The sequence below is a fragment of the Metopolophium dirhodum genome, chromosome 1 (assembly GCF_019925205.1).
Source record: "Metopolophium dirhodum isolate CAU chromosome 1, ASM1992520v1, whole genome shotgun sequence".
NCBI lineage: Eukaryota > Metazoa > Arthropoda > Insecta > Hemiptera > Aphididae > Metopolophium > Metopolophium dirhodum.
Window position 1 is genome coordinate 36,317,723 of NC_083560.1, and position 72,089 is coordinate 36,389,811.

Below are 72,089 nucleotides of genomic sequence, written 5' to 3' on the forward strand. Positions count from 1 at the left end.
AATGTCAGAAAAAAGCTATTGTTATCCGTCGGGATACGGATTCATGGAATCTATACAACAAATGTCCGATCGTCGTATACGGTATAGATCCCTATGATTGGGGGTGAGTGGCGGTGAGGAATGTTAGGTCCAGATGATAGGACGAGCGGTGGCGGGGGATGTCATCTCCTGGCGTGTCTGTAAGGGAAGGTCGGTTAGTACGATTCACACTGTTGTATTATAGCGGACGTAATTCGCTCCATTTTAATTTGACGTATTCATTTTTATCGTACATTTATTTAAAAATGTTTAAATGCGAGCAATGCCCTTTGAAATTCGTGTACGAAACTAATTTGATCGTTTACCGAAAAACGCATTTAACATTTTATAAATGTGATCAATGTACTTCGGAATTCACGGCGAACCGCAGTTTGGTCACTTACCGAAAAACACACGAAAGTGTCCGTTTCCCGTGTACTAGAAGTTCCATTACATTCAGTTACAAAACTAGTCCCAAACAACATTTGCAAAATGTTCATGGTAAGTATTTCTGTTTTACACTTTAAATATTTATTTATATACATATTTCTTACTAGGTGTCATAGAAGCCCCGATTCGGCAAAGAAATATACGGATCATGCCACAAACAACCACCCCCGATAATGTTCGAGGTAAGTATTTCTGATTTGCACTTTAAATATTTATTTATATTTTTTTTTTTTTTTACTAGGTATCGTATAGCAAGTACATCGTAATCTATACATATAATCGTCCCCGATATTCCAGCAGAGTCATCAGTTGTACGAGATACCGAGGCAAACGGTTCAGCAGTGATCCGGCCCTAAATGATACCGCAGCAAACTGTCCGGTGGAACCACCCGCCCAAAATGATAACGTATCAGCAGTACGAGATAACGTGGTGTCAACAGTACGAGATAGCGTAATGGATGAATTTTACAACAACGTGGATGACGATGGTGATTACGCACAAGTAGCAGATATCATCGATTATTTTGGGTTCTGCAAAAAGGAAGGTTTTTTTTTTTTTTTGTAAAAGATTCATACACTACACTCGATAATGGAAAACGTGTTTCCAATGCCAACACTAAATCTGCTGTTAGGGCAAAAAAATTATGCTTGAATCTCGTTAAGTCTCCCGGGTTTACAGAAATCTCGACATCATCAAACAATACAATCACCTGGTATTACGTAAAAAATACCGACAATATTCAAAACTATATCTACTTCCTTGATTCGATTGAATCCGAACTCGTCAATTTACTAAAATCAATTGCGAGTAAAAATCCGATCAAGTTTAATTTAAACCTTGAGGCGACAAATAATATACCAAATGTCGAATATTCGTCGGAAGACCGCGCTTTTAAAACATCGGCTAAGGCGGTAGACTGTGATACTGGAGTACAGAAAATTGTTGAAGAGGCATTTGCTAAATTCATGAAAGAACAAGATCAGTGTGCATCCAAGGGTAGTGGTTTCACATTACAATGTATAGACGGTTTAATGTTAGACGTATATATATATACACCTATGGATGGCTCATCCTGCATGGCACTACCGGACGTAATAGAAAATAAAAAAGGTACGATTAACCCTCAAAACTTAGACATGCAATGCTTCAAATGGGCAATCCTAGCAAAACATGTTACAGGAGAAAATAAATGTCGTGTTGCGATAATTATATAAAACACGAAAATAGATATAATTTTGCAAATATATCGTTCCCAACACCGCTACATCTGGTTAAGATTTTTGAAAAAAAATAATCCAAACGTGTCTGTCAACGTTTACGGTATCGATAAGAAATTTCAACTACCAAAATTTCCGGAATATAAAGTATTTCCTTTGAAAGTAGTACAAGAAGAAAAACCCGTGCATTTTTTATCTTCTTATAACATCAGGAGTAAAATTAAAGTAGTACATAATTATTTTCACACAACGCTAGAAAACTTATTAACGTCTACATGCGGTGTTCACAACAATTTTAGAAATAATTGCCAAAATTGCAGTGGTAAAATGAGTGATTTTTGCTATTTATACCATATGCTAGATGGGCAGTTATGGTATAACTTTATTGCCGAAAAGTTCAAATTCCATCTCGAATGGCTGGTTCCGTTTCTGGCTAGGTATTCTAGCTATGATTTCGAGTATTTTTTTCGTAAATTATATGAAAATATTTATTAATTAAAATGTGATCGTGGCCATGCCAGCTGGAACCAGCATTTATCATGGGGGAGCTTGGTTTGGGATCATAAACCAGGTCCCCGATATTTGAATGATCTAGCTTTTAAATTGTGCGTGTATAAATATTTTGATATCGAGAACTCGGAGTTGAGGGACGTTAGGCTGGGTGAGAATTATTGGCGGCATTTAACTTTAAGACTTCAACATTTTTCTCTCGCTATGTAAAAATGTAGATACTAAACATTTAAGTTATTGAGATTTAGATTTATCCAACACACTCCTCATAGAATCGAAAAACCACGAGAATATACTTTACCAGCTAGACATCGAAATTAATCACACGAGACTTAATATAACATTAACTAATCGATCGTATAATTTCGGTAGTGTTTATAATCTAGGTTACGAACATAATCGTCTATACTATGAGGAGGAGACGTGGTAAATGGTTATATTCTTGTTATATTATAGTTTTTAAATATTTCCGTTTTTAAATATTCTAGTTTATATATATATATAACTTATAGAAAAAAATGTCAGAAAAAAGCTATTGTTATCCGTCGGGATACGGATTCATGGAATCTATACAACAAATGTCCGATCGTCGTATACGGTATAGATCCCTATGATTGGGGGTGAGTGGCGGTGAGGAATGTTAGGTCCAGATGATAGGACGAGCGGTGGCGGGGGATGTCATCTCCTGGCGTGTCTGTAAGGGAAGGTCGGTTAGTACGATTCACACTGTTGTATTATAGCGGACGTAATTCGCTCCATTTTAATTTGACGTATTCATTTTTATCGTACATTTATTTAAAAATGTTTAAATGCGAGCAATGCCCTTTGAAATTCGTGTACGAAACTAATTTGATCGTTTACCGAAAAACGCATTTAACATTTTATAAATGTGATCAATGTACTTCGGAATTCACGGCGAACCGCAGTTTGGTCACTTACCGAAAAACACACGAAAGTGTCCGTTTCCCGTGTACTAGAAGTTCCATTACATTCAGTTACAAAACTAGTCCCAAACAACATTTGCAAAATGTTCATGGTAAGTATTTCTGTTTTACACTTTAAATATTTATTTATATACATATTTCTTACTAGGTGTCATAGAAGCCCCGATTCGGCAAAGAAATATACGGATCATGCCACAAACAACCACCCCCGATAATGTTCGAGGTAAGTATTTCTGATTTGCACTTTAAATATTTATTTATATTTTTTTTTTTTTTTACTAGGTATCGTATAGCAAGTACATCGTAATCTATACATATAATCGTCCCCGATATTCCAGCAGAGTCATCAGTTGTACGAGATACCGAGGCAAACGGTTCAGCAGTGATCCGGCCCTAAATGATACCGCAGCAAACTGTCCGGTGGAACCACCCGCCCAAAATGATAACGTATCAGCAGTACGAGATAACGTGGTGTCAACAGTACGAGATAGCGTAATGGATGAATTTTACAACAACGTGGATGACGATGGTGATTACGCACAAGTAGCAGATATCATCGATTATTTTGGGTTCTGCAAAAAGGAAGGTTTTTTTTTTTTTTGTAAAAGATTCATACACTACACTCGATAATGGAAAACGTGTTTCCAATGCCAACACTAAATCTGCTGTTAGGGCAAAAAAATTATGCTTGAATCTCGTTAAGTCTCCCGGGTTTACAGAAATCTCGACATCATCAAACAATACAATCACCTGGTATTACGTAAAAAATACCGACAATATTCAAAACTATATACTACTTCCTTGATTCGATTGAATCCGAACTCGTCAATTTACTAAAATCAATTGCGAGTAAAAATCCGATCAAGTTTAATTTAAACCTTGAGGCGACAAATAATATACCAAATGTCGAATATTCGTCGGAAGACCGCGCTTTTAAAACATCGGCTAAGGCGGTAGACTGTGATACTGGAGTACAGAAAATTGTTGAAGAGGCATTTGCTAAATTCATGAAAGAACAAGATCAGTGTGCATCCAAGGGTAGTGGTTTCACATTACAATGTATAGACGGTTTAATGTTAGACGTATATATATATACACCTATGGATGGCTCATCCTGCATGGCACTACCGGACGTAATAGAAAATAAAAAAGGTACGATTAACCCTCAAAACTTAGACATGCAATGCTTCAAATGGGCAATCCTAGCAAAACATGTTACAGGAGAAAATAAATGTCGTGTTGCGATAATTATATAAAACACGAAAATAGATATAATTTTGCAAATATATCGTTCCCAACACCGCTACATCAGGTTAAGATTTTTGAAAAAAAATAATCCAAACGTGTCTGTCAACGTTTACGGTATCGATAAGAAATTTCAACTACCAAAATTTCCGGAATATAAAGTATTTCCTTTGAAAGTAGTACAAGAAGAAAAACCCGTGCATTTTTTATCTTCTTATAACATCAGGAGTAAAATTAAAGTAGTACATAATTATTTTCACACAACGCTAGAAAACTTATTAACGTCTACATGCGAAGTTCACAACAATTTTAGAAATAATTGCCAAACTTTATAATAGGTCCATAGGTGGCGCCACATATCACAGCCACACACCATCCGGTTTCGGAGACCCCACCTCACCCCACCCCTGCAAGGTCACCGCTGAATGACCACTGTTGCCCACTCACTCACCATCAATCTTCACCCCGATTTTATACCAAGTCATACGTAGTACCATAACGTCTCCGTGTATAAAGTATTTTAAAATGACGTGTACCAGCAGTCAAGTGTCTACTATAAATACACCAGACATATCAACAGGATTCATTGATTTTTTAGAGAATGGTGAGTTTGATTAAATGGGTAAATTATTTGTATATTATAGCTATCAAATACACCAAGCCGAGTCTTTTATAGCATGTTATTAAGCCAAGGAGAAAATATTATTGTTATAAATGAACAACGAACAAATGGTACGTTCATATTATTATAATTTTAATTCATTAAGTATACAATATATTTACCATTATAGAAAACCAAAATGATGTATAGGCTGCTGAAGATTCGGAAGCCATTGACGATATATGTCTCGGAGCATTGGACATATTTATGTGAATGAAACATGTAGTAAAATCAAATCTTGTACATAATATACTTAAACTTATTATTATATATATATTTGTAAAATAAAAATTCATAATTATAATAAAGGGATATTATTTATTAATTATATATAAATATATTATTTACAATTCGTCATCTGATATAACCTGTGAATAAATTTCGGACATTGTTTCATTGGTATCTGATGATTTCATTTCGACATCTATCATTTCGTCATTAGTATCTATCGATTCAATTTCATCATCATCGGTATCCGCCGAATGTAGCTCTTCGTAAGCATAGTGGTCCAAAATATTTATGACAGGAGGTGACTTTTGCTCGCCTAGCACAGAGGCATATTGTGTAAATTATAAAATGTAAGTACTTCTTTGAATTATTTTCAAACATGTTTAGTATGGACAAGATAAAACAAAAACAAAACACAAACAAAATGTTTGATTTTTGTTAATTTTTTGTTTAATTTTTACTGAACTCAGTATGGACACATGTTTTGTTTGTGTTTTATTTTATCAAACTAAAAAAAATTGTGATTGTGTTTTGTTTTTGTTTTGTTTCTGTGTCGTTTCTGTGTGGACCCGGCATTACAGCCAGATCAGGTAAATAGTTATGATTACCTACTTTCTTTTTAATGTCTCCCTAATGAAGACATTAATAATAATATATGTTTTCTTTACAAATTACACGTTTACACAAAACTATACAAGTTTACAACAACCAGAATTGTCCATTATCATTAAATCAATTTTTAATTTGAAAAAGTTAGTTTAGGGTGCCGAGACCCAACTAGTTAATAAAGGCTGAAACATTCATTGATTTTAAATTGCATAAGGTAGGACATTATATATTTTGGGCTATTAAAATAATATTGTGAGCACAGAGGCATATTGTGTAAATTATAAAATGTAAGTACTCCTTTGAATTATTTACAACTATAAAGTTTGCTGGATAAGTAAATATAGATAGTGTGCTTTTAACCCGTTGAGTCGTGGTGGTACATAATTGAGACCACCTTTCTAATATTTTTTTGCTCGTTTCGTCGTGGTGGTATTTTATTAAAACCACCGTCAATCGGTGCAGTTGGTCACACTCTCAACGATCAAAAAAAAATTTTTCCTCCAACGTTATTTGGCTGATAATAATTTCATAAACGATTTATTAATTACTAATTCATTTTTTGACGGATTTTGTTCAACTAAGCATTTTTGTACTTGTAAGTATGTATATTATTTAATTTAATAATCGATTTTGCCGAATATGTATTCATTTTATATAATTTATTGAAAATGTAGGTGGTCTCAATACGATACCACTGCGATGGATCAAAAGATAAACATTGACCAGCTTTCTCATGATCAATTATTTGAACTGTTTGAATCAATACCAAGTGACCAAGAATCTATAGTTGGAGATGAATCTGACTTTGAAGAGGATATTACAGATATTTTAGAGGTATTTTATATGTATCTTAAATTATAATTATATAATGTTAAAAAATGTATATATTTTTTTTTAGGATAATGATATTCAAGTGAGCTCTTCAGGTTCCCCATTACATCAACCAGAGCTTTTAGATTATATTTTGATAAATGTGCCAAATGATGCACAAATTACACAACATTCAAATTTTTTTTTCAAATTCAACTGATATTGATGATGTAAGAAATCCATTTAGAAGGAAACAATTTATTTTTTATGTAAACTATTATACTATTATAGTATTTATAATGTGTCATTATTATAGGAGTCAAATGATGTTTCTGTGCAGGGAAGTGTAGAAGATGTACCTTTATCAGAAAGAATAGAAAACGTAGAAGGTATTTGGGAAAATCATGGATATATTGCTGAGCCTAAGAATTTCATTGGTAAAGGTGGGCCAAATTTACCTAATGACATCGATGACCCTATAAGTTTTTTCCACTGCATTTTTACTAATGAATCAGTTGACCATTTAGTGTTTCATACAAATTATTATGCTCAACAAAAACATACAACTTTTGAGCCTATCAATGCTGCTACTATGAAAACATTTTTGGGTATTAATATTGCAATGGGCATAAAAAATCTCCCATCTTATAAAGACTATTGGTCCGCTAACATACAACTAAGGGACAACTACATAGCATCTTTAATGCCATTAAAAAATTTTCAATGGTGTTTATCAAATTTACACATTAATGACAATAATTTGGAACCCCGTCGACATGAACAAAATGATGACAAGTTATATAAAGTAAGGCCTTACCTTGATCATCTTTCCAAAACTTTTTTACAATGTATGAACCCAAATGAGTTTCAATCCATTGATGAAAGCATGATAAAGTTCAAGGGGAGCAGTACTATGAAACAATACATGCCAATGAAACCAATAAAAAGAGGATACAAGATTTGGGTACGGGCTGATCAAACTGGGTTTATAAGTGAGTTTGAAATATATACTGGGAAAACAGATTCTGTTGAAACTTCTTTGGGAAAACGTGTAATACTAACTCTTACCAATAAAATACAAGGAGAGTACCACAGATTTTTTTTGATAATTTTTTCACTTCTCTTGACCTCATGGAAGATTTGCTTAAAAATAAAGTTTATGGTTATGGTTATGGAACTGTGAGGGGTAATAGAAAAGGACTTCCTATAAACCAGTTGAATGATAAAGAAATGAAAAGAGGTGATAGTGAGGGAAGAGTATCAACCACAAATGTGTCATGGATCAAATGGAAAGATAATCGTCCAATACAATTCCTCTCAAACTATCACGATCCAGATCACTTTACCAGTTGCTTGAGGAAAGCAAAAGATGGATCATCAGCAAGCATAACATGCCCTACAATGGTGAAGGATTACAATAAGAATATGGGATATGTTGATTATGCAGATATGATGAAATTATACTATGAGATTGATCGAAAGAGCTCTCGACAGGCCCTAAAAGTATAGCGCAAACAGATAATGAAAATCGGTCAACGACAAAAATAAAAGGATTTACACTTAGTTACGAAAATATTCAAAAATAAAACACTGATAGTATGAAAAAAATATAAATGACGAAATAAGGGACATAGAACTGCGATTTCAACAAATAACACGAAATTTGAAAGCTAAGGAAATAGCAACAATAATTACATCAAAGACTTTTAAAATGGAATACGATAAATGTATCGTTATGTATTCGGGCGGTGACGTAATACAAATGTTACCATGGGGGTACTTCTAAAACTAAATAATATTATATAGAATATTCTTTCACTCGACAGGCCCTAAAAGTATAGCGCACACAGATAATGAAAATCGGTCAACGACAAAAATAAAAGGATTTACACTTAGTTACGAAAATATTCAAAAATAGAACACTGATAGTATGAAAAAAATATAAATGACGAAATAAGGGACATAGAACTGCGATATCAACAAATAACACGAAATTTGAAAGCTAAGGAAATAGCAACAATAATTACATCAAAGACTTTTAAAATGGAATACGATAAATGTATCGTTATGTATTCGGGCGGTGACGTAATACAAATGTTACCATGGGGGTACTTCTAAAACTAAATAATATTATAATTTATGATATATGATGTTTAGTCGAGACAAGCAAGTGTCACCACCTGTCATAAATATATTGGACCTCTATGGTTACGAAGAGCTGCATGCAGCAGATACCGATGGTGATGAAATTGAATCGATAGATACTGATGACGAAATTACAGATGTCCAAATGGAATCATTAGATACCGATGAGACAATACTTTACAGTTGTTACTTGGATAGCTGGATTATAGTTTATATCCTAGCCCCTAGGAGTACGAGTCCAATATAATGGCTGACCAAAAAAGATCACACAACAATTTACTTGATTATTTCAAAAAGCAGACTAAAAAAGTGAAAGTAAATCTCTTATTTTAATTTTAAATAACAATAGTCTAGGCATCTGGCATACCTACCTACCATATATTATAATTAATTAAATTATAAGACTATAATATTAGATTAAGAAAAATGATCCATATAAAATATAACTTATTTAAATATTACTATGTTACTTGTTATAATATCACTAATAACTAAATTATAAAACTTTCCAGCTGAGTACAGCTGACAGTGACAATTGTATGGTAATAAGTACAAATAAGGAGTCGAATGCAATATTACAGCCAGATCAGGTAAATAGTTATGATTACCTACTTTCTTTTTAATGTCTCCTTAATGAAGACATTAATAATAATATTTGTTTTCTTTACAAGGTCATAACCCCCCCCCCCCCCCCCCCCGATATTACGTGTCTCGTATAGTACTCAATTTTTATCAGCAAAAAAAAAAGGTAAAAATCTAAACTCTGGGAGCTAATTTCAAATGAAATGGCTGAAAAGGGCTATTCGTTTTCGCCTAAAGTTTGTGATGAGAAATGGCGTAGACTAAGCACTCAACACAGAAAATATTATGATTTATCAAAAAAAATCAGGCAACAATGCAATTAAATGGCAGTATTATAAGTTAATGGATGAAGCAATCATACCTTTAGGAAAAAAACAGTCCATATCTCCTCCAAAAGGTAAATTTATAACAACTCCTATTGTTTTGACTTATTTTTTTATAGTATGTGAGTATTCCTGTACAGTGTACACTATTGAATCCAGGCAATTTTACTAGTTGGGGTTTAATTTTTTTTGCATTGGTGATACATTTTAGTATTAAGAATTATAAAAAACAGAAACAGAAGACTCGGATGATTAAAGTTCAACAATCAATTGTAATTTGTAATATTCAAAATGCGCGGGAACTACAGCATGTTATATTTGATTTGGAGGGGGCATCCCGATCATTACAACGAATTTCTATCACAATCGGTATAAAATAATCAGTATTACAATAGTGAATCGGTAACCTTAAACCAGAATCAATATCACACACCGGTTTGGGCGAACGAATTTCTTGCATTGCTACGTCTTGCTAGACGCTCGTTTTTTGTTACCGGGTACGCGCACCTACAATCACTACAACCGCGGTCTCAATTAAAGTGTGATAACTGATAAGGATAAGCAATCTGTGATAACGTGTTTTTAAATTATTGTTAATTGTTATTGGTTTTGGTTAGTCAATGGAAATCTATTAGACAATAATTCAGTCAATAAGTATTAAATTTATTTAATTTTTAAGTTTTTCACATTATGAGTGAAAAAAAGAAAAGGATTGCCCATGGTAAAATTACGTCATTTTTTCACAAAAAGTGTAGAAAAAATTATGAACAACCCTCAACTTCAAATCTAATAACAGTAAGAATTTAGAAATACATTTTTTATTTCATTTATTTAATTATTTAAGTACTAACTTCAAAAGTTTTCTAAAAATGTTTTAAATTAGTATTGGTGAATGGTGGTACTTATTTTACTATTTTACTATTTTTACTTACTTTACATTGGAAATTGCTGTTTGTGTTCCCAGAGAGTATCTGGTCGGCAAACACACAGAACTAATGTAGACGTTGACACTCCGGAAAGTTTTTACCGAGTAGGGGTATTCATCCCATTTTTAGATAATTTTATAGAGCAATTACATAATAGGTTTTTAGAACATCAGTCCATTTTAAAAAGCTTTGATTGTTTAATACCAAAGTCTAATCTTAAAGTTACAAAAAACATTGAAGACAAATTTAAGTTACTGCTAGAAAATTACAAAGATATCTTAAATGATGATAAAAATGATAATATATTAAATAAATATTCAGGCTGTGCCGAATTAAAATTATGGCATAATAGCTTTGAATATCAAAGTAAACTTTCTGAACATTCTGAACAATCTAAAATAACTGTAAAAGATTTATTCTTCCAATGTAATTCAGAAATGTATACAATTATTTCAAAGTTGCTTCAAATTTTCATCACATTACCAGTTACAAAAGCATCAGGAGAACGTTCATTTTCTACATTACGACGTATAAAAACTTATTTACGGAATACAACTGGACAAATCAGACTTAACGGTTTATCAATGTTAAATATTCACAGGGATATAACAATAACCCACGAGGAGATAATCAATGAGATGGGAAAAACATCAAACAAGAGATTGGCATTAAATTTATAAAATTATATTTTTTTGCATACATTGTTCTGTTATAACAATTTGACTATTTTAATTTTGTATTCATTGACCTTTAAACTGTTAATAATAAATTAAAATGTTATAATTAGTATATAGACTATAAAATATATTGGATGTACAAACATAGTTCATACTATTTTGATACGTTTTATAATTTTTTAGCATAGGGCTATACAATGCCTCTATAGTGAATTATTAATAGAACAACCCCCCCCCCCCCCGAAAAAAAATCCTGTGTGCGCCACTGAGATAAGTCAATGTCAATTATTGTCATAGTGTCATACACTTATACAGTCAGACGACTATAACACGAGTGTCGAGTATACGACCGATCACCGATCACCGATTTGTATTGTTTCGTCGGTTCATGTTCATCGTTCATGTTTGCAGTATTTTTACAGCACAGTGTATTCTTGTCAGTCGTGTTCACTACGTGTTTTTACTTTTTAAATTTTTTTCTATTTATTAATTAACAATTATTAATATGGATGAAGACCATGATACACCCGGTTGTAGTACGCCAAAAAAAAAAAAGAATGATGCGAGGTGGAGACTTAGCAAAAGATGAAAAACCTAAGCACCGGGTCCAAAAGTTCCGTTCAGAGTGGAAAATGGATAAAAACTTTCGAGATTGGATTGAACGAGATACCGACGAGACAAAAGCAAAATGTAAATTTTGTAAAGTCTCTATGGTTTCAGAGGTAACCGCTCTCAAAAATCATGCAAAAGAGAAAAAACATTGTAGTTTTTTATCTTGTGCGCCATCCAAACAAAAACCCATGACATTTTTTGCTGAGACAACCCCTTCGTTAGAAAAAAGAACACATAGATCTGTTCAAAATGCAGAAATAAAATTGGCTGGATATTTTGCGGAACACAACATTCCATTTTTGGCATCGGATCACTTAACTGACTTATTAAAAGAAATATTTCCTGACTCAGGTATAATTTTTTTTATTATTTTATGTACCTAGGTCCTATTACATTATATATCAAACATGAGATTTTATATATAAAAAAAAGAATGCCCAGCACTCACCAGTGACTTTTTAACTTAAGTTATTAATATTTTATCATTTATACCTATAGATATTGTTAAATTGATGTCAATGAAACGAACTAAGACTACAGCCATTATAAAAAAATGTTATTGCCAATATCTTAAGGAATGTACACTTTAGCTTACTAACTGATGAGTCAACTGACATCGGAACCATTAAAACATCATGTGTAGTTGTACGGTATGAGTAACTTATTGATTATAATATAATATCTATTCAATATACTAAATTGAATATTTTTTTTTTTCAGATATTATGATAAAGGTTCAAAACGGATAGAAAGTACATTTTGGGAACTGCACAATGTGTTTGACAGCAATAATCCATCTTCGGAAATCGCTCAACATTTATATAATGGCTTAATCAAAACACTTAGTGATTTTAATATACCATTGTCCAACATAATTGGTTTTGGTTCAGACGGTTGCAACGTGATGATGGGGGAGAATAACTCTGTTGCTTCTCGGTTGCGTGTCTCTTGCCCAGGTATCTTTATTATGAAGTGTGTGTGCCATTCTGCTCATCTCTGTGTCAGAGAAGCGTGCAAATATCTGCCACGCTCATGTGAAGATTTGGCGAGAAATATATACAATTTTTTAAAAAGCAGCTCAAAACGCCAAAGTGAGCTAAAACAATTTCAACACTTTATGGATATCGAACCACATAAAATGCTGCCCCCATCCCAGACAAGATGGTTATCCCTTGGTGCTGTGGTCTCGAGACTCCTGGAACAATGGGACGCGTTGAACTTGTATTTTACTGATACATATTTATCACAGCGCTTAATAGCCACAGAGCACATGTTCCAAAATTTAAATGATCCTTTCATGAAGCTATACTACTACTTTCTTGATTGGATTCTACCAATGTTTAACAAGTAAGTACTAAAGTTTTTAAGTTGAATTGTTAATGTTTAAATGCATTTTGTTTTTAGATTTAATAGTTTTTTTCAAACAAAGGAAGTAGTGGTAAATGATTTACACGACATGATAATCAACTTATACACAGAAATCCTTCAATGTTTTTTGAAGAAATATTATATTTCTAGAACACCATTAGATGAAATAAATCAGAAAAACGGTCAATATCAATTAATTAATAACCAGCTTTATTTGGGCATAAGTGTTATGAGGTACAAGGACAAACCAGAAATTGTGAAAGATCAGCATCGTTAAAAAGATTTTTATGAAAAGTATTATATTATATTTAATTTTTTTGTTTCTTATTTTTTTTTAAATTATCTGCTTATTTCAGGTGTAGGCAGTTTTTACAATCAGCTACAGTTGAAATTAAAAAAAGATACAACATGAATGATCCAGTATTGTCAAAACTAAAGCCACTTAAACCAATTAATGCAACATCATTAGGTTTTAGAGATGAAATTCCTTCTTTATTGCCATTAATGACAACTGTACCTAGGATCGTTCCAGAAGACAACAGCCAATTGATGCAATCTATTGATAGCCAATGGCGTAGACTGCCCATCACATTATCTGGTTTAAATGAGGATATAGATGTAAAATATCCGGATTTATTTTGGTAATTTTTTTTTGTTATAAAATTGATATTGATATGTAACATGCTAAAAAAACTAATAAATATTCAATGTGGTGATTTATTAGAGTTAAAGGAAAAAATAATTGAAAAATGTCAAACAAATTTAAAAAATAGTACAAATGAAACTACTGATACAAGTCATAGAAGTCAACCAGCTGGACAGAAAAGAAGAAAACAGGATTATCTGCAATTTTTTGTGTTCCAGGAGTTGAAAATGTTCATAACATTCAAGTAATAATTGCAAATTTATCTTAATAAATACAAAACACTTAAAAAACTATATTAATTCTGAATGTTTATGATTTCAGGAAATTACCATTACCCTAAGAATGAAAATTGAAAGTGAATTAAACTTATACCTTACAATACCAAAATGTAACATTGATCAAGAACCATTGGAATGGTGGAATATGAACAAACATACATATCCAATGTTGTCTTTATTAGCGGAAAAAAGTTTGACAGTGCAAGCTACAAGTGTAGCATCTGAACGTGTGTTCAGCAAAGGTGGTTATATTTTAACAGATCTGAGATCATCATTAAGCAATGAACATGCAAGCCAACTTATATGCTTAACGATGAATAAAGATTATGTCCCTAAGCCAAATATTTTAAACAAACATTTTATTTAATTTTTTTATGATTTTACAATACAATGTTTTATTTTATTATTTATAAGGAATTTAATTTAATTTTAATTCATTTAGTTACAAAACAAAATGGTCAAGTTGTTCTATGTAGTATAAAGTAACTATGTAGTATACTAGTATGTACTAAAAATTAAGATGATCCTTCATTGTTATTTGTTATTAATGTTCTGTTGTAGTAAATAAATAATAATACAATAAAAATATATAGTAGTATATTATGTTGACAAGACATACTCTTATCTTGGTGCATTGACAAGAGTTGAGTACATGAAATTGTACTTTTTTTTAAAAAATACATGTAAATTATTTTTTATAATTTGTATATTTATTTCTATTTTATGGTTTAACCGAATGCATAATACTTAATACAATATAGTATTTTCAATTTTATCACTTTAGTATGAACTTAAAAATATAGGTAATTAAAATTACATTTTGATCATATAGGAAAACATATTAATAACGTTTTGTACTTAGTTTTATTTTTTCAATAATAATTAAAATATTTCTTTAGGTGTTTTGAAGTTTCAAACTATTTTCATCAAAAAGTTAAGACACAACTAATAAGTTGATATTGTAATGAAATAATTATTTTTTATAGTTAATAATAGGAATAGGTAGAAATACTTAACAGAGTAATCAGGTGGTACCATGAAATGAGTGGTTGGTAAGAGTATGACCTATGGACATAATGTTCTTACCTAAAAGTTTTATAATAGGTCAATTCACTTTAGTATCAAAACTAACAGCACACTATTGAAAATTTGAAACTAGTGAACGACAATTTGCTATGTCCACTACGAAGTCAACAAATTTAATGTATGGGTTACGTCCTCTTAAGTGTAATAATTATCAAATAATCAGTGTTTAGTTGTTACAGTTAATCTCAGATTATAATGTATTGTTTGTATGTTTATTAAATGTAAAAATTATCTACCAATTATAACCGATTATAATTTATGTCTAAATAATAATCGATTATAGTGTAAAAAGTATCGATTATAACCGATTACAATTTTTCTTTGGATAATAATCGATTACAATTTATGAAGACAAAATAACCGATTATAGTAAGTATCAAATATAACCGATTATAATTTATGAATTAACAATAATTTATCATAATTTATGTATAAAAAATAACCGATTATAATCGAAAACATTTTCTACATATCGATTATATGGATATAAAATAATCGCGCAGCCCTACATGGGGGTACTTCTAAAAGTAAATAATATTATAATTTATGATATATGATGTTTAGTCGAGACAAGCAAGTATCACCACCTGTCATAAATATATTGGACCTCTATGGTTACGAAGAGCTGCATTCAGCAGATACCGATGGTGATGAAATTGAATCGATAGATACTGATGACGAAATTACAGATGTCCAAATGGTATCATTAGATACCGATGAAACAATACTTTACAGTTGTTACTTGGATAGCTGGATTATAGTTTATATCCTAACCCCTAGGAGTACGAGTCCAATATAATGGCTGACCAAAAAAGATCACACAACAATTTACTTGATTATTTCAAAAAGCAGACTAAAAAAGTGAAAGTAAGTCTCTTATTTTAATTTTAAATAAAAATAGTCTAGGCATCTGGCATACCTACCAACCATATATTATAATTAATTAAATTATAAGTAGGGCCCGGAAGTTCATGCATTTGCATGTTTTTAATGAGTGCATCAAAAAGTTGCTGGATGAGCTACAAATTTAGTAAAGTTGTACACACGCGATTGCTCAGCTGCAATATTATGCTGTGCTGTGTTTGACTGTGCATGTAATAACATTTATTATTATTATATTATTATAGAATTCAGTCAATAGTCATAACTTCTATGTAGTTAGTCTGTTATTTAATTCGTTGTAGTTGGTCTAAGCTTATAAGAAAATGAATAAACTAACTTGCGATCAAATAGCTGAAATCATAACTAATGATCAATCAGCCGACGAGCTTTTCGAGTATGATAGTAGTTCTAAAGAATCAGACTGCGAAGACTTAGCACAAGAAATTAGAAAACAGCTAGTATCTAAATTGACCAAAAATAACGGATCAAGTAGTATTGTTTCCTCAAATTCTGTTAGTGGAATGTGGATGAAACTGGGGTAACAACCGTTCAAAAACCAACAAAAATAATCGCTGAAAAATGAAAAAAGCAAGTAGGTAGAGCTACATCGGGAGAAAGAGGCATAACAGTTACAATGGTCTTCGCTGTAAATGCCATTGGTAACTCATTACCACCTATGTTTATTTTCCCAAGAGTAAACTTTAAGAGTCATTTTACTAGCAATAGGCCTATTGGTTGCATTGGAACAAGTCATCCCAGTGGTTGGGTAACTGCTCCATCATTTCTCCAGTTTGTCCAAAATTTTAAAAAACATGTTCGCTGTAGCACATTATCTCCTGTACTATTATTGTTATATAAGTATAGCGCACACAGATAATGAAAATCGGTCAACGACAAAAATAAAAGGATTTACACTTAGTTACGAAAATATTCAAAAATAGAACACTGATAGTATGAAAAAAATATAAATGACGAAATAAGGGACATAGAACTGCGATATCAACAAATAACACGAAATTTGAAAGCTAAGGAAATAGCAACAATAATTACATCAAAGACTTTTAAAATGGAATACGATAAATGTATCGTTATGTATTCGGGCGGTGACGTAATACAAATGTTACCATGGGGGTACTTCTAAAACTAAATAATATTATAATTTATGATATATGATGTTTAGTCGAGACAAGCAAGTGTCACCACCTGTCATAAATATATTGGACCTCTATGGTTACGAAGAGCTGCATTCAGCAGATACCGATGGTGATGAAATTGAATCGATAGATACTGATGACGAAATTACAGATGTCCAAATGGAATCATTAGATACCGATGAGACAATACTTTACAGTTGTTACTTGGATAGCTGGATTATAGTTTATATCCTAGCCCCTAGGAGTACGAGTCCAATATAATGGCTGACCAAAAAAGATCACACAACAATTTACTTGATTATTTCAAAAAGCAGACTAAAAAAGTGAAAGTAAATCTCTTATTTTAATTTTAAATAAAAATAGTCTAGGCATCTGGCATACCTACCTACCATATATTATAATTAATTAAATTATAAGACTATAATATTAGATTAAGAAAAATAATCCATATAAAATATAACTTATTTAAATATAACTATGTTACTTGTTATAATATCACTAATAACTATATTATAAAACTTTCCAGCTGAGTACAGCTGACAGTGACAATTGTATGGTAATAAGTACAAATAAGGAGTCAAATGCAATATTACAGCCAGATCAGAAATAGTTATGATTACCTACTTTACCAAAAAGTAAATTTCCTACGCTTCTATATATACGCTTCTATATATAATATATTCTATTTTAATTGAAAAACTATATTTTATATTTAATTGTTTTTATTATGAAATCAAAATCAAAAGTTACAAGTTGTTCAATATTAAGTTTGTCATTGTTTTTTATATAAGTATCTATAGTATCTATAAGTATATACTAACAGAAATCCTAAGACTGGATAAAAATATTAATAGACTGTTTATGAATTAATTTTATTATGATTTTATTGTTACTGAGTTTGTAATTTTTTTTCTTTATTACCTATATTATATTTTATAGGTACCTATGTACCTACTACCTACTTAATTGTTAATAATGAAAGTTTGTATTTTTTTTTATTGAAAAGTGACAATTAGTATACCTACCTAAATTGTATTATTTATACTATGAAATCTTTAACAAAAGTTTGGTTTAAGTTGTTGAGTATAAATTTTGTTATAGTTTTTATAAAGGTTTACCTTTATATTAGGTATATACCTAACAACATTTTTTTTTTTATTGTTATATTAAAGCAGTTGTTCTCTTACTTATTGACTTTAATTTTATTCAAAGATTTTTTAATAACCAGAATAATTACAGATATTATTAAAACAAATTTAACAAATATAAAAAATGGCCCTCTGTGGAGAAAATTGGTGTCCATAGCTGGTGTAATGGTGGCCATAGAAGGTGAAAATGAAATTTTAAAAAAATAAAAATTATATCTGTATAAGTATTTCTCATAAGGCTACAAAATTTTAACCAAGTGTTGAGTCAGTTGTAAAGTATGCATGGTTAAATTTTCAATATAATTAGATAAATGTGAGCAAAATAACAGAGATAAATGTGTGAAAAAATTCTTAAGGTGGCCATAGATGGTGACTCCACCCTATTTAGGTTCTTTATTAGATGCAAAACAATTAGCAACAAAAGCCACATGCACATCTAATGTATCTGCTGATAATATTAGGACAACTAGAATGAAAAAGAAACATTTAAAAACACTATTAGTGACCCAACCATATTTAAAAATAATGGCATAAATAAACCAGACTTTAAAAACAAATGATCAAATAATTAAATCATTACTAACATCTTATAATTTTTTTTCAAACAGAAAATGATTTTGTAAAAATTTAACACTGGCGTGCCCAATCTTAAATAAGTTGCCGACTGCAGAAATATTCTTGTTTATACTATTCAACATTTTAATTTCTATATTATAGCTTATACAATTTGTCATATCGATACTTCTATTCCTAAAAAAAGGGTGTTAATGTTTCTATCATCTAATTCAGTGTTTCCTAACTTCTTTTACTCGCGGAACCTTTTCAAGAACTAGAATGTTTTGCGGAACTCCCATTTTAAACACACAAAATATATCTCATCATAAAATTAGGAAACGCTCTAGTAAGAAGAAAATATAATCAAAGTTTGAATTATAAATCAATTCAAACATACTATTAATCAATTAATATTTTCCCGGATTTCTCACGAAACTCTTGGTACCCAAAGGTTCAGTGGTACAATTGGAAAACACTGACCTAATTGACCTATCTAAAATTAGTTTTCTCATGAAACAATAAAAATACAACATATCTCTGAACGTGTATATACCTAACTCTGTTTATTTTTGTTAATTTGTGAGTAGGAGGTATTAGGTAGCTACAGAATTTTTTCTACAAGAATTTAAATTTTATAGTATAAATTATAAATATATTTACCATTATATTAATTTAACCGTATAATGTCGTCAATAATTGTAAATAGATAGTCATAGAGAAATAATTTGATTTAGATTTTGTTTGATGAAAATTTCCATTTTATATTAGTATTTTTCTTCATTCCGATAGAAGAAATAAACGTTGTGTTGACTTTAGTGGCTATTGCTTATGTTAATTAAATTTTGAAAAAAAATAATTTTCCTGGCTCACCTAAATTTGTCTACAGTTCTAAAAATATGTGTGATACCAATATAATATAATTGCAATTTACAATCATTTAATAGTGCTATTGATATATTTTAATACAAATTAATTTTATATACACTTTTATTACCTATATCATTTTAAATTATATAATTTAATATCATATTATCATCATCATCTAAATATTTTAATATATTTTTACTCTTTGTATTTGTCCACTTTACTGCATATAATATAGATAGGTACTACTTGTATGTATAGAAATATTGTTTTTAACGGGTTGTAATACTTGGACAATGCTTATTTATGACTTATGTTCATATTTATTATTCATTACACAAGATGGAACACTTACATACCATAACAGCGGTTCCACTTATACACTCATTTGAAAACACTCAGAACTTACAGAACGCTATGTCTTGCCAGAGGTTCTTATAGTGTACAGACTTGTCAATTTTGAACTCTAGGATCAAAAACATACCATCAAATTATAAATCATGAAACCAACAATACATTACATTGGTTATACGTGTATGTAGTACTTACACACATCTGTCAATTGCTCAGTTGTGAATTAACTGTTGTATCTCCAAGCATTCTTGTCCAAGTAAATACATTGTTTTCTATTAACTTATATTTAACTACGATAGTAGCCAGTAGGTATCTATACTATTGTTAAAAGTGGACATACAACACAAATTAAATATAAATTAATATTTTGTGTTTTAATAAATTTGTATTTCATATCGGGTACCTAGGTACATGATAATAACATGATATATTATTATTTCAAACTAACTCTAAGTGTATAACAATTAATATTAAATTATACTAGCAATGTTTTTTATGCAAAACTCAATATACATTTTAAGCTGTAGTATGACACATATGTTTAACAGAATATTAGATTTATATACTTTTTGACAAATTGAAGCCATATCTTTTCATTATAAGTTTTATTATTTTAACTTATTATCACTTTTCATTGTTTCTCTACGACTAACTACTTTTAAGTAGGTATTAAATTTAATTAGCTCATCCTAAATGTATTCATGTGTTGCCATAAACTTTCTTTGGTAGGTAGTAGGTACCTAGTAGATTTTAATAGTAATTTTCAGTTTTTTTTTTATTTAAAAATCAAACAAATAACAGATTAAGGTAAATATTTTAGGGAGCAATTCTTTAATCAAATACCAAATATGATTTATTTTTATTATTGTCAATGTCCAAGGTTTTAATACTGTAAACAGTGAAAATGTACTTTCCTATAAGTTTTACGACATTTGACAAGTTATAACTTATTAACCCTAGGCAATTTTCAATTATTAATTATACTAACAATTTAATTTATTTTTATTAGTATTATGGTAATGTTTAAAAAGAGCAGGTGTTATATGTGCTATTAAATTATGTCACAGAGTAAAGGAAGAAATTATGCTCAATCACATAGTACCAAAGTACAAATTAAATGCTTAGCGTGTAACAAGTATTACTGTCTTAAGTGTTTTTTCAAAAATCATAAAATCACAAAGTAATTGACAGAAAAACACAATACAAAAAGATTATGAATTTTTCTGTTATTTTGATCTAATTATTTTTTATTATGTCTTAAAATATTAAATACACTGTTATTGTTTGTTATTATCATTCTTATTACTTAAGTTGTCTTAGTCTCCCGATTGTTTTTATATATAATGTTACTATTCATCATAAAAAGTTAAAAGTTTTGTTTTTCATATAATTATGTTTTTATCATATAAATGTTTTGTTATAATTATGCAATTTATAGGAATAAAGGCAACATAAATTGTATGCACATTGTTTTTATTTAATTCCTTTATAACTCAAATAATGTATTTGATGCAATAAATAAATACCTATTTGAGATTTAAAAAAAAAGTTTTCAAGTTAAGTTTTTTGTTTGTAATATCATTTTTATCATAAAAAAGTTACATTTATGCTTTTTATTTTGAAATTTATAGGATAAAAGACTAAAAAACCAGAGATTGTTTTCATATTATTATATTGTTCCTTATTGTTCAAATAATGTATTATTTTATAAAATAAATAAATATTTAAGTCTCAATTAAAGTGCTTTTTCATAATGAGATTTAGTTTGAGATCTCAGGCTGATGGTCAAAACATTAATTTTTCAAATGGTGACATCCTACGGCCATGAGATCTAATTTGAGATCTCGGCTTATATTAAGTTATAACCTAAAAAAATGTTTTAGCAAAACAATTATGAATGTAAGTAAAAGTTTTGAATAAAATCAAACAATGTTTTGTCCAAAAAAAAATTTGAGTAAACCTATGAAAAACCACGTGGCGGTGAGGACAAAGTTTAGTGAGATCTCGTAAGAGATCTCATGCGGTCAACGTGTTAATAAAAAATCAATGGGAAAATATAGCTATACTTAAAAATCTGCAATATACTTCTAAATTATAATTCAAACCGTGCTTATAATATTACCAATATCAGCAATCTGACCATCCGCGTTCAGGGTTTCGTAGACATAGAAACGACTACGATCGGAAATCAGAAAATGCGTGTATTGCAAAAGAAATCGTCTTACGTGGGCGTATAATAATGATTGACGGTTATTGAACAGTGAATAGATTCAAAGTTTTTAATAATATAATATTATGATTTGAAATTACTAACCAAGTCGGTGTCCGCGAAGCACGCCGCGATGGAACATTATTGGTGACTGGTGGAAGGTGTTTGAGTGTATGGACTGCTGACTGTTCGAGCCTTTGAGGTACCACCACCACCGCCGCACCAGCAATCCGACATTCCGATGCCCAACAAGGGTTAAGCCTACGCTGATTCCGGAGGGAGTGAGGCTGCGGCGGCTATGTCATTACTCATTGACTATCGTTATTGTGATCTAAGACGAATGTTTAGCTGTAGGAGTGTACGGACAATACGACGTATTTTTATGGTGACAATGGATGAATGAGGAGACGGCCCGACGGGTCTCACGCATTCGGCACGTTCTTGCCTTCTTGGAAACAGCTGCAGCTGTTGTGTACAAGACACAAAATACCCGTTTCATTGTTTGAATAAATATAAAAACTCGCCGACTTGTCGTTACCAGTGGCGCAACTAAGGGGGGTGGGGGTTATGACCCCCCTGAAATTTTTTTTGATGTTTTTGCAATGCATGAACTAACTTCTTATATTATGGTTCATGATTTTAGATATATTATAATAGTCTGCGCTACAACCGTGATTCGTTTGTATTATTATAGATAACAATGATATAAAGCCCGCCGCACACGACACTTTTTTTGGTGCTGGTTCACGTATGGGGAGCTGTGTCGCTGTGATGGCAACATTGATGGATTCGGTGATTGAAAATGACGTCACTGCTTGCTCCGTTGCGTGAACGCGGGCTGGACTTCGGTGATAGATCATGTGCGTGATAGTTTGAACAATTTATGCAGCAACCAATCAGAAAATAGAATTTTGTCACGTGGGCCAACAACAGCGTTTTCGATTACGCCGTGGTGATATTATTATACTGATAAGTGTCAAGTGATAATATATTAAATATTACTATAATAATTAATAATATCTAGTCTTTAAATTTTTAAAAGCACAAGTTTGAAGTGTGAACTGTGTAGTTAGTTCCAGTTGCTACCTTACTTAATACTTATAATTACCGTAAATAAATTTACAAGTAAAAGATGCAGACACAAAAACCTGAAAAGTGGTCGAATGACCAAATAGAGTTGTTGATTGATGCATATAAGGAAGAGCTCTGCTTATTAGCAACAAATCTGGCCACATATCACAATAAGCATTTAAGGGCAGATGCCATGGAACGTGTATGTAAAGCTGTGACAAGCTTAAGGCCATTAACAAATACATAAGAATGTTCAACAAAATTCCACAACCTACGAAACCAATTCAACATTGAAAATGCCAAAGTTAAAGCATCATTCAAAAGCGGGACTGGTACTGATGACGTAAGTATTTTTAGCAAGTTTTGTATTTAGGGTATTTTATATACATTTATAATGATTAAACAGAAATTACAAATAAATACATTACACTCGACATTACACTATGATGTAATTGTAATGTATGTATTTTTTTTTATATAGGTACCTAATGACTAATGGGATAATGTATATTTATAATAAGAAAATTAATACATTTGGTCCATATAAAATATATAATAATATATATACTATTAAGTTATAGTTATACATAAACATACATATCACATTCACATACATTAACATGCATTAAGTTATTACTACACTAAGGCTTTGGAGAATGAACGCTCTACGCTACAACTAGAAATTGGAATAGTCACTTATATAGCTAATTACATATATAAATTTAAAAAACAACTGGTTAAATTAGCTAAACAAAACATTTCAAACATTTTTTTAGTACTTTCAATGTTTTTAATTGCTCTTTGATCATTCTGAGTTTCATTTAAATCATCATAGGTACTAATATATTATAAATCAAAAAAAATATAGGTAATATTAAACTTTTTAAGATTTACAATCTTATAAAGTACTATAGTATTTGAATACTTTTTAATTACTTAAATACGCGTATTTTGCATACTTTACGTTTACATACTTACTATTACATTACTCTTTTTACTTAAGTACCTAACCTATATAATAAGCCACTAGTATTCTGTACTTGAATACTTTTAAAATGTATCTTTTACAAGGCCTGATTATGAAATATACTACACTTGGTTAAAATTGAAACTCATACAAGTATACAACTATACTAATATATCTGTACCCTGTCTTCAGTAAGGTAATATTAGGTATATTTTGCCTTTTTAATTAGCTCCTATAACTTCCAAGCCATATTAATCACCAAGATTTTTAATTCACCATAGTCCCAAAAACTTCTGAACCTATTATCATGGTCATATTATTATATCCTTAGTAGTAACTGTGATCTATAGACTATAGTATTCATAATTAATGATATTACAGTATTACACAGTTAAAACTTATATCTACTTATTATTTCAGATTTACAAACCATCCTTATGGTATTATGAAAAGCTTTTATTTTTGGATCCATATGTTACACCTCGTAAAAGCCGGAATTTGATGGAAAACGAAGTAAAAAAACCAGATTTACCATGTGAGGTAATTATTCTATCAAGAACATTGGGATTCAAATTAGTATTTTTATTGTCCTTTAGTTAAATACTCAAATGTCTGTTTGTTTCAGAATACTAATATAATATACACATTAGAAGAAATTAGTAATCAAAGTTTGGAGTTTGGAGATAATGAGTTAATCCAAGAAATATTTGTGCCAGACGACAGGGACCCACAAACTGATGAAGAATTTGCAGCAAGTTCTTCCCAACATTTTACACTTCCTAGCCATATCAGCCCACCACTATCAACACCATCAACATCTTCAACAAGCAATTCAAATAGCCACCCTAAAAAAAAGTTTCGTTACAATCCGATTGATGACGAATATGCAAGTGCCATTAATCATCTTGCAGAGTCAATGAGTCAACCGATTACCATTAACAGTACAGATATTATTAGGAATACACCGACTCCATCATCAGACTCAATTGATACATTTGTAGTATTTATAGGATCACTACTTAGAACCATAAAAAATGAAGGTATAAAGCTGGAAGCAATGAACAGTATTACCCAAACTGCATTTGATGCAAAATCAAAAGACATTAACAATGATGTTTAACTTGTTGATTAAACTGGTACTTTTGCGTACTCTGATTTTTTATTATATTATTATTATTTTTGTGACCTTCATAAGACTGAAGAAAGAGTTAATTTATTATTTCTTTTATTTTCTTTTATTATATTATTATTATTATTATTTTTGTGAACTTCATAAGACTGAAGAAAGAGTTAATTTATTATTTCTTTTATTTTCTTTTATTATATTATTATTATTATTATTTTTGTGAACTTCATAAGACTGAAGAAAGAGTTCATTTATAATTTATATTATTTTTATTAAAGATATTTAGTAGGATATTTAACTATGGTATTAAGTTGTTACATTTGCATACACTGATTTTTATTATATTATTATTATTATTATTTTTTTTTGTGAACTTTATAAGACTGAAGAAATAGTAAGACAACTATACAATATTTTTAAACTTATATTTACTACAATATTTTAAAACTTCACGTCACTACCGATTGCCCATTTCTATTGCAGTATATTGGAAGGGTACTGCACCTGCAGTATTGAAATACTCGCAAAACTTATCACGGATCTCTAAGGCGTTATTACAGCTACGATTACCAGTCTGTTGCTCCAAACCATACTGATGTTCAGATAACTGTTCTTCATGTTTGTATTAAAATTGTTTGAAATTCTATAGTTGTTAGGTACATACCATTGATGGGAGTTTTTCTTGGTGATGAGGTAATTATGTAAAAGCACACAAGCATGATTAATTGTTTCAACCCTGTCACAAGTTGTTCATGTGAGAGAAATTTTCCAAGCTTAACATTGTAAAGTCAAAACTTCGGGCTAGTATGAATCAAGAGCGTCTTGACAACTATAACACAGTGGCTTCAATGGCTAAATCATTCTGACAGAGCAGATATTTTTATTAACTTCAATAAAACATCACAATTATTTACTACAATCCCTGCCACAAGTTGTTCATGTGAGAGAGCTTTTTCCAAGCTTAACATTGTAAAGTCAAAACTTCGGGCTAGTATGAATCAAGAGCGTCTTGACAGCTTACTTTTTATGAGTATTGAACAAGAAGTATGCACAAAAATTGATTATGGGGAAATAATCGAAGAATTCAAGACATTAGTTCAAGGAAATCGACGATTAGTCTTATAACTATGTGTTTGGTGGTTTAGTGTACCTATTATATGTAGTAATGTGTAATTCTGTATAAATATAGTCTTTTTTTATTTTAACCGTAATATTGCCATAAAACCATAACATAAACTGAGTACCTACCTACAAGAAAAAATTGTGCCGCACCTATACAAAATCTCTGCGCACGCCTATGACATGTATGAAACATATTATAATCTGTGTTACTGTTGTATTATATTTAATTGACATAATTATTATAATAAAATTAATTTTTATTGTGATATGTAACTATGTCCATTTATTTGTTTAAAATTCCCTACTAATATTGTACCGAACTCGAAAAAAAAATTGTAAGATTTTCTGTAGACCAATTCATTACCTCATGATAAAGTAACTGAAAACCAGTTTGAAACTAATCGAAAAACATCACTTAATAAAATGGATGTTTTGAAAAGTCCATTTTGATAAACTATGTTTTTACATAGGTAGTGTGAATATGAGTTATAATTATTAATGTATTTATATAAAGTTAATATGTTTACATAGAATGTGCAAATCAGTTAAGTATTTAAAATATTTCCTTTTAATTCTAACCATGTGAAATGTCTTTAGCTTTATCTTTTTTATATCTACAAAATGTAAAAAATATTAATTCTGTTGTGGACAGCTGCTCAATATTTTGAAACATCATTAAGTATACATTTATATGATATAGATCGGGAATATTGACAATTAAGAAATGTTGATTTTAGTTTTGACCTAGAGCTACTTGAATTTTGGAAAATTGTGGTACATTTGGATGGTAATACAAATGTTATGTTTCTTTTTTTGAGTAAATTCATTAACTTCGTAAGTTCTTAATTAAACTACTCCAAGCAGTGCGTGTACCGTTAAAGCGGGATACTTTGCTCCAGAGGTTAAACATTGCTCCAAAAAAAATATATATTGATATCAATCGTCGCACATTACGATTTTGTGATAAGCGATTGTAGTTTTTTTTATCTTGTTGTTATTTTCATGACAAATGTTTTGAAACGTTTCAAACATCAACCTGTCAGTTTGCCTCCAAGGTGTATGTCGTGATAAGAGTTGTTATCAAAAACAAAAAAAATCGCAACGGAAAAGTTGTCCAAAATCTACAAGATTGAAATTTAATATCCAGGTAAAATGTATTTTAATTAGTAACATACCTTCTGAACTTCAAAAACATATATAGTTTATTACAATTTTATTGTTATTTTTAAATATTTATCTGTATTTTGATAAATAAACCAAAAATCATAAAATTTCATGTAACTTTGCTCCAAACATTTTTTTGTATTTACTATTTTATTTTATTTTAGCATGCCTAACAAGTACAAACGAACAGTGGGTTCAAGGCCCTATAAAAACTATTCAGAACACACATTGAAACGTTGTTTACTTGCTGTGAAGACCAAACAAATGACTCAACGAGAAGCTGAAAAAGCCTTCAAAATTCCTCGGCGAACAATCATTAACAAATTAAAAGCCCATCATGTACAACCTGTGGGACGTCCCACTGTATTTACTGAACAAGAGGAGAACAATTTTGTTGGAAACATTCATGTTATGAGTGAATATGGCTTTCCTATTGATAAGACTGATCTTAAATTTATTATTAAGTCATATTTGGACAGAAATGGTAGGCATGTTAAATTTTTTAAAAACAATCTACCTGGTCGTACATGGACAGATAATTTCATTGAACGTCACAAAACCTTAAGTGTTCGCTTAGCTTCTAATATTAAAAGGTCAAGGGCCTCTGTAAATGCCGAAACCTTAACAGAGTATATAAATAATTTAAAAATAACTCTTTCTGATGTTTATCCACAAAATATATATAATTATGATGAGACCAACCTAACGGATAACCCTGGGCAAAAAAAAGTTCTTGTAAAAAGAGGATCAAAGTATCCTGAACGAATATGTAACACCTCAAAAGTCAGCATTAGCTTAATGATATGTGGGAATGCTGTTGTTGACATTCTTCCTCCATACGTTGTGTATAAAGCTAAAGGTCTTTGGGAGAATTGGACGGAGCATGGACCCAAAGGCTGCCGCTATAATGCCACAACTTCTGGATGGTTTGATGCAAATATTTTTACAGATTGGTTTAATATTACACTACTTCGCCATTTAAAAAAAAAAACAGGTAAAAAAGTTGTAATTGGGGACAACTTATCATCCCATTTAACACCTGAAGTCAATGAGAAGTGTAAAGAAAATGATATATCGTCGGCTTCGTGGCAAAACCTCCAAAGTCGAAAAAATTGATTTTTTTTTTTTTTTTCGTTGGATGCACTGTATTTTTGTGCTCATTTTGATACCGCGAAAACTAATTTATGATAAATATTTCATATGATAACATACAAAATATAAAACTCGTATCTCAATAGACAAAAGTAAAACCACGTAAGTCGACTTACGAGGTTTTGCTTTTGCCAGCTTTATCAAAATACAGAATAATAAAATAATAACTGAATTTTTAATTCTCCCTAACCTAACCAGAGTCCAGAATATTGTTTTAATAACGTAGGTAATTTATTAAATGTGAAGTTTTTATTTAAAATATTCATGTACTTAGCATATTAATTATATTTAATAATACATTAGTATTCAGTCATGTCTTTACTGGGAGATGATGATATTTTAGATTTCTTAAATGAATTTGATGATACTATTAATGACTTAAGTGTTGAAGAAACAGGTGATCTGAATAACTGTGATTTGTTAAGTGTTTCTGATGGTCCTATTGCTGAAGGTAATTTACTAGATTAATAATATTAATATATTTTATAAGCTAAAATATTCATTGTTTTAATATTAATTGTATTATACTTAATTAAATAATATAGGATTAGAAACTGACTGTAGTGAAAATGTTTCGGATGGTAAAAATGCTGATGAAATAAGTACTCTGAATAACTTGTTAAGTTTATCTAATGTTCCCATTATTGAAGGTAATATATTTTTGTAAATTAAAATATTTAGTTTTCTAATTAGGTATTTATAAGGTTATAAATTAAATACATAGGGTTAGAAACTGAAATTAGTGACAATAACCCTCACCCTGTCAAGGCAAAAAGAAAATTACATTTTCAAACTGGTGATGAATTAGACTGGATGAAAAACAAGAACAAACTTTTAAGAATGAAAGGAAAAGATTATAAGGGATTGAAGAAAAATAAAGACAATAAATTTGTATTATCTGAAAATAAATCTGCCAGAAAAATGGGGCCAAGGTGTGATTCCACATTCTGTAAAAAAAATGTAGTTAAGAGAAAATGTTTTACTATCAAAGACGATGATAGGGAACAATTATTTAAATCATTTTGGGATAATATGACATGGTGTGAACGTAAAACTTATGTGTCAGCTCTATGTCAGATACACCCTACTAAAGTTAATAAAACAGGAACTAATATTTCTAGACGGGCAGATACAATTTCATATTTTTTAAACATTAATAATGAAAAATTACAAGTCTGTAAAAAAATGTTCCTACAAACACTTTGTTTGAATGAGTGGTCAGTCAGGAATTGGATTACTAAATCTTCATCTGGTACAGGAATACATATAAGTCCTAAAATTATAAAAAAGAAAAAGGAAGTTGGAAGATTATCTGGTGGAAAAGATGAATTGATGAATTTTTTCAATAAATTGCCAATATTACCATCTCACTATTGTAGATCCAGTTCTAAAAAATTTTATCTAGAATCATTGTTTGAATCAAAGACTGCCTTGTATAATGCCTATAAATCTGAATTAGCCCAAACCAGAAAGAAGGTAATTTGTAAAACTGACTTTTTTCAAGAATTTGATAAAAGGAATCTTGCTTTATATTCACCCAAGAAAGATTGTTGTGATCTTTGTGAGGGGTTTAAATATGGTCACATCTCTCAAGCTGATTATGATATTCATCAAAATCGAAAAACCGAAGCAAGAGATGCTAAAAATTTAAGTAAAGAGTTTGCCATAAATAACCCTAATAAATATGCTTCATTAACTATGGATGTCCAAGCTGTCAAATTAGCACCCTTTATTAGAGCCTCATCTATGTACTATAAGACAAAACTTTGTGTGCATAATTTTACTGTTTTTAATCAGGCTACTGCAGACGTTTGTTGTTATTTGTGGGATGAAACAAATGGTGGTCTAGAGGCATCTGTTTTTGCTACTATGGTTTTAGATTATCTAAGCAATATGATTGAGAATACTCCCACTTTATGTAATATCTCACTATTTAGCGATGGTTGTGGATATCAAAATAGAAATTCTATACTTTCAAATGCCTTGTTAAAGTTTGCAATAGACCAAAATGTTACAGTTACACAAAACTTTCTTGAAAAAGGACACACACAGATGGAAGTTGATAGTGTTCATCATACCATAGAAATGAAATTAAAAAAAAGAGAAATTCATTTACCAACGGATTATATCAATGTTTGTAAGGATGCCCGTATTAAGATTCCTTATAGGGTTAAATATTTAGAATTTTCATGTTTTAATGATTATTCACCAGTTAAATACTATACCTCAATTAGACCAGGTTCATCTAAAGGTGATCCTACAGTTACAGATATCAGATGTCTTAAATATAAACCTGACTCATTTATACAGTACAAATTAATGTATGATGATGAATGGAAGGATTTACCCCACAGAAACAAAAAAATTGGCACATTCCAAGTAAAAAGGTTGTATAAGGATAGGATAAAAATTAAAAATGAGAAATTTGAACACCTACAACAGCTCAAGAGTGTCCTACCGAAACATACCTGGCAATATTATGATAATGTACCTCATAATATTACAAGCAGTAAAACTAAAAAATTCTGAAGTTGTAATTTGATCTAGTTTTTAAGTAATTAAAGATTTTTAAATTGTATTATTAATAACATACTAAAGGGTTAAAAATTATTTGTTGAGTTTGCTAAGATTTGTTGAATATTTTATTTTATTTAAATGTGATAATTATTATAATCAAGTCTGACACTTTTTTTTTATCTTTAAACATTAAAAGTTGCTTTTTTTAATATAATTTGTTTGAGATTTTAAAATAGTGATATTACAATAGTCTGAAATTAGGCATGTTATGTTCTTGAATAAGCTTACAGTTGTGATTTATTTTTTAATAAAGTGATATTATGATAAAATATGAATTATAAAAATGTTTTCCTTAAAAAAGTTACAGTAAAACCTCGTATCTCAAAATTTCGTAAAATCAAAAACTCGTAAGTCAAATTTCTATTATACAAAATAAAAAAATAATCTTTTTCTTCATTGAATTAAATCGACAATATAATTAATTAACATAATATAAAAAAAAAATATGTAATTGTGAAATATATAACCCTACCACAGTTTTTTGCTCCTCCTGAAAAGTTTGATAAAAGTGACTTCAGAGGTTTTGCCACGAAGCCGACGATATACTTTGTGTGCCTACCACCCAACAGCACGCATCTCACGCAGCCATTAGATGTTGCACTATTTCATCCCATGAAAATGGCATGGAGAAAAATACTTGGGGAATGGAAAGGAACAACTAATGGCTTAAAAAATCTAATCCTACAAAAGCAGTCATTTCCAGGATTATTAAAAAAACTTTTGTATGTATTGGAACCAACATTAAAAACTACATTACAAAATAGATTTAGGAAGTGTGGTATATTTCCTTGTGGAGTTGAAGAATTATTGAATAGACTTCCTAATGCTTTAAATGCAAGTTCTAGTGTTGATGAATCATTTATTGAACATTTAAAAGTTAAAAGAGCAGAAACCACACAGCCTACAACAAAAAGGAAAAAAATTTAAGTTCCTGCAGGAACAAGTTATGCACATGTTGATGATGAGTTATCAGACATTGATGCTAATATAAGTGCAGAAGCCATACTAATCAATACTAATAGTGAATCGAGTTCAGTATATGATATAGATGATTGCCCAGTGACCAGTGATGGAAAATATGCTGTAAATAATTTTGTGATTGTGAATTATCTTAATAATATGTACCCGGGTCTAATAACTAGTATTGATGTAGATGGTGCCATTGTCAAATCTATGGAAAAAACTAAGGCATTTTATAAATGGCCAATTAAGGAAGATACAATGTTCTACAAGTGGAGTGATATTTTAATGAAAATAAAACCACCAGTGTTTGTGAGACGAGGATACTTTAAAGTTGTAGAGTTGGATGAATATACCACTTAATTATGTGATAATAATATAAAATTCATAAGTCTGATAATGTTATTTATATTGTTTAAAAAATTATTTATATTTTCAATATTATCATTACCTATTATGGTAATTATAAGAGACTGTTAACTTATAAATGTCTTAAAGTTTGCTATTGTTTTTTTGTTTAAAATATATTGAAAAAAGTCTTTCAATAAACTAAGAAAAGAAATAAAAATAGTTTTTATTGTTAAAAAAGTTATTTTTGTATTGTTAATGTTATGTTATTATTACCTATTATAAAGAGACTGTTAAGTTATAATTTTGTTAAAAAGTAATATTGTTCTGTTTACTATTGTAATTTTGTTTAAATATATATATTGAAAAAAGTCTTTCAATAAACTGAAAAAAAAAATAGTTTTTATTATTATATTATGTATAGGTTCAAATAAGTTAAAACACAGGTACTAAACATTGCACCAAAAGAAATTATATACATTAAAGTAAGGTAATTGTAATCATGGTGCAATGCCACCTGCAATGTATTTTAACTTTGCTCCAAAATTTTGGGAAAAAATAAGTAAGTCACTAGTACAAAAATCGGATTTTTTTTTAATTGTTCTTACCCTTCAACATGTATACATATAAAACAACACGAACTGGTAATTTTTATCTTTGTTATTGAAGCTATAATATAGGTTTAAACTTAAAAAGTAATAAATTTGGAGCAAAGTATCCCGCTTTTACGGTATTAAAAGATTTTTTTCTTATATTAACTTAAATGAAACTTAAGTACGCAATAGGCTATCAACAGAATTGTTAATTAGCATTTAGCAATCAAAAAATATTTTAAATTCTCAACAATCTTGCTACTATTTAAAATTGATAATGCTATGATAAAAAAAAACATAACAGTTCTATGTACAAATTTTAAAAATTGCTGAAATCCTCTTAAGTATAGTGTTATACAACAAAACAACAAAAAAGGATTAATAATTGTTAATATTTTGTATTGTTTTCAATTTGTTGTCTTGTTATGATATTATGTTATTTATTATTAATACAAATGTATTTCAGCTAAAAAAATATATTTTTTGTTATAAACAATGGTTTGTTTAGTTTATAAATATTGTTATGAATAAGTATTATTAAACATAGAAAATAAGCAAGGATGTAATAGTTAGTAAACAATTAAGAAATGTAGTATTTATAAAACAAGTAGAATTACAGAATTAAATAATGATTGTAAATTAGAATAAACAGGTACAATCCCGAAACTGTAAGTAAGCACTTTTTATATAGGAGGGATCGTCCTAATTAAATTTAGATATAAGGAACAGAAAGATTGAAAGCCGGGAAGTGAAGAATGGAGATAGTGCATTGCCCGTATATATTCAACTCAATAAACTTTATAACTGAATAGATATGTGTTTGTTACTTTATTTAAAAATCTATATTCAAACTCTACAAGTACGAGGCTACGGTCAACCGAATCGTAACAATATTATTTATGTTCTATATTATAAACTATAAAGGATAAGTTCTTTGATGTACTCATAAGACTGACGTGTTAACGTTAACCTAGTTTATTATTATATATTTCAGATTAGATAGATTTATATAAAATGCACTTTTAAGACTGCTAAATATTGTTCTATTGTAATATTTGGAACTTTTCTACTTTACCGGACACCCTTTTTTTTGCGATTTTTTTTGGGGGACTTTGTCATATTTTTGACGAAAAAAATTATGGTGAAATCAGAATTTGGGGCTCGGACTTAGTTTCGAAGTTATCGGTGAATGAAGTTGGCTATTTTAAGTTCACTGTCCCTATCATAAAGATTGATGTTTTTGTTTTTGAAACTTGTGCTTTTATGGAGATTACGGTGCGAGGTTATCCACTTTATCAGGTAATTAAAAACGAAAATATCCCTCGATCTGCTATCCAAATCCACCTAAGTTAAATTAAAAATGTATATTTGTACATTTTTCGCGGGATACTTGGCCAAACACATGTTTACCAAACACTATTGGATCTACAATTTAGATCCGACAGCTGAGTTTTTCAAAAACGCCGGTAGACTGTACCATAAAGATAACGAAAATGTTATATTTAATGACGGCCGCGGCGGTGACGACGACGGCAACGACGAAGAATTGTAGAATTATAAGAATTGTACTTAGTTGATAGTGAATAAAAATTAAAATAGTTGAAAAAATTTGTTGTGCATAGAAAGTGCACAATCTGTTTTCATATAATCTGTGGCGTTACTGCGCATGCGCTGGGACTTATTCGCGTGTATGGGCAGTGATGCCTTGCTAGCGGCACTCGTCGCTACGCTCCTCGGCGCCGTCGCTCCGCTCCGCAAATCGAAAATATCCCTCGACTTGCTGTGCAACACCACCTTAAGTAGGTCACAGGGTAAGTTATGTCGTAGTATGGGCAGTGATGCTTTGCTAGCATCAATCTTCATGATAGGGACAGTGAACTTAAAATAGCGAACTTCATTCGCCGATAACTTCGAAACTAAGTCCGAGCCCCAAATTCTGACTTCACCATCGTTTTCAGCGTACTTACCTACATATATTTCAATTACAAAAATCGCAAAAAAAAAGGTGTCCGGTAAAGTAGAAATATACCTAATATTTTATTAATCCTAAAACGTGTGATTAAAATGAGGCTGAAAGTGATTTCATTTCATAAAATTATCAAACGATTGTCATTCATGATTGACCATGTATTTCTAACCATGATTAGCCATGTATGTAATTCATAAGAGTGACAATCATAAAAACTGACATTCATAACTGACCGTGTATGGGCCCCATTAGGTAATATAGTTAAAAATATCGAATACCTAGTATTGAATATATATTATAGTTGTATTGTAACACAAGACAATTATCAAATACTACCTACTGTTCCATTTGCAAATTAAACTAATTCAATCTACTTACTAATATATTATATCCCGGTAAGCCAACATAATAATATTATGACAATAATAATAATTTTACGACCTGATTTGAACGGACCGACCGATGTGGCACGTCTTGACGTCTTGACGATATAGCACGACGGCGGCAGAACGTCCGTCTCGTGGTTTTCGACGGCTGCAACTATGCCACAGAAAAGTGATAAACACGGGAAAAAGAGAGAACTGAACGGGACAGTAATATAGGTAATTGGTCACGTAATAAACTTATGAAAAAGGTTTGGTAAACCACGAGGTTTACCACTGCCCGGCAAACACAGCGAACGGTGATAAACACGGGAAAAAGAGAGAACTGAACGGGACAGTAATATAATTGGTCACGTAATAAACTTATGAAAAAGGTTTGGTAAACCACGAGGTTTACCACTGCCCGGCAAACACAGCGAACGGACGGGACGCGGTCCGCGGTAGACGGTCCGCCATGTTCGACCGATGGAAAAAGACAAAACACGACTCGGCGAAATGCGAATGCCACAGTGGGCCTAGGGATGGCAACGATACATCGATTAATCGAAAACATCGATTGTTGTATTCGATGTTTCTTACATCGCCAGTCACTTCCGATTTCTATTGGTCAATCGAAAATTATATTCGATGTATCGAATAAGTAGCTATGAAACTATGATATTTTTTTATATTTTTTAATTAAAATTTGTTTATGATACTACTTATATTTTTAAAACATTCAACATTCAGGTATGTTTTCGTCATTAAATTTAAAATTGTCCAGTTCGATATTAGAGTAAAAACTATATATTTTATTTTAAAAATGAAGCGTACCTATGTAATATTAATAATTATTTTACTGTGCAACATGCAAGGTATACGGTGTGGTGTACCTACATTTTAAAGTGTGCAAAATTGCCTTTTTTTCGATACATCGCTAAAATAACGTCGATTATTTTAAAATTGTAAATTGTTTGTACATATTAAAATACACATGACTCGCATTAAAATTTAATAAAAACCACATGAGGTTGCATAGATAATAATCTTACCTTTAGATTTTATAAGTGGTCAATTCACTCCAATTTTTAAATTAACGGAGCTACAAGTGTTCTGCCGAGCGCAAAATTGTCCATGTTACCCACTTGTAAGACGGAGATAACATTACAATTGGCACTTGCGGGTATCACGTCCTATTAACATACAAACATAAGATAATATGATAACGATTTTAATGTGTTGTGCCTTGTGCGTGTGAGTGTGTATGCCGGTCGGTGGCTGAGCGGTACGCGGTGATTGCGTGTATAAAAATATATCATGACATAATCTAAAAGTTTCATTTACCCAAGAATAATATTCTTAAACTTGAACAAAATAACTAAAACCGTTATTCTTGGTTTTAATATGTAATTTCGACAAAAAATTAACTTAAAAAGTATATAAAAAATAACCTTGTTTATATATTTTGGTTACAGTGTGAACTATTTATGATAATCCTTGTTTTAAATACAAAATATATTGAACATTTTCAAAAATTTGATTAAATGTTGTTAACATTTAAACTTCAAATAATATAATTAAAAAAATTGCGCATATAATATGTAGCTATATAGGTTTAATATTTTTAAGCTACTATCAGGTATAAAAACTTATGAAGAACATTTTTGTACTCATTACATTTTCAAGCTTTTTGACCCGACGAAAAAAAATATATTTACATTAATAGAAGAAAAACTAAAAATGCCCATATTTTTTAAGTTTTTCTGCTATAAATGTCATTATATTTTTTTGTATGTAGCTCTGCTGTACAGTAGGTTACAAATGAGTCACTGTAATAGATGATGTTAAATTAGGATTCAATGATATAATATCATTGTATAATAAAAACGATCCTTAGCGAAGACGGTCAGTTAGCCTATGATATTACTAAGTATTTTTGATGATATTATTGTTAATAAAGTAATTTAAATATAACCTATTTATGTGGAACCTTGTTTTAAATGTTCAATCCTTAGATATAAAAGTTGAACATTTTATAAATTTTTTACTACAAAATAATTATTAAATTTAATACAAAATACAAGTATTCCAATTTATATTCGAAACTATGGATTGGTGATAACAGCTTTAGTAAATATAACAGTTTAGGTAATCGTATTTAAAATATTTCATTGCCAAGTTAACGTCTTAATACACTTGATATTGTATACCTACTTGTTAGTTATTACACAAGTGTCTTTGTGTAATGGATTGTTATCTATAATAATATATAGGTATAAAAACGTGGAAATGATAGTTACTTTACCTATACCATATTTCTTAAAACAAATGTTCCTACTACCTACTACCTGTAAGTCATATTAATTTCGTATATTTCTTAGATTTTTTGGTATAAGGATAAAATATTTAAAATAAATGTTAATATAAACATTTTTCTTCTGAATACAATAGTATCTTTTATGAGTTCATGAGTTCCAATTTTAACAAAATTCGAAAAATCCACAACAATTTTGCAAATTATTTTGAGTTAGAAATTCATAAAAAAATTTCTTTTTATACCTAAGATTTAGAATTTAAAACAAGATTTCTCATAAGTTAGTCTACCTTAGTCAAAAAAAAATATCTACCGGAAAGTTGAATTACATTTTTATGAGCGTTTGAAGTTTAAATTTTTACGACTTAGGATATTCACTAGATTTCTCATGGAATAATTTTATTATTTTGTCGTAATTCAAAAACGGATAACCGTAAATACTTAAAATTTACATAAGATTATTTTTATTTTATCATTTCCTATTTTTCTATACTTGAGAAAATGCTCCAGTAAACTGGTGACTAAAAATAATTTTGATTCAAAATAATGTAGGTAATTAAAATTCATAGTTAATCATATTCATGAATATAATATTAATTTTCTATTAATATTAACTAATAATTCTTTTTATATATATACAGTCTGTATAAAATAATTTTATACCGAGTGTAGGTATAATACCTCAAATTAATTTCTTTATTTATACAATTCATATTAAATGGACGCAAAGTCCAATTACAATAAAATTGATTATCTTATATTATTCACATCTAAAAGCTAAATTCACAAAAGTTTTAAATTCGTAAAAATCATTTAAAAAAGGTGGGTAAGTGGATGTCGCTCTAGAGTAGGTTACAAGTGGGTCACTGTAATGGATGGTGTTAAATTTGAATTCAATGATATAATATCATTGTATAAGAAAAAACGATTCTGAGCGAAAACGGTCAGTCAGCCTACGATATTACCAAGTATATTTGGTGATATTATTGTGAATAAAGTAATTTATGTATAACCTATTTACGTAGAGCCTATTGTTTTCAATTTTTAATCCTTACCTATAAAAATTGAACATTTTATAAATTTTTAACTTCAAAATAATTATTAAACTATAAATTTGAGAAATGTTGTCAACATTTGAACTTTAAATGCTTATAAAAAAAAATTATGCCTAGGTATTTTTAATATTTTCAATTATAGGTAATATTATAAAATATGTAGGTAATGTCGTACATTGTGCATTTTTAATGATATGTTAAATTTATACTCGCAGTCTAATAGCATAATGTATTATAGCTGTAATTGTTGTATTAGCCACTAAATAGCCAGTCTAAATAAATAAATGCGTCGATGCATCACGGCGTCAAGTAAGCAGTGCTATTTTTTATATTTTGTAAGGTCCACTAATCGCCATCAAGTATTATATATTTATTATTCGGGTTCCATAAGCGTGAATCGCTGTATAATATTTTGTTTTTATTTATTATTCCATTGTATATTTGTACGTACACAAATACATTATTACAAACAGTATGTGTGCGCTGAAATATTTGTATAGGAATAGGCAGTTGCTGCTGGCCAGCTGCACTCCACAATACTGTGAGTTTATTTATATTATTATTATTTATATTATACTAGCTAAATTACCCGGCGTTGTCCGGAAAAAAAATTCTGATTGTCCAACTCCTTTTAGGTGTAACATGCTGTGGAAGCAATGTTTGTTTCAGTGTAAATGATATTATATTTTAATGTGTAGCTAACCCGATCGTCGTTGTCCGTGAGATTCGCATCAGTATATTATCAAGTAGGCGATCTACCTGCGGTAGATCGCCGACCCCGTGTGGTTTGTACGTACGTGAATTATTTAACTCTACAGCTTGTATCAAAGTTATACCAAGTTTGTCGTTTTTACTTAATTCAACCTACGGCGGATTAATACAATTAATTAATACAAAATCCTAACCTAATCGTACTAAAATCCGATGAAAAAATAAAAACCAAACATTTGTGTGAATAGATAAAGAAGAAAAATAAAAAGGAAAAATAAGAAAAAAAGGTGGATAAGCTCTGCTGTGCTGTAGGTTACAAGTGGGTCACTGTAATGGATGGTGTTAAATTTGAATTCAATGATATAATATATCATTGTATACGAAAAAGGATTCTGAGCGAAAACGATCAGTCAGCCTATGATATTACCAAGTATATTTGATGATATTATTGTGAATAAAGTAATTTATGTATAACCTATTTACGTAGAGCCTTGTTTTCAATTTTTAATCCTTAGCTATAAAAGTTGAACATTTTATAAATTTTTAACTTCAAAATAATTATTAAACTATAAATTTGAGAAATGTTGTCAAAATTTGAACTTTAAATACTTATAAAAAAAAATTGTGCCTATGTATTTTTAATATTTTTCAACTAGTATTAGAACGATATATCAGGAGCCTTATATTAAATATTCACGCTTTTTACCCAACAAATAAAATTTTATTGATATTTATATGAAAAAAAACTAAAAAAAATGGAAATTGACAATGTCCGTAAACAGTTCAAAAAGAGTCAAAATATTTTCAAAATTTTATGGTGTATAGAAAATGCTAATATAAACATTCAGTCAAATTTTTTTAATTTGTTAATTTAGAGGTACACCAAAAATCAAAATCGATTTTCTCGAAAACAGATTTTGCGTAAAAATTTCCGTTTTTCCTGAATTTGTCTTTTGTTTTTCACGTCGCTTTTGAAAACTACTGGGAATGTTTTACTTTTGACCCCCCAAAGTACCAACTAGATTCACTTTCCTATCAGAAGTTACTGTTGAAGAAAATCCAAGCACTTTTACTGTCCTAAAAGGTGATGACAGACACAAAAATAAAAAAAAAATAAAAAAAAAACACACATCATTGTAAAATCAATACATTCATCACTTCGCTCAGAATCTAAAAAAAATACATCATTATAAAATCAATACATTCATCGCTTCGCTCAGAATCTAAAATGATCAATATTGTACATAAATGTATTATATTAGCTAGGTATAATCATTAAACGATTCATTGGTGCATTTGATATTGTTGATACTTATTGAGTATTAAATATTGCAAATTTTGCTAAAGACAAATAAAAGAAAATGGCATTTCTTAAATTAATTTTGGATAGCTTAACTATAATCATGCATAATAATTCAGGACATTCGGTTAAATATATATAAGAGGACGTCGGGCCCGCATAATATGTTGTCTCCGTCTTACACACGTATGACGTACGACATAGGTACTTACTAAAATAATATGTTCGTTCACCAGTGTTTCAATAGTGTGTTGTTGCCTGTTAGATTTGTTATAGAGTAAATTGACCTATTATCAAACTTTTAGGTAAGAACATTATCTTTTTTTAAGCGTCATCTCTTATTCGACATTTTAATTTTGAGAATTTTTAATAATTGATACTTCGCATACCCATGCACAATTAATGTCCTTACCCAAAAGATTTATTTGGTCAATTAAATTTAATATCAAAACTATCGGCACACTATTGAAACTAGTGAACTCAAATTTGCCATGTCGTACATGTGTAAGACGGTGACAACAAATGCATGGGTAGCGTCCTCGACCAATAGCTGCGTAGATACAGTAAGTATACCACTGATAGGAAAACGGTGCTGGGACAAGTCGCAGACGCGATTGCTGCTGGTGTGTATCATATACAACAAAAGGAACATATTATGTTGTCAATATTATAATAAACATAATTTTTATTTACTCTCATTATGGTATGCGCACCAGTGTACGTTCGACCGGCGTACGGTTTTTATTATTTGAAAAAAAAAAAAAAATTATATTGTATAAATCAACTTAAGAAGGCGGGGGCGTAGCACGTTTTAAGGAATATTTTTTTTGTCAATTCATATGAGTAGCTGATATAGTATTATGAAAATACGTACATATGGGATGTGTCAATGTGTGAGTAGTACCTATATGAATATTAGTGCGTGTAATACTGTATTCGATTATCGCTATCATGTACTATATATTACTATAACAATAATATACAACATATTTTACGCCACGGAAAATTAAATTTATTTTTGCTTGCATAATAACTACCTACTATAAAACATAAATAGGTAGGGACGTGAATTGTGAATTTACTGTATGGAATAGTACTCAGTGACTAAAAAGATAAATTATTCTCCTATTTATTTTATTATTATTTTTTTTTTAACATTATCTTAACAAGTGCCCATATTATTAGGCAGGTACATAATATTATTCTTTTATGTTCCATCATTATGTTAAAAGTCCATTCAATTAAATAAATGATAAAAAATTAAAATCAACAGTTTGGTACCTTTCTTTTTAAAAACAATACGAAAGTCCCAAGTTACAAGTTTATTACGCCTAATACCGAGGTTAACTTGAATTTTATATAGAAATATACGGGTGTCCTAATAGTTACCCAAAAGTAAAGATATCTATATTATATTATATATTATTTCCCTCCACCTACATAATATGATAACTATATATAACTATATAGTGATAACTCTTTTACTTCGATTAGCATAATAGTATATAATACTTTTTAAGAAATTTAACGCCACAAAAATATTTTCAGGTGGTCAAATGGCAAATAGCTAATCCATATTATTTTCGACAATAGATTTTACTACCTATATTATATTATTTATTTATTTATAGTAACGCCCGATAGGACAAAGACACATACAACATAGGTATTAGTGATAAGTGATAACATATAGTATAGTGCATAGAATTAATGAACAAACAATTTTTTTTAAACTTATACAACTATCATCAAATAAAAAATCAAACTTGTTCGTTCTAGTAGTGTAAAATTATATTACCTAATGGGACTATAAATTACAAAATTACATCTATAATTGTTGAAATATGAAATATTATATATTATACCTAATAACGGTTAAATTGCCTTCGTCGCACACCGAAAACACATACGCCCACGCCCACGTCCCACACACATAATAATATATTATAATAGTATAATATGTAATAACGTAGAAATAAGATAAATATAAAAACGACTCATGTCGATAGTTATATTAAAATCAGATGTTAAAATAATAAAATTTCGCTATTACCTTCCTCCAGGTGTTCGGAGGGCTCTCGAGATCGTGTATTCGAGAATTGGATCAAATACACCGTACAATATAATTTTATGTAAAAAGCACATAATATAATGTAATAACTGCAGTCAATATAAAATATTATATTAAATGACTTACCTGATTCGCAGTTGCTTATGGATAATGTTGTAGGAGTTTTAGGTGACACAAAGTAATACTTCAAATGCACAAATTGAATTAAAGAACGCACTGATTACAAGGAGTCCAGTTGTCGCTCGTTGAAATCGGTATTGAGATTTTTGAGACGTTGTTACCCTGGTGGTTGGTGCTCATGCACTGGTTTTAGGGACGACAATAGGATATGCTGACCAGAGAATGGTAGGCGGCTTTTTCAAAAGGTTATCGTGAGCCTCGGAACTAGATTATTCTTTGGCGGCAGATACCCTTTTTGCCTTTCCTTCTCTCTGGCAGTCTGGCCTCTGGCGGCATATAATAAAGTCACACCCCTACATTTTACCGTTATAAGTGATTTCTTAATCCGTAGACATATCATACGGATCGTCTCTTTTTGTAGCTTATAATGGTTTTATTGAATGTGACCGATTTCTACAAACGACAGTCTGGGCGTTATTTATTATTCTGTAAGATTTTAGTTTATTTATTATAACGGTGTGTGAGCATATCACTACAATTAATACAATACCTATAATATATTATATAACATAATAATATGTATCATATACTCCGGTGTTTTGGTAAATATAATATTTATGAGTATACGCACTAATAAAATATGTATATTAAACATAAACAATTATTAAGTTAATCCCTTATACCTACCTAATATGTATATCACTTCTAATATTAGTATAATATTATACTATTGTAGTATCGTCAATAACGTTCTATTTTCATACAACTTATATTGAATTGGAGTGAAGTACAACTTATTATACATAATATGTACTACGTATAATTTATGTTTTAAATATATATTTAATAATATAAAATATAAATAAAACCACAACCTTTTTTGCATTAGTTATTTAACTAAATCTATTACTAAACTAAAACACTTAACTAGATCTATTGACCTACCATACTTTAAATTTACACTAGATATTTATACTACCATTTTCTATACACAATACACTATTCAATTTTCAAAATATATTAACTCTTTTCTAGCTATTTATATAGGAATGAAAAATTTATTTATTTTTTCTGTTTTTTTTCACACATTTACACAACAATTTTTGCTTGGTCAAAATACTTGAAAATTTAATAGGTTCCTCAAAAGTTGTTGTTAATGGAAATTCAAAAAATAGTTGAGCGTAGTTCCACAATATTTTTTTATAAGCGTCTAAAATAAGTATTAGAATAAAATCATAAAAATGTGCAAGCTATTTTGTGTTAGAAATTCATACAAATATTTATATTTAGATCTAAGATTAGTAAATATAACTCAAGATTCTTCATAAGTTTTTTTACCATTAAAAAAAAAAGTTTACTGCAAATTTTAATAAATTGTTTATAAGCGTTTGAAGTTAAACATTTTTTGACATTGGATTTTTAGCAGTATAGAATTCTCATCGAACGATTTTCTTATTTTGTTGTAATTTAAAAACAAATAACCGTAAATACTTGAAATTTTCGCCAAATGTTTATTTTGTCATTTTCTGTAATTTATATTTTTTTTATTGGTGACCAGCCCTGGTGTACTTTCCGCCTTGCCAACCGGGCCAGTCCATCCCTGGGTTATGCTGATAAAATACGAGTCTGAAACTTATATAATAAATCCATTATAGTTATATTAATATATTATAATCTATTTTTCTTTAGTTTTTTAGTACTATCCGTGATAGTTTACTCGATAATAATTATAATAATTTATTAACTGATCAAAAGTAAATCAGCTCCCACTAACACTAATATTTAAAGAACTAAAAAATCATAATAATATTTTCCTTAGTACCTTACCTTATTTTTCTGTTTAATGTTTCATATTACATAAGATAAAATATTGAAAATGTACATACAGACCATACAGTTATAGCCAAGATGATGTATATTAATTAATTATACATTACACCAATAAAGTATAAATACAATTTCTACATTTTTTCTTTTCAAAAACGTTATTTGAAAAATAATAATATGTTTGTATAATGTTATATCAACAGTACGATTGTACATTGTACCTTACCTGATCTATATGACAATATGACTATAAAATCTTAGGTGGCAGGTGCAAATTTTTATTTTTCGCAGTGTGTTTTAGTTTACACAAAAATAGCCACTAGGCAGAATTGACAAAGAGTACATATACAATTAATGAGCATAAATTGCTTACCGTTCACGCACGAATCGTCGTGGCGGTGACTTTTACGTGCGCGCTTCGCTATTTTATTTACACGAAGTCACGCATCACTAATGATCACTTACTACGCACACATTTACAAGACTCACATGCATACAAACTTGAGAATTTGGTTTTCGACAAAATTGATTTTGGTTTTTGGTGTAATTCAAAAACGTTAGGGTTAGAAATTAATAAAAATTTTCTTTTTAAATCCAAGATTTGAAAATTTAATACAAAACTACGCATAAGTTTGTCTACCTTTATCAAAGAAAAAATGTCTACAAGCAAATCAAATTAAATTTATATGAGCATTTAAAGTTCATATTTTTACAATATTGGATATTCACTCGATTTCTCATATAACGATTTTGTTATTTTGTTGTAATTCAAAAACGAATAACTGTAGATACATGAAAATTTCTAACTAAATATGATTTGCAAATTTTCGTGAATTTTATGTATTTTGTCGATATTTGAAATTTAAATACTTATAAAAAAAAATTGTGACAAAGGATTTTTTATATTTTTCTAGTGTCATTTTAACAATATAGTAGTAGCCTTCTATTAAATTTTCAAGCTGTTTTACCCAACAAATAAAGCTTAATTGACATTCATAGAAAAAAATACTAATAAAATTGGAAACTGAAAATGTCTCTAAACAGTTCAAACCCAATCAAATTTTGAACATTCTATCATGTACAGAAAATGTGTTCATTAGTTTTAGAGTTACACCAAAACCGATTTTGTTTAAAAATGGCAGTTTTCCCTTAATTTTTATATTACAGTTTTTGCTGGTGCTTTTGAAAACTATTGGGAATTTTAGATTTTGACTTCCCGAATGCACCAACTAGATTCAAACAAGATACTGTTGAAGAAAATCGACGCAGTTTTAATAAAAATAAAAAAACACAAATCATTGTAAAATTAATACATTAATCGCTCCGCTCAGAATCTAAATATAACATATGAATATTAATATTTATAATAATAGTTTAAGACTACCTACTCATCAAACATTATAAATATTATTATTTCATAATAATTGTATATGTCAATTCATAAACTGATTTATTGTATACACCCAATAGTCCATGTTGCCGTGGATTAAACAAACAAAAAAATGTAAATAACCACTTAAAATGTTTTGCCATCTAAATGTATGATAATGTCATTATCCTGCAAGATGCAACCCTGTTAAGATATTATTATGTTCTCTTGATCTATTGTCATCTATATAAAATATTCTAAATGTACATTGGTCGTTGCATTACGGCAACGTGTTTCTCCACATGTGTTACGCGATAGGTGGTACGCAAAGAAAATGCTTGGGAACGAATGATCCGTGCGCCCGGTAACCAAAATACTTCGTAACACTAACACTCACACAACGAAAGACGTGTGTAAATAATTTACATTTATTGTGTAAACGATATTATGTACCTATAGCGACTCAAAATAAGTGGATAGAGCTGCCGAGCAAGACTATTGAGTTATAGAGTGTGATGGGCGTGTATACTGTGTAGGTTTGTGTAGGTTGCTTTAAGCCGCATTCCCACGACTGGTGTACTTGGCCAATATTTGGTACTGGTGGTTACTTGCCATGCCGTCGGATCGGCATACTTGTACAATTATTTGTCGCTGGTGCCGTTCCCGATGATTGTCGGTAAATGTGACACAAGTGAAAGGAACAGCCAATATACTTGTACCACTGATCACACGACTGGTTCGTGTAGACCAGTAAAAACAGTAGCATGATAACTTTGGTCCAGAAACGCCAAAGTTATAGTAGGTATTAATAATTCAAGTAATATAATATTTTTTCATTGTACATTAATGTATTAACAATTGTTAGAATTTTTTTTGTTTATATAGTTGACAATGTTTATATTATGCACAATGCACATGTTTGAGATCGATTAGCGTTTTTTGTTGGAATTTTACGTAGGTACTACATATTTTATATGACCTACGTATACTTATTTACGTTTTATTATGAATGGGTACAATGTATCATAAGCAAATAATATATGATAGGTAATATACAAATTAAATGAATAAAAAATAATAACATTATTTTGGTATCATAATATAGGTACCTAACTGCGTGGTAACCACCTGCGTACCAACTAGGAATAATCTGTCCTCCCTTATATTTGATATCAAATAACCCATTTGGTGAATTTTTGAAGAGAAAGTTATATATGACCATATATTTTTAGATTCTGAGTAAATTGATGAATGTAATGATTTTATAATGATGTGTGGGTGATTTTTAAAAATATATTTCTTGTCTGTGTACATGATAAGTGATCGAAATAATGCTTCTATTTTCAACTTCAGTATCTTTTCCAGTGTGAAAATTAATCTAGTTGGTGCATTCGTGAGGTCAACATTTATAACTCCAAGTACCTATCTAGTTTCCAAAAAGCACCGGAAAAAGGGTATTTTTACGCAAAATCAGTTTAAATCGATTTTGGATTTTGGAGTAACTCTATAAAAAATAACCGTAGATACATGAAATTTTCATAGATTATTATCCATAAAAACCTTTCAAAATTAATGACTTATGTTGAACTATTTCCATATTATGCCTATGTATATTCAATTATTGTTTATTATTAGTTTTTTAAAATAATGTCAATAAAAAAATGTTTGCACTGTCAAAAAACTTAACAATGTAATACAAGGTTTCTCGTAAGTTAAGAATTTAAAAAAAGCGTAAATACCTACAGTCATTTTTTATAAGCGTCTGAAGTTCGAATTTTGTCAAGATTCGTAAAAATCAAATATATATACCAATTATTTTGAGTTAAAAATGCATAAAAAAATGTTTATAAGCATTTAAATTTCAAAAGTTGAATTTATTTTTATAACTTTAAGGATTGACATTTTAAACAATAGGCTCCACGTATATATAGTTCATTCTGTAACTTAAAAAACTAAAAAATATATAAACAGTTTTTTGATTGATATTTTAAGTTCAAATTTGGATGTAGTTACATATTATTAATAATATAAGTACCTATTTAACTTGAATACAATTAGTAGCTACACTGTAGGTACAATGCATTATTGTGGATCCGTAGATCGTAGTACCTACTCACATGCATGAATAAGAGTAAATCATCTATGCACAATAGTTTATATTTGTATGGTTGCTATAATACTGTTATAATGTTTAAGTATTAAATGGAGATGGACATATGTTGTAAATAATTAAAAACAAAATATAAGTATAAGTTAATTAATTAATAATATCTATGTAGAATATAGGTGAATGAAAACTGTAAACAGTTTTAACTCATAATATACCTGGATAGTACAACTTTTTTTGAGTAAGGAATACATAAATACCTATTTGGCTATTTAATATTCTATTACATATTTAGGTAGCTATATAGATATAAATAGATATAAAACACAACGAAGTTACTTGATACGAATTTGATGTATTGTCGTCATCCACCACCTTCTCTTCTTTGGACATCTGACATTTTTTTAATGTTTACCACACATAACAATTTATGCGAAGAACACACTAGTGTTTTGTCGTTGTCACTTATCATGAGTGCTTGACTTGGCAAAATTAAAGTAGGAGGACTGTTTACTTTTCAAAAAAGAAAGACCCCATCACTTATTAAACGTTATTGAGCCACGGAGGCTATGCCCCATTGCCCCCACACACCCCTAATACCCTTTTGAAATCATATGAAAAATATTTATAAATTATCATTTAAAAAAAAAAATACAAGTTAATATAAGACATAGGTAATATCACTCTATATACTATATTATAGTATAAATAATAAAAAAACTCAAAAGGATAATAAAAGTAAATTGATTAATAGATAATAGTTTACTAATAATTGGTAATATTAACTAATTTATAGATCCGTATTCCGTAGTCATGAAATAATCCATATTCGATATTCCATAAGAAAAATTCTGATTGTATCTTGCGCATTTTGATAAAAACACAGAATAATGAAGTGTCCTGAAGCCCCCTACGTTTCCCTTAAAAATAATAGTAGGAGTAAGCTTACATTTCCGAAAAATTAGTTGGGATATTCCACCTCCCTACGTACTCCGACACCCCCAACTCGAGTTCTACTTATCATGGTAAATTATTGATTAAATTTAAATTTAAATAATTAACTATTTAGTAGGCCTTTACCTCACAACGATTATGACTACAAATTTCTAACTTAAAATTCACAAAAACAAAAAAGTAAAAATATTATAAAAAATAAAATTTTAAATTATTATTAAAATGTGGCCCCCACCACCAATATTTGCTATAACAGCCAGCTGTGGGAACAGTGTACTTGGCTACTTGTACAAGTGCTCAAGTATTGGCCTACTTGTCAAGTACACCAGTTGTGTGAACACCCTAATCGTGCACTGGTCAAATTTACAATTATTGGCATATTTGACAAGTACACCAGTCGTGGGAATCCGGCTTTAAGGTTTGTGTGCAATTGCGTGATCTTATGACTATGGAATTAAAATGGTACCTAACAAAACGTTTAGATTGTAAGATTCCATATTGGCGTGTAATTGAAATAAAACAAATAGAATAATGAATAAAATATGTAGGGAATGATCAACGACTCTCTATAGACCAGGCATGACAAACTCAAAGTATCAAGTGACTATTTGGGCCGCACATAAGATCGTCTAAGATAGTCGTGACACGACATTAATATTTTATTTTTTTTTTTTGTCCATTAATATATTGGTAGCCACGGGCCACAAAAAAAATGAGCTACGGGCCGCGTGCTCTAGACCTTACATGGAATAATGAACGGCTTAAATGATGACCCTTCTGGCCCAACAGATAAAAATAATAATAAAATCAGATATTTGATCTAGTATAGAATATTTATTTAACGGGCGGTTCCATTTTCCTCCACAAAAAAAAGGTTGGTTTCCATTTTCCTCCACATTATTTTGGACTGGAATTGTTTCTATTTTCCTCCAATATTTTAGACAGTGTTGTAGTATTACGTTCCGTATTATAAAGATAGAGTAAGGCTAGGATCCAGGGCTTGCAAACGTAATTATAACGGAAAGCAAAAATCAAAAATAATGAAATACCGCAAAACAAAACATAACGATTAACAAAATATATTGTATATCATTAAACAAAACATAACGCAAAACATATTTTCTAGAATATAATTGACCGAAAAATAACGCAAAACGAAATATTTTTAAATCTATTTAAAAGACTATTTGTTTCGTAGAAACATTTAGTTCATGCGACAATCTACGAATTAATTATATTATAATTACGAGCAATTACATACCCGAATTAGTTATTATTTTTTAAATTTTATGTGTATTAACACTATTTTAAATAACGATAAACGCAAAACATGGATAACATATTAATTCTGTATAATGATAAACGCAAATCTTAGATAACGTTTTAATACTAAATAACGATAAACGCAAAAATTGCGTAACGTTTTAATTGTAAATAACATATAACAGAATTTTTTTCAAATGCAAGCCCTGCAAGGATCACATTTTCGATTAATACATTCTGGTATTGAATATATCTAGCCTAATAAAATTTATTTTTAATTTTTTTATATGCATAAATTATTTATAGTAACTATTTTATTATTTTATTTATTATTTATTGGAAGAAAATGGTCAAGAATTATTTTTTATTTGTTTTGAGGAAAACGGTATCTCGTTTTTGGAGGAAAATGGCTACAGCCAATTTAACTATGACTGACCGGTTGACACAACTAATAAATTTAAATAATATATAAAAATAAATGTTATTTGTGTGTAAAATTGTTTTTAGTTTGTTTTAGATTCTGAGCGAAACGATGAATGTATTGATTTTATAATGATGTGTTTTTTTTTTTTTTTTTTATTTTTTTTTTTTGTGTCTGTCATCATCTTTTAGGACAGTAAAAGTGCTTGGATTTTCTTCAACAGTAACTTTTCTGATAGGAAAGTGAATCTAGTTGGTACTTTGGGGGGTCAAAAGTAAAACATTCCTAGTAGTTTTCAAAAGCGCGTGAAGTCGTGAAAAACAAAAGACAAATTCAGGAAAAACGGGAATTTTTACGCAAAATCTGTTTTCGAGAAAATCGATTTTGGTTTTTGGTGTACCTCTAAATTAACAAATTAAAAAAATTTGACTGAATGTTTATATTAGCATTTTCTATACACCATAAAATTTTGAAAATATTTTGACTCTCTTTGAACTGTTTACGGACATTGTCAATTTCCATTTTTTTTAGTTTTTTTTCATATAAATATTGTTTCAAAGGCAGATGAAAAAAATTAAAAATCCTTAGTCACAGTTTTTATTTATAAGTATTTAAAGTTCAAATTTTGACAAAATACGGAAAAATCACGAAAATTAGCAAATTATTTTGAGTTGAGAATTCATAAAAATTTTTCTTTATAAATCTAAGATTTGAAAATGTAATATAAGATTACTCATAAGTTCTACCTTTATCAAAAAAAAAATGTCTACAAGAAACTTAAATTAAATTTTTATGAGCGTCTGAAATTTATATTTTTACAATATTTGATATTCACTCGATTTCTCATGTAACAATTTTCTTATTTTAATGTAATTAAAAAACGAATGACTGTAGATACTTGAAAATTTCACTGAATGTTTATATTAGCATTTTCTATACACGATAAAATTTTGAAAATATTTTGACTTATTTTGAGCTGTTTACGGACATTGTCAGTTTTCAATTTTTTAGTTTTTTTTTCTATAAATATCAATTAAATTTTATTTGTTGGGTAAAAAAGCGTGAAAATTTAATATAAGGCTCCTGATATATCGTTCTAATAGCAGGTGAAAAATATTAAAAATACATGCACAATTTTTTTTTATAAGCATTTAAAGTTCAGATGTTGACAACATTTATCAAATTTATAATTTATTAATTATTTTGTAGTTAAAAATATATAAAATGTTAACTTTTGACAAGTGTCCACGTAAATAGGTTATATATAAATTACTTTATTCACAATAATATCATCAAATATACTTGGTAATATCATAGGCTTACTGACTGTTTTCGCTCAGAATCGTTTTTCGTATACAATGATATTATATCATTGAATTCAAATTTAACACCATCCATTACAGTGACCCACTTGTAACCTACTGCACAGCAGAGCTTATCCACCTTTTTTTCTTATTTTTCCTTATTATTTTTCTTCTTTATCTATTCACACAAATGTTTGGTTTTTATTTTTTCATCGGATTTTAGTACGGTTAGGTTAGGATTTTGTATTAATTAATTGTATTAATCCGCCGTAGGTTAAATTAAGTAAAAACGACAAATTTGATATAACTTTCATACAAACTGTAGAGTTAAATAATTCACGTACGTACAAACCACACGGGGTCGGCGATCTACCGCAGGTAGATCGCCTACTTGATAATATACTGATGCGAATCTCACGGACAACGACGATCGGGTTAGCTATACATTAAAATATAATATCATTTACACTGAAACAATCATTGCTTCCACAGCATGTTACACCTAAAAGGAGTTGGACAATCAGAATTTTTTTTCCGGACAACGCCGTGTAATTCAGCTAGTATAATATAAATAATAATAATATAAATAAACTCACAGTATTGTGGAGTGCAGCTGGCCAGCAGCAACTGCCTATTCCTATACAAATATTTCAGCGCACGCATACTGTTTGTAATAATGTATTTGTGTACGTACAAATATACAATGGAATAATAAATAAAAACAAAATATTATACAGCGATTCACGCTTATGGATCCCGAATAATAAATATAAAATACTTGATGGCGATTAGTGGACCTTAAAAAATATAAAAAATAGCACTGCTTACTTGACGCCGTGATGCATCGACGCATTTATTTATTTAGACTGGCTATTTTTAGGCTAATACAACAATTACAGTTATAATACATTATGCTATTAGACTGCGAGTATAAATTTAACATATCATTAAAAATGCACAGTTTACGACAATACCTACATATTTTATAACATTACCTATGATAATGATAATATGTGCGTGCCTCGTGCGTGATTTGTGTGTGTGTGTGTGTGTGTGTGTGTGTGTGTGTGTGTGTGTGTGTGTGTGTGTGTGTGTGTGTGTGTGTGTGTGTGTGCGCGCGCGCTGAGGTAAAATAATTTTACTGAGATGACGTTGACACCCGAGTAGTTGTAAAGGTAAGGCTTATAATAAACAATAAACCATGATAGTTTTGTAGTACACATAGGTTTTATTTTGTACTTTGTATCCCGAAAGTGTGGAACAATATTATACTTAGTTATATTATGGGCTGACAGACTTAAAATCATTTTTCGTATGCAATGATTATTGATTTTGTATATCATTGAATTCAAACATCCATTACGGTGACCCACTCTACAAATTACTATAATAGCGTAGGTATAGAGCAGAGCGACTTCCCAGGTTATTTTTTTTTAATGGATTTTTAAAAAACATTGTACACCATGCACTTTGAACATGATGGCCGCTGAACTAAAAAGATAATTATGATGTATACATTATAATTACTTACTGATATTGCGGCACAGTGGCGGCGCAAACTTTTTCGACAGTGAGGCAAGAAAATGTTAGTTGCAGCATACACGACCCACCTTTTTATTTTGCACAGAGCCGTGGGGGGCTACGCCCCCCACACCCCCTATTATAATTATATATCAAATTAGCCTTTCTAAAAATTCATGTTACGGGTACTACAATAAAAATAACTTTTATAAATTATATAAATACTGCTTTCCATTACGTTCTGTAGGTTTAAAAAAGTTTGAAATGGAACTTGAAGCACTTCTTTTAACAGACTTTTTTTTTTACAAGATTCCTTGTGTCGAATACAGTTGGCATTGTTCAATAAATCACGATTTTTTCCACAACTGGGACACAGAGAATTCATGTTTCAATAGTTAGTGATTAAACGGATGTGTTAACAAATTAACGTAATACGTAAATAAAATAATAATTATAAAAATGAATCCAAGTTTCTGCTTGAGAGTTGAGACTGCAATAATAACGTTAATAACAGCAAAACACTGTATTACTGACAGAATGTGAAAATAAGTCACTAACACACAGTTGTGATTCATATTTATTAATACTAATCAGTAGGGTTCGGATTTGAAGGCAATATAATCAATAAAAAAAGCATTTAAAATGTAAAAAAAGGCAAAAAAAGGCATTTAATTTATATAAAAAGACAATTCATAAATATACTACAAAATAAAAAAGTGAACATTTTTTAAACACTTTCAATTGCACACATTTTGAGAAAAATACAAATTAAAAATTAAAACTGCATGCAAAATAAACTAGTTGGTATTAAAAAAAAAATTGACTACCATGTACCTACTTTGATAGGCTGTCTTCAGTAAATACCAAATACTCGATAAGACGATATCGATAAATATTGCGAATAATAAAATCCATTTGTAGCAATATACGCAAGCTGTGTATAAAATTATAAAATCAACTGAAAAATTAAACAAAAAATAGGCATTTATAAGTACAAAAGGTAAAAAAAGGCAAAAAGGCATTTATAAGTAAAAAGGCAAAAAAAGGCAAAAAAAAAAAGGTTCCATCGTCTAAGAAATTAAATGAAACACATTTTTGTATAAAAATTATTTTTCTATTATGATTAATAAAAGAAAGGCATTTGCCTTCAAATCCGAACCCTACTAATCAGTTATTGGTCGTTTCTGGTTAACTGTGGAAAATACGTCTGAATGTCACTCAATATTTTGCAGAACTAACTATCCACTATAGGTACCTACTCGGTACCCACCCACCACCCCTTTTAGCTGTGAGACATTTGTCTCACAAAAACCCTCTCGCGCCGCCACTGTTGCGGCATATAAATGTTTTGAATCGACATTTGTGGTTCTTCCAGCTATTTTAATGAATAATAATATCACTGTTATTAACATGCAATCAGCGATAAACGTCTTTGCCTAAGATTTGTAATGAATGACACGCGTAATATATTATGTAGTGTGTGAGTGTAATAAAAAAAATCTACCAACCTTACCGCTGTGTGTAAAACTACGGTATCATGTAGATTTCAATCACGTTGAAGATATTATCTACATCGCGATTTTAATAACCATTATTTATATACGTACACGATTCTGGTACTTAAATTGCTATATGTATATTATATATATACCTACCTACGTCCTACACAATTCTGTGTGGTTTTTAAATTTAGATGCAACGTTGACATACCGAAAACCATGTATAAACGATGGTAGGTTTCGTTTTGTACAATATACCTAAACGATTCGGATGGTTTGAAAACATGACTTTCTAAAAAATATATAGTTTCACATTTAGGTACCTACTTTAATCGATGTTGGACTTATTGCATTTAATATTCTGACGAGGGCACATGGTTTATTTCCTCAGGATATCTGATGATAGATACAAACCTATATGTTTGAAAATTATAACAGATTTTACAGGAAACTTAATAAGCTTCAATTTGGTACCAAATAATCGTGGCCAAATTATACGTATGACGGCAGCATTAGAAATTATTGTCAAAAGTGCAGAAATGTAATTTAGTAGATAAAATATAGGTAAGATAAAATAAATGCCAATTACTAGATAATATAATTTTATTACAATTTATGAGGACCATAGGAAACAAATGTAATGTAAAATGTTAAATGGTTGTAAGACAAATAATGAGGAATTGTGTGTATACTGTATGATATAGGTAACTAGTAACTACATATATAATATATAGTAATAATATGTATATAATTCATTCATTAAAACATAATAATATAATGTCAAGTTATTTTATACAATTTTATAAAATTACTGAAATTATCTAGCGAAATAATATATAATATAATATATTATACACACGCATTCCTTTGACAACATCATAATATATATTACTGTACATATTATTATATTATAATGCCTAATCCAAGTTAGGTAATATTTTATTGCTACAATTTGAAACACACACAGATGGTGCTACGGTAGCGCATTTAGATGATGGCGAAAGGGACAAATGCTCCAAGCGCCCAATTTTTGGAGCTCGCAAAAAGTTATTGCTTTTACTTATGATGTGCTTATGATTTTATAATTTTCAAACCTTTTTTGGCATTGTTTTGCATTTAAAACAATATACCTACCTACAAATGTTGTGTTTCAAAAAATATTTTTGACTGTTGAGCATTTAATTAGAAATTAAAAACTGTACGATATACCTAATGGGTATATTATATTATACGATAATATTTTCGTTCGATGTTTATTGTAATTAATAACTTTTATCAGTAGGACCTTGATTTAGCGATCGGACACTTGGTAAACGTAGCAACAGCGACTACTATCTAAATATCACTTTATTAGTATATATAGACACTATATTATTATGGTTTTAACTCGATAAAATAGGTACGTAGGACACCTATTAAAAAATCGAAATTTGTGAACGGCGCCGCTCCGGTGCGTGGCATTGATCCGCAGCAAATGCGTGCATGCGTAAAAACAGAAAATCGCCAACTTCGGAAGGATATAACTTCCAAAATAATGATTTCTGCAAATTTGTTTTGCTCCATCGTACTTTAATTGTTGACATACATATTTCAATAAAAAAAAATTCAGAAAAACGCATGGAAACTAAAGTGAATTTGTTCCTTTATTTAAAATACAATTAGTAATATGATAATATTTTATTTCATTATATCACGCTATACCACCTATAATCTGTATATCCATATATATATATATATATATATATATATATATATATATATATATTATACAGGGTGTATCTTATGTCATTGTGCGCGGGACTTTTGAACGATTATGAATCGATGACATGGAATTTCGTTAAAACAAACAAAGACGTGTTTCTTTATTTTTAACAGCCAATTTTTTTATAACAAATTAAAATTTTTTAAAAACAGGTTTACCAATATCAAAATTAACTTTATTTTTCCAACGGCAACTACTATATTTTTTAATGAATTCTGGTAAAGCTTCTTTTTCTGAAAATTTTGATAGTCAAATCATCAGTTTTGGTTCTCTAGTTTATTAACTATGACCCTCTAAAGTTTAGTAAAATCTGCATTAATACTTTTAATTGAAATAATTGGTATAGGTTTAATTTACAAGAAATTTGAACCATAAGTTCCCTATATTGGTATGTAGTACCTACTAGGTACTGCATGCAAAGTATGAATTTAGCAGTTAAAATTCTTTAAGAATTATTTAACAGTCGTGATTAAACTATTTGCAAGATATTTAGATAAATAGTCAATCTCAATATAGGTTTGTAACCTAACTAGTTTGTAACCTAACTTGGGCATACTTTTAATCTAAGTTAATTACAGATTTTTAATATTATTATAACAAGAATCAAATACCATTAGGTACCTACTACCTTAATCCTTAGCCGCCTAATAAAGGCCTAATAAAAGCCGCCTATCCAAATGTATGATATTGTAAGAAAAGTAACTGTGAAGTAATTAATTACGATTACCTATAATAACAAATTAAAACAATAATATTGATTTTGATGATTATTGTATGTTAAAATAAAAATAATGAACTATGTTTGCCAACAATTTTGTTGATGTTTTTTTTTTTTAGTACCATTGGATTACCGATTAAACTATTTAAGTGTATATAAAAGGAAGTTATAAGAAAAAATTATTTAGATCATGTAAATTAAACCTATACCAATTATTTTAATTAAAAGTATTAATGCAGATCTTACTAAGCTTTAGAGGACCATAGTTAATAAACTAGCGAACCAAAATTGTTGATTTGACTATCAACATTTTCAGAAAAAATATGCATAACTGGTTTATAATTGTAAACTTAACCCTAATTTTATTTACAGTTTTCAAAACCAAAAAAACGTAAAAAACGTATAATAAACGTATAATATAATATGTGAATCGTAGATTTTATCATTTTACTAACGTATTTTTCACACAAAACTAACATATATTATTATAGAGTGAGTTTATCAGTTTTATTTTAAATGTTCCAAATTGTATATTTCATTGGTTTTATAAACCTTTTTTTCCGTTCTTTGTATAATAGATAATACGATAATACTCATATATATGTGTGGTTTGGTTTCACATAATATAATAAGTGGTCACGGTGTGATCCATAAAGGATGATACGGCACTTTTGGGATATTAAACTTAGGAGATTTATGTTTTTATGAGTAGGTTTTTTCGTTCCGTTCTATGTTTATTTCTAATATTATTGAATGAACAGATGGTATTTATTTTATATTACGAACAGTATTATTTTGTTGTTTTTATTATATCGTGTTGCTTTTACAGTTGTATGGTCCAGATGGGTATTATTATTATTCACCTTATATTATATTATCCAGCGCGACGGTAGTGGCGCGAAGCTAAGTAAAAAAAAAATAGCGGAGTAGCCACTAATGTATAATAACAGGACACCGAGTTTTAACATTGAAAAATCGTCCTAATTTATAATTTATGTCAATTCTTTGCCAAGCTCTACAGAGCAAACGGCTGAACATATAAAGTAGTATGAGGTATAAATCGATCAGAAATATTGTGCAGGTGGGAATAGAGGAATTCGCTAGCAGATTGGTTAGATAGTTTGTAAGTTATAAGCAAAAATGTTCAAGTACTTGTAAGACCGATTTTGCGTACGGAACAGTGGGAATTGATAAGCGGCGGGTCGGGGAACGAAAATATCGTAAATATCCCCCGACCCGCCGCTTATCCATTCCCTCTCATCGTGGTGGCGGCGGCGGCAGCGACGATGTACTACGACGACGCACGGACGATATTATTACTCTATGCCCTATGGTGACAACTGACAATTGCAAAAACAAACCATTTCGTTACTTGCACCCGATTTTTCGCGACGTGTTTATACTTTTATTATTATTTCCTTCTATATTACTATTAGGAGGCCAGCGGTTATTAAAGATAATTATTATTATTATTATTATTATTATTATTATAGAATACCAGATAATTAACACATCAACATTAAAAATAGTTGATATCACACCAAAAACACTTCGTTATAACTCTGTGTAAAAAAAAGCTAAGTTAAAAAAAAAATATAGTAATGATTAAATCTTTAAAAGACGTGATATAATATGGAAATTAAGTAAAATGCCATTTTATAATATTACAAATACCTATGATGACAAATAAGATCAATTGTAATGTTAAATACTTAGTCAACATATTGTTGATACATTATTAATTATTAATTAAGTTATAATTATTTAAAGCACGTCAGCACGTATTTGTCACTCGTAATCGAAATAATTGAATCTTAATCTCATTATACAATCACAGTTTTCTCGCCATAGCCATCTCGACCTCAAAATAATATCCTTCCGAATTCCGGCATCCTTCATTCTTTAGTTTGCAGTCCGCAGACCGCAGTGTTGGTAATTAAAATTAAAATACAATTTACCGACGATTACAGTTTATATGGATTTTATCTATAGCTAAATGTTCATGAATTTCATAAAGTATATTTTACTATGGTTATCAATGTACCTAATCATTATCCACGATTAATTTATCAAATTAATTTTTTCTTACTGAAATTTTATTATTTTTAATATCATTAGTACCTACATCATATTATTGCCATGTAATTGCAAATTCAATGAGAACATATTATGAAATGCATGAATATTTAGCTATACCTGTATATTAAGTTACAATATATAAACTGTAATCATCATTTAATCGTAGGATTTTTTTGCCCAACACTGGTCTTTGTCCTTCGGGCATGTGGCACGTTCACGATATAGTCACTATACTCACAATAGCCTATTACAATAGGTATTATACTAGTCGGTACTCGATACCATAGGTACTATTCGTTGTACTTGACATTCTTCAACGGTATTACGTCCTGACATCGTCGTCTTTGCCAATTTTGAACAAACCATTTGCATTATTCGTAAGTATAAAAAATATATGTACAGATATAATATAGGTACCTACATTACGTCTATAATTGAATATGATATTATAAATATTATAATGTAGATAATAACACATAAATATTCACTAATATTTGCATATGGTTTTGGATATTATATAATATACCTATGTTTGCAACTTTGAAACTATCTATATGATTTGAGTACATGAAATAATATTCATAATGATCCCACTACGACCTTCCCAACAAATTGTTATTTTTATAATTTTTAATTATTTATTGTGACGAGTATTGAGGCATATTTTTTTTTAATTTTTGTGAAACCCTATTTGAAAATACCTACTTAAAACACTTAAAAGTTTTTCAGTTGGCTCATAAATTATGTTTTGTAGTATTCTTTTAATAATCCTTAATAATTTTTAACAGTTAATAATAATTAACTATTGTAATATAAATAAGGTACTTTAGTACTCACATAGTAACACCGAGCTATGATAATATTTACCATTTACCAATCAACATCAAAAATGGTCCGTTAAAGGTTCAAAAAGAGTCAAATTATTTTCAAAATAGTATGGTGTATAGAAAATGCTAATATAAACATTCAGTGAAATTTTCAAGTATATACAGTCATTCGTTTTTTAATTACAATAAAATAAGAAAATCGTTACATGAGAATTTTAAACGCTCATAAAAATTTAATTTGACTTTCTCGTAGAAATTTTTTTTTAATAAAGGTAGACAAATTTATAAGGAATTTTGTATTACGTCATTTTCAAAACTTTTTTTGAACTTTTAACTCAAAATAATTTGCAAATTTTCATCATTTTTACGTAGTTTGTTAATATTTGAACTTTAAATGCTTTTAAAAAAAATTGTGATTATGGTTTTTTGATTTTTTTCATCTGCCTTTGAAACAATACACTAGGAGCCTTCTATTAATTTTTCAAGCTTTAAACCAATAAATAAAATTGTATTGATATTTATGGAAAAAAAACTAAAAAAATGGAAACTGAAAATGTCCGTATACAGCTCAAAATAAGTCAAAATATTTGGAAAATGTTATGGTGTATAGAAAATGCTAATGTAAACATTCAGTCAAAATTTCATGTACTTACAATAATTTTTTTTAAAGTTGCACCAAAAACCAAAATCGATCTTTTCGAACAGATTTTGCGTAAAAATTCCTGTTTTTCCTTAATTTTACTTTTGTTTTTCGTGGCCCTTTTGAAAACTACTGGAAATTTTTTACTTTTGACCCTAAGTACATATTAGATTCACTTTATACCAGAAAAGATACTGTTGAAGAAAATCTAAGCATTTTTACTGTCCTAAAAAAAAACACACATGTAATATACTCGGGAGCTTGGTACCTACTATCGTAGTACTGATAGTAGATCAGTGGCTGCCAAGATATTATAGATGCAGGCCGCAGACGCTTTATTTGATGTTGAAGTCGTGGTTGATAATAAATAAAAGACAGTTGTTGTTTTATTGTGAATTTTATTATATTGTTGATAATTTTCTAAGTCCAAAACAATGCTCGTACAGAGTGGCGTGAAGGTGCTTGCACTAATGGGTGGTAGTACACGTCTAAAAACAGGCCGATTCGGGCTCCCTTATATATGAAGGTCCCCGTACCCCTTGCCTATAGATACTGTATCTCGGCTCACGGATGTGATGTGTGTGACCATCGTTCCACGCATTTTATGACTTCCTTATATTTCTACGTATTGCTAAAAATGCTAATCTATGATTCAATTGAATAATCATTCTACTCTTTTATATTTCTATATTGAACATCGTCGCGTACAGCGTTGTAATTAAAATAACCATTATTTTATATTTTTATATTTGAATATTGTCGTTCACAGGACTCCCCGAGTAATTATATTATTCAGTGAGCCTGCCTTCTTATGCTAAACAGTAGGAAATCCTATTTCCGTTTCTAATATCCGATTTATGCCGAATTACAGTATAGCTAATTTATAGTATAGTATAATTACTATTATATTACAATGATGTTGTTAAGTAGTAACTTGCTTACTACATCTCCCCCTTTAAAAGTTGATTTTTATCGTCTAAAATGAGAAAAATTAACTCAAACCTCCTCCATTAGTTCAAGCACTTTCCTATGATTACAAATTTTACATATATCAATTATTACATTACATTCAATTATTACATGTTTACATTTTATGTTTTACATTAAATACATCATTATAGTTATGTGGTACATTTTACCATATTGATTATTATTGACAAAATACAGATTATAATCCACAATATTACAGTATATATTTTGCTTATTATCTAGGTTAGTATCTTATGTGATTAACAATATATTTATTTTTTTTTTTGTGTTTTTTTTTTTTGTTTACATCAATAATCTTATCTTAGTGTTAATATAATATTTTTCATAATTTTTTAATATAACATGAATTCTTAAAATCTATTACAATATATTTTTTTTTCGTGCAATATATATATATATGATAAAATAGTGGTGCTTACTATATTTTATTTTTCCATTACCATGTTAATTATATTTTAAATAAGTTAGATTAATATATTTCTTATTCCATCACCATATTAATTACGCCAATATATGCTAATATGTTCCTATCTATCTCTTTTTTTTTTTCATTCTACGTTTACGTTTGCTTCTATATATATATTTTCCATTAATCGCTATATATTGTATATCTGTTTAATATTACTATCCCTATACTGTAATTAGATTATATCTTTTTACTACAGGCCCAGACCAACAATAAACTATTGTATTCAAGTTTTATTACATGATCAAGACTAGTATCAAATCGATTTTATTCTATTCTATTTTCGTAATGATTTCATCTTGCTAATTGAACCCGTGTCGCCAGAGTGTGCCGTAAATCAAAGCATCCTCCCGCGACACTGGCTAAACTAACAAGATTTTGTAATTTCTTATTGTGATTTATTATGGCCATTTGGTCCCTTGGTGATCCCGTTAAAAAAATCTGCTATACACACGATTTTTCGAACCAAACGATCAAATTCCAACATTTCCCTTAAGTGGTCAAACCGTTCGGTGCATAATAGTGCACCATTTGTCAGTCTCCAATAAAATAGACAAAATATGCCCCTATTATTTACCGCCCGATTCCTAATGTCATTTCTTTTCTTTTTTTTTTTTTTCTGAAATTAATGTATTTAAAATTACTATTTGTAGTGTTATATTAGTTAGTTATTAATATCCAGCGTTACTTTTTTTTTTTTTTCTATATATATTTACTTTAGTGTGTTAATTAAGCTATTTGTTATTTGCTATAATAAAAGTTATAAATTCGCAAAAATTATATTTCACAACGTGGTGCTAGGTACGTGGTATTGTCTATATAGGTTGGAATTGTTCCACCAAATGTTGGTACCCATATTCCTTAACCATTCTGTTGAATATGCATTTGGTAAATCTCACATCCGTCTTTGGGTCGTGAGCGTATGTTATTTTATGTTTTTGTGTACATACGCCGTTATGCGCTTCCGTTAAATTCAACAGCCTACCATTTTTCTGGATTCTACCTACATTAAATTCGAAAATTCTTTCAGTTATTTTTCCCCTTAATTTTTCTAATATCATGTAGAAGTCCCCATCGAAATTCAAATCATAGCATCTGATATTACAGAATTTACGTGAATTACGCTTGAGTCTGACCTAGTACCTAAACGACCTACGGTTTGTTTTCGTGGCGCGGTACCTAACTGTTCTGTTAAACTATGTGTTCTTACTAACTTTTTCTTAACAGTTTTTTCAGTTTTAACTATGTGTTTCCTAGTTTGTTCTAAAAATTCTTTCTTTACAGCGTCTTTTAAAATTGCCTCTTTTAATTCTTTCCTAGATTTATATTTTTCAACATTTATTGAACTGTCCGCAGAACTAGTGTCAATATCTGAACTATCGGATTCTGACATATATTTATCTAAACATTACATATATATAATTTTTAATAAATTATATCTACTAAATTTATTACTATCCTATCCGCGTGAGTAATTACCAAAAGTATTTACTCTACATGTATATACTATTATTGATTTATAAACTAATAATACGTAACTACCGTCACCAAAATTAATAATACGTAAAAATTATCACTTATAAAATAACTATCATGCACAAATAATAAAAAGAAATTACGTAAACGCGCGTCGTACGTTGGATATGGATGAGTACCTATCTAATAACACGTAAAACGTTCGACCGCCTATGTTACGCGTGTTAAAATTCGATACGGTATCTCCTCACCCGTTTCCCTCGCCAAGTTCCGCGATGTTTTTTTTTTATGCGTACGCGCTCGTACTACGCTCGAATATTATAACAGAAAATCCCTCCAATAATATTCGACTTCCTATCCCTTATTTTTCTTATTACTAACTTTTTCTTAAATGATCTAATTTCCTAATTTACTCGCTTTACCATTTAATCTTCTAAACACTAACAATTTTTTTTTTTTTTTTTTGATTTCTAATAATTATTCTATCAACTTATTCTTAGTAATGTTATACTATTTCTTATCCTAGGGCCCTTATAATTAATCTCCCTTTTTTTTTCAAAACTTTTCAAAATTTGACAACCACACCACTGCGCAACTTACTCGCTTATGATTAAAACGTAAATTCTATCTCATTTAACTGGTGTTTACGACAATCGTTCACATACGTACGAGATGTATAATTTCCCCCCACCACCACCACCACCAACACCACCAACGCTACACCTTACAAAGGGCCGCCGCGAACGCGCACGAGCCCGCCACCGCGTTATTATATCTATGTTATCAGTTATCACATCTATAAATACCTACTTACATACGCACTTATGTACAAACACACATACACATACATACATACATATATATATATATATGTACAAACACACATACACATACATACATACATATATATATATATATATATTCATACATACATACATACATATATACATACATACATACACACACGTTATACCTCTCAAACAAACACACATTCAAATATATTATAATATAGTCTACATATAATATACATAGGTATTTACATATATCTAAACAATTATACACACATCATTATCACAAACCCCTGAACATATTATTATACAATTTATACACTTATTACTTACATATCAATAAAACGCATCATATAAATATGATATAACCATACACATACAAACTATAATATACTATTAAACATTATACAGTACTCTTCAGTTTTCATTCTGAACTTATATATACATACATACAAACACACATACACATACATGCATACATACACACTTACATACATACATACATACATACATACATACATACATACATACATACATACATACATACATACATACATACCCACATACACATACATACATACATACATACATATATACGAACATACGTTATGCTCATAATATAATATAAGGTACCTACAACATCACACATACCTATATACAAATATTATACCATAATATTATATACTTATTACTTACATATCAATAAAACGCATAGGTATATTTATTCATATAAATATGATATAACCATACACATACAAACTATAATATGGTATTACACACTATACAGTACTCATCAGTTTTCATTCTGAACTTATATAATAATATTTACAACACACACAAGCTCAACATATATATTATATACCTTATCATACATAGGTACACGCATGCATGCATAGATACATACATTCATATCACATCACATCACATACACACACACACACACACGATTCCAGTATTCCATATAGTATACAAACAAGCCACCCAGTCCTTCGTTATACATGAGAATAAATCTCAAACACACACAGACATAAACTTGTAAAAATATTTATTTTCAAAATATACACGTCGGAATATAGGTACATTCGCTTGCATTCACACATTCCTCTCCCCGACAACATACGGAAATATTAATTATAATATATATATATATGTATATATGGTCAATCGTTTAATCGTTTACAGATGATGATGAGTTTCATTCACACATTTCTCTAGCACAACACACTTACACTCATATACCCATAGGATAGTTCATACATATTTAGATACTTACATAGTCGCATATTATATGCATACATACACACATTCATCAGGTATCACAAACACCCAAACATATTATAATATATATGTATATGCAGTATTCATTTATATTTAGTTTATGTACATATATTCACACATACAACATCACAAACACACACACAACCAAACATATTATACAGCTTAGGTACATATCAATATATTAAGACACAAAAGTCATACTTACAAAAAACATAGTCGCAATTACGTAGATGCATTTAAACATTCCAATCCATCCACCCTAGAAAGTATTTTCACCCCCGCCATCCCTCGTCAATTACGACTACAAAATTGTAATTCCTATTAAAATACATAGATCTAACTATTTTATACAGCTCAAAGGATTACTCGACAACATACACAAAATTATATATTTATGACACACAATATTATGAATTTGTGTAACTAGTAGGTATACTGACTAAGGAGAATAGACGATATCGACTCTGAGGGTCTTGGACGTCGTCTTTGAGTATATAGTTTGGTCACTAAATGCAAAAATTATAGTATCCTATTTCGACTTCACCGTTTATATACCTGCTACATTTATTTTAATGTTTGAAATAATACAACATTTAATCTAATATATTTGAATTAAACACAAATATGCTTATACTTACTTTTCATTTTAATATTTTAATTTTTGTGTAAAATAAAAACAACCGTGATATTTAAAAACAAGTTGTAACAATTATAAATATAATAATATAACATATTTATATGTTTCATAACACTTATGTATATAATACGAACTCTACCTTATGTACGATTAACTGCTGATCGATACATTAATATTAAAACACACACACATAATTGCAAGGGCTATGACCAACACACACCATGGATTAGTAAAGCAGTTCACTATACACCTCATATCTCAATACACACTACGACTATGTATGACTACGATACAGTCACATATTATAATAGAATATAGCTTAGGAATATTATATTTGCGAGTATTATTATTATTTGTCAGTGCTTAGTAGACAATAAACCATAATTATAACTGAAATGGAATCCTAGTAATTTAAATATATTATTTAAGATTCTGATATTTACATATCTGCCCCTAACCTATTTATATCTATAGGATCCTACGATTCTCCCTGAATATATTATATTTAACTGCTCGTCCCCCCGATCATGATACAAAGTTTTTTTATTTATTGGTAATAATGCTACATAAGGTTACACCACAGCCGTCTCAATCAACATTCGCCAAACACCCCGCACCAGCACCTACGCAATGTGAGACGTAGATTATTCTAATATTTATAGGAAATTAAATAGTTTATATGAAACAAAAAGACACGATATATAAAAAGTATTTTCAATTATTAAAATAATATTAAGGTTTACAATAAATATTTACAAGGTTCTTACTTATCCATTAAATGGATTATAAAATTGTATCATTATCTGAGTAACATATATTTCTCGGTATTTCGTCATCTTCTAGGTAATAATATATAAAAACGTATATGATGCCTCATCCATATTATATATCCAACGGTATATTAATTTTCATATCTCCTTTATACTTTCGAACCAACGGATACATTATGTATCAAACAACGTCTTGATCAATTGTTATGTAATACATCTGAGAAAAACAACATTCATCAAGACTAGTCATGCATCTACATGTTTGTTTGCTAATAAAACCTTAACTATTGTTAATCAACAATATTGATATATTTTAAGAACGAATGAGAAAAACATACATGTAAAAGCCATTATCACTTGTGTAATATTTATTTTTTACATTATGTATCACACCTACCATATTATTATTACACAATATATACCCCTCTTGATCACTAATCCTTAATCATTACCTATCACTTATTCAGTATTCTTGATCCCTTGATCCTCTGATCTCGTGTTCTATATTTTTCATACCTGTGCATGAGAAAACACATACACGAACGCGCATACAACAACTTACATATTATCAATAACCTGACCGACATATATATATATTAATTCATGCATGTACACGGGAAAAACACACAACATTACCAGTCACAGTCACCACCAACGAAACACTCTCAAAAACATATTTTTTCACGCTTACATATGAGAAAACGCATGTGTGCTTGCACATCAACAACTTACATATCACTCAAGTGGCCGATGCGTATATTTTATCAGCACATACGTACAACAGTCATATCACTTGTATAATATTTTTATTTTACCGTCATACACACACAGGCATATAACACCACCGCCATATATTATTGTATAAGTTATAATATCGGAAAATTAAGAACTATTAACAATATCTCTCATTTCAGCAGATACTTTATGCGGTTTATTACCTAAATTTAGAAATATACAATAATTAACGGCACATCTGTAGTACCTATCTTACCAACATCTTTATCAATTTAACAATTAAAAATTTTCATATTATTAGTCATTTTCCATACAGGCTCATGCTACAATGTGCATACATGTGGGAACATACATACATTCCTGTTATTGTATGTTTATATACACAATACTATCAGGCTAACCTATCCTGAATAATATTACAGATACTTATATTTTTAATCAATCATACATACATTGAAATATTGTATGAGATTACATTAGACTAAAATCATAGCTTATATATACATACATGGATTATAGGTATATACGAGAAAAAATAAATCTCTTTAACTGTTATTATTGTTATTATTATTCGTCATGTGTAGTGAGAATTATAATATATATATATATATATATAACAATAAGTAAAAAAAAAAATAATACTAAAAACTATTATCAACCCATCACTTAGTTCTATAGTTACCTACATGGATACGCGATACCTAGTATGATATTATGAAAACCCACATTAAATCATATATACATATTCGATATTACAAACGCCTAAACATATTTTATAGTTAACATAACTATATATACATATAAACATTCATATATATATATAGGTACACATCAATAAGTCATCTACATAATATAGGCATACACATATATTACTTACATAGTATGCACACACTTGTATACCTATATCCTTACATATTTGATATTCTTATATATTTAAACAGTATTCATACATACATACATACATACATAGACTCGATTATTTCAAATAATAATTCACATAAAATATTTTCGGTATATAATTTATTCAATACCTGGATTCTTTAACATATATTAATTATTATATATTTACATTAGATAGGTACATGAAATATATCACAACGTCGCCGTGGATACTGATGTAACGATATCCAATATACAACAATTAAATGCAATATAGTACCTGATCATATATTATAATTTACTCATTTTTTCGTTAAATACGTAGGTAGAATTTATGCAGAAACCTAAAAATATACTCAACAATGTGAATACACATTAAAATGTACTGATTTTGATAAAAAAAAAAAAAAAAAAAAAACATTGCTGTCTGTGTGTAAATACAGAAATCTTGCTAAAATAAGTAAAAATATCAAAATTTCAATAAAGCATATTATGGAAACATCACAATATTTTAGTAAAAAATGGGCAAAAATATCATAATTTCATTAAATAATATGTAATATTATAAAAAATATCATACCCATGTCTAGTTTATTACCATCAAAGGCATATATACAGTTTAGTTATTAAATGTATCTAAATGCATGACCATCACTATAACGAGTCATTATTACAAGTCTCAACATCCGAAACATATCGTTGCACTATAATATAATAGTTAATACATACATACATGCACACACATACACACGTACATACATTTGCATACATATTTACTTAAACAGCATTCGTGCATACATATAGACGCGATTGATTATTTCAAATAATAATTTATATAAAATACTTTCGATATATACCTATTTTATTTAATACCTGAATTCTTAAACATATATATTAATTATTATATATTTACAGTAGATACATGAAATATATCACAACGTCGCTGTGCATACTAATACTACAATTAAATGTAATACAATACCTACAAAATCATATTTAAATTCCATGGTATTCGATAATGAGAAAGATAATATTATATTATAGTTATTTTCATCACATATTAGCAAAAACAAAATAAAATGTACCTACGTCAAGCTGTGATAATCTTTCACTTATGATATCATATAGTAAACCATATATATTTCAATTATTTTTAACGCATATCTTACACAGATGGCCCAGCAAAATAATAGGAGTTAATTATTATTTATACAGTTATATCTATACTACATGGATGCTTATCACTGATACTTTTCATGTATTAGGTATTCTATATGCTTACTTTGTAAAATAATCATGGAATCGCTTGTATATTACCTTCACAAGCTTGGAAATATATATATATATATTTTTTTCTAGTGAAAATTGATAAAAATACCTTAATTTCTCCCAAATTATTATATTAGGTATATTAATGTCGATAAAATCTTATACAAATATAATTTCTATGTCAAGGACATGTCTAAAATATCGAAAATCTCAATAATTACATATAACTATAGTCTGCAAATCATTCCATCAATCATATCGCATTAGATATATTTCAAGTTTTATGACTCATTCATTATATTATGTTAAAACATGTAAACATTTCATAAATTCAATAAAAATGTGTTCAATTATCATAATCTCACTGTAAAAATAGGTATATATAACTAATACATTACCTTTAAAAACCGGTATTTTCATAGATACTTTTGCTAAAAGTTATTATTTTTATTTAAACATCATAAAAACTGTATTCATAGAGCCTCACTCGTCAGCTATATAATATAATATACCTATACTCTCATTACAATCTTCACTGATTTTCATCATTATACCTGTCTTGAAATACACAAATCTATAACACGTCGATCAAGACCACTATATTTTTATGATTTTCCATCAATGTAACATAGAAATCATATATTTGTCTCCAATTATCGCTAAATACATGAGGGTATTTATGCTGAAACCATACCCGTTCATCTATTTACTTCACAAATAATGTAAAACACACGTATATTACCATCACAAGTTAGGATATATCTTGCCATCTCTAGTAGATATTAAATAATTAGTCATAGTTTGGTTTTATATAGGTATAAAATAATAATAATATAATATTATATTTTTATATTCGATCGTACATATACATACTGATCATAAATATAAACATATTTATACTCCAACACATATAGACACTATTCAGATCTTGATAAAACTATCTGAATAAGACGATACGTATATATTAAAAATCTCGCAAAAATGTATAATTTCAACAGTCTACAATGCTGATATAAATATAGTTTT

At 29.3% G+C, this 72,089-nt stretch overlaps 4 protein-coding genes and 1 pseudogene across 5 annotated transcripts; all 5 read left to right on the forward strand.

Moving 5' to 3' along the window:
* The first annotated feature begins 6,339 nt into the window (after nt 1-6,339).
* Nucleotides 6,340-8,149, forward strand: LOC132936953 (piggyBac transposable element-derived protein 4-like). The gene is made up of 2 exons (XM_061003766.1): nt 6,340-6,923; nt 7,010-8,149. Exons 1-2 carry the CDS (start codon nt 6,855-6,857, stop codon nt 7,874-7,876), a joined length of 936 nt encoding a protein of 311 aa, XP_060859749.1. The 5' UTR covers nt 6,340-6,854; the 3' UTR covers nt 7,877-8,149.
* A 935-nt stretch (nt 8,150-9,084) lies between these two features.
* On the forward strand, nt 9,085-11,349 carry LOC132937413 (52 kDa repressor of the inhibitor of the protein kinase-like). The gene is made up of 3 exons (XM_061004238.1): nt 9,085-9,153; nt 9,351-9,428; nt 10,708-11,349. Exons 1-3 carry the CDS (start codon nt 9,085-9,087, stop codon nt 11,347-11,349), a joined length of 789 nt encoding a protein of 262 aa, XP_060860221.1.
* A 366-nt stretch (nt 11,350-11,715) lies between these two features.
* On the forward strand, nt 11,716-15,058 carry LOC132935574 (uncharacterized; annotated as a pseudogene).
* Nucleotides 15,059-22,632: 7,574 nt separating this feature from the next.
* LOC132935570 (uncharacterized) lies at nt 22,633-27,231 on the forward strand. Of its 2 annotated transcripts, XM_061002165.1 has the most exons (3): nt 22,633-23,916; nt 24,961-25,080; nt 25,166-27,231. In XM_061002165.1, exons 2-3 carry the CDS (start codon nt 25,042-25,044, stop codon nt 25,658-25,660), a joined length of 534 nt encoding a protein of 177 aa, XP_060858148.1. In that variant the 5' UTR covers nt 22,633-23,916; nt 24,961-25,041; the 3' UTR covers nt 25,661-27,231. The 2 variants fall into 2 exon arrangements, with proteins under 2 accessions (XP_060858148.1, XP_060858147.1); XM_061002164.1 differs by lacking the exon at nt 22,633-23,916 and having other exon boundaries at nt 24,031-25,080.
* An 886-nt stretch (nt 27,232-28,117) lies between these two features.
* LOC132937424 (uncharacterized) lies at nt 28,118-29,068 on the forward strand. The gene has a single exon (XM_061004244.1). The coding sequence runs from the start codon at nt 28,118-28,120 to the stop codon at nt 29,066-29,068; it is 951 nt and encodes a 316-aa protein (XP_060860227.1).
* The last annotated feature ends 43,021 nt before the right edge of the window (nt 29,069-72,089 follow it).

Coding starts and splice junctions, on each gene's coding strand:
- LOC132936953 (XM_061003766.1), top strand. CDS start 6,855: ATGTGCCAAATGATGCACAAATTACACAACATTCAAATTTTTTTTTCA. Junction 6,924..7,009: donor ATTCAACTGATATTGATGAT/GTAAGAAATCCA, acceptor TCATTATTATAG/GAGTCAAATGATGTTTCTGT.
- LOC132937413 (XM_061004238.1), top strand. CDS start 9,085: ATGGCTGACCAAAAAAGATCACACAACAATTTACTTGATTATTTCAAA. Junction 9,154..9,350: donor AGCAGACTAAAAAAGTGAAA/GTAAATCTCTTA, acceptor AAAACTTTCCAG/CTGAGTACAGCTGACAGTGA. Junction 9,429..10,707: donor CAATATTACAGCCAGATCAG/GTAAATAGTTAT, acceptor TTGTGTTCCCAG/AGAGTATCTGGTCGGCAAAC.
- LOC132935570 (XM_061002164.1), top strand. CDS start 24,910: ATGATATTACAGTATTACACAGTTAAAACTTATATCTACTTATTATTT. Junction 25,081..25,165: donor AACCAGATTTACCATGTGAG/GTAATTATTCTA, acceptor TGTTTGTTTCAG/AATACTAATATAATATACAC.
- LOC132937424 (XM_061004244.1), top strand. CDS start 28,118: ATGCCTAACAAGTACAAACGAACAGTGGGTTCAAGGCCCTATAAAAAC.